Source organism: Stomoxys calcitrans, chromosome 3, assembly GCF_963082655.1.
Source record: "Stomoxys calcitrans chromosome 3, idStoCalc2.1, whole genome shotgun sequence".
In the NCBI taxonomy this organism is placed as follows: Eukaryota; Metazoa; Arthropoda; class Insecta; order Diptera; family Muscidae; genus Stomoxys; species Stomoxys calcitrans.
Genome location: NC_081554.1, coordinates 29,092,250 through 29,164,338, shown reverse-complemented (window position 1 = coordinate 29,164,338; position 72,089 = coordinate 29,092,250). Strand labels below are relative to the sequence as shown.

The 72,089-nt window shown below is 39.8% G+C and overlaps 3 protein-coding genes across 4 annotated transcripts in view; 1 reads left to right on the top strand and 2 right to left on the bottom strand.

The window, feature by feature from the left end:
• The window catches only part of LOC106096338 (intraflagellar transport protein 80 homolog), an 11,825-nt gene extending 10,324 nt beyond the window's left edge, over window positions 1–1,501 (top strand). Inside the window, exons 7-8 of the mRNA XM_013264037.2 lie at window positions 469–862; window positions 922–1,501. Of these exons, the coding sequence (XP_013119491.2) occupies window positions 469–862; window positions 922–1,498 (971 nt within the window). The 3' untranslated portion in view covers window positions 1,499–1,501. The remainder of the gene's footprint in view (window positions 1–468; window positions 863–921) is intronic.
• On the bottom strand, window positions 1,495–9,001 carry LOC106096339 (glyoxylate reductase/hydroxypyruvate reductase). Its single transcript, XM_013264038.2, has 4 exons — window positions 8,549–9,001; window positions 6,388–6,719; window positions 6,190–6,315; window positions 1,495–1,682 (listed from the first exon to the last, which is right to left on the bottom strand). The coding sequence occupies exons 1-4, from the start codon at window positions 8,953–8,955 to the stop codon at window positions 1,564–1,566; spliced, it is 984 nt and encodes a 327-aa protein (XP_013119492.2). The 5' UTR covers window positions 8,956–9,001; the 3' UTR covers window positions 1,495–1,563.
• A 6,152-nt stretch (window positions 9,002–15,153) lies between these two features.
• LOC106096333 (glyoxylate reductase/hydroxypyruvate reductase) lies at window positions 15,154–55,606 on the bottom strand. 2 transcript variants are annotated; one of them, XM_013264030.2, is made up of 5 exons: window positions 55,472–55,606; window positions 25,445–25,894; window positions 23,636–23,973; window positions 23,435–23,560; window positions 15,154–15,417 (listed from the first exon to the last, which is right to left on the bottom strand). In XM_013264030.2, exons 1-5 carry the CDS (start codon window positions 55,549–55,551, stop codon window positions 15,299–15,301), a joined length of 1,113 nt encoding a protein of 370 aa, XP_013119484.2. In that variant the 5' UTR covers window positions 55,552–55,606; the 3' UTR covers window positions 15,154–15,298. The 2 variants fall into 2 exon arrangements, with proteins under 2 accessions (XP_013119484.2, XP_013119485.2); XM_013264031.2 differs by lacking the exon at window positions 55,472–55,606 and adding an exon at window positions 32,849–32,956.
• Window positions 55,607–72,089: the final 16,483 nt, after the last annotated feature.

Genomic DNA, 72,089 nt, shown 5'->3' with positions numbered 1-72,089 from the left:
CCTCGATTTAAGGCCTTAGGCCCATGAAAGGCGCATTTATTGTCCGATGTCGCCGAAATTTGGGACAGTGAGTTGAAATAAGCCACTCGACATCCCTCATTAATTTGGCCCCGTTCGGTCTAGATTTGGATATAGCTGTCATACAGACCTATCTCTCGATTCAAGGCCTTGAGCCCATAAAAGGCGCATTTATTGTCCGATGTCGCCGAAATTTGGGGTAATGAGCGCATTCGACATCCTTTTTGAATTTGGCTCATATCGGTCCAGATTTGAATATAGCTGCCATATAGACTGATCTCTCGATTTAAGGTCTTGGCCCATGAAAGGCGTATTTATTGTCCGATTTTGCCAAAACTTGGGACAGTAAGTTGTGTAAGGCCACTTGACATCCTTCTTCAATTTTTAATTGAATCCATGGTTGTTCCGAGCCATATTTGCTTAACAAAATTTTCTCCCTTTTCTTTTTAGTATTGCACATCTTTGATTTGATACCTGGAGCTACACGACAATATGAGCCATTTATGCTGAAGGCCAAAACTCAAATAGCAGAAATTGCTGCGTGCAGATCGGGCACTGTGGATGATCAATTTGTGGTAATGATTGACAACAATCGGGAACTCTACATCACTGAGACAAGAAATCTGAATAGCAATAATGAGCGCAGTAACATAATGGGTGTTAGTGGCACCACAACGGGGGAGATTTATAAAATTGGCACCCAAGTGACCACAGTAAAGTGGGCAAGTGAAGCGAATATTTTGGTTGGTGTACATGATACATGTTATAGTATATGGTATTGTCCAGGAGAGGGGGCAGCAGATCCAACAATCATAGCACTAACCACAGTGACAATAGATGCAACGTAAGTTGGCAACAATTATGGATGACATTATTTTATATTGAATGGTTTTTTCATTTTAGAGAGTTTGGCAAAAACATAGCCATAGAATCTTTCGAGGATTCCATTGTCACCTTTCGTTGCTCTGGAGCCCTACTGCCCATCAGCGTCAATATGTATTGTGAAATTTTACATTGCACTCTGGCCGAGGGACAATGGCAGCAATCGTTGAAAATATGTCGCTTGGCCCATAATGCCTATTTGTGGGCCACTCTGGCCGCTGTGGCTACACGCAAAAACCAATTGCAGATCAGTGAGGAGGCCTATTCGGCAGCTTTACAAATCGATAAGGTCAGTTATTTGCAGCATATTAAAACTCTGGATCCCTCTAGCCCTGAATATATGGCTGAAAACTCATTGATGTTGGGTAGACTTATCGAAGCCGAGACTATTTTGCTGCATAATCGAAAATATCGGGAAGCTGTTAATCTGTGTCTGCGCATGCATAATTGGCGTAAGGCCTTAGAGTTAACCCAAAAACATGAGCCGGAACTTTTGGATGTGGTAATGGAGCAGCGTAGGAAATATCTGAATGCCTTGAATCGTGAAGAATGGGATACTTTATTTTTAAGTTTAGCAGTTAAAGACAATGATGATTGAGTTGGTAAAAAAAAACAGACGTTTCATTTATTATAGAAAAAACATTTTCTTATACAAAATTTCATTTAATATGCGGGAGATACCATGGGTTGTCCCTCAAGAGCATTAATGATGTTATTGGCAGCCACCATGGCCATTTCGTTGGTAGTTTTTATAGTCTGTGTACCCAGGTGAGGTATAATAACTGAAATTGGAAAAAAAGGTATCATCATATAGAAAAAAATTCTAAGTAACGAATAAAATATACAATAGTTTCAAACGGAAACTAAATACTAAAGGGATGTTCCCCCTTTTTTGTGGACCTATCAAAGCGGGAATTTCAGATATCCGGTCCCCATATGGCCCCAGGCTCCCCTGCTGATATGAACTCATATTTCCACATTCCTTCTTTAAAATTATAAATCGATACCCTTCAGATACGCCGGTATATTCAAGATACCTTTGAGAGCCCGAAGTGCATCAGATTACCTTAGGCCAACACCACAATTGGCATGGTCGAACAAATATTTAAGGATTCCGATTGTATCCATTCCCCTGCCGACACGGAATAACTATGAGCACCACACAGGCTTGAACTTTGAGCCCCGACTTGTGTGAACTTTGAGCCCCGACATCGTTATCACGGGAAGCTTAGCTAAGAGATACAGGGGGCATCCACAGGCTGCGGATAGTGAAAAGCTTTATTTTTATGCGGTATAGCTGCAAATGCGGCCGCGGGAAGTCAGCGATTTCGAAAGGAGGACCGTAGTGAGGGCTCAGGTAACACAGACTCTTACTTACATACTGAGTGACAATGATACTTGAGATGACAAGCCGAGTTTATGGCGCCTTTAAGTAACTAATTGCCAATATCAGCGTCTGTTCTTAGGTTTGGGGCTGCTGGAGGCGAGCGTCTGATCTTGGAGCAAGTGGCTCGCACCAAGGGATACATGTGAAATCTCAAAAAACCCATGAGGGGCGCTGGGCCAGTAACCCGGCCTCGAGATATTAAAATTTTTCTGAGAAACAAAAGAATGGAAAACACAGGCCCGCCCAATGTTCGGCTTTATGTTCGGCCGGGCCCAACTTTGGATACCCACCACCTCGGTTACATATGTAAACCGGTGAAAATGCGTCATAAACCGGTGAAAAATGCATAATGTATGCCCCCATAGCAGCTTTATCGAAATATAGTCCGATTTGGACCAAATTCGCACGGATATTGAGTGGTCCCATAAGTACAAGTCATTGTTCGATTTTGCAGAGCAAAATATTGGTCCTTTTGGTAGCTATGGTTGCCCAAAAAGTAATTGCGGATTTTTTAAAAGAAAGTAAATGCATTTTTAATAAAACTTAGAATGAACATTAATCAAATATACTTTTTTACACTTTTTTTCTAAAGCAAGCTAAAAGTAGCAGCTGATAACTGACAGAAGAAAGAATGCAATTACAGAGTCACAAGCTGTGAAAAAATTTGTCAACGCCGACTATATGAAAAATTCGCAATTACTTTTTGGGCAACCCAATATATCCAAATATAGACCGATATGAACCATATACGACACGGATATCGAAAAGCCTAACATAAGTCACTGAGTCAAATTTTAGCGAAATCGGATTATAAATGTGCCTTTTATGGGGCCAAAACCTTAAATTAAGAGATCAGTCTATACCATATCTGAACCGATCTGAGCCACATCGAAGTAGGATATCGAAGGCCCCACACAACTTACTGTCCCAAATTTCTGCGAAATAAATGCGCCTTTAATGGGGCTAAAACCTTAAATCAAGATATCGGTCTATATGGCAGCTATATCCACATTTGGACCGATCTGAGCCAATTTGAAGAAATTTGTCGAAGGGCCTAACGCAACTAACAGTGCCAAATTTCGGCGAAATTGGACAATAAAAGTGCCTTTTATGAGACCTTAAATCGAGAAATCGGTCTATATGGCAGCTATATACAAATCTGGACCGATCTGTGCCATATTGAGGACGAATATTGAGGGGCCTAACACAACTCACTGTCCTAAATTTTGGCAAAATCGGACAATAAATGTGCCTTTTGTGGGCTTAAGATCCTAAATCGAGATATCGGTCTATATGGCAGCTATATCCAAATCTGGACCGATCTGTGCCATATTGAGGACGAATGTTGAGGAGCCTAACTTAACTCACTGTCCCAAATTTCAGCAAAATCGAACAATAAATGTGGCTTTTATGGGCCCAAGACCCTAAATCGGCGGATCGGTCTATATGGCAGCTATATCCAAATCTGGACCGATCTGGGCCAAATTGAAGACGGATGTCGAAGGGCCTAACACAACACACTGTCCCAAATTTCAGCAAAATCGGATAATAAATGTGGCTTTTATGGGCCTAAGACCCTGCATCGGCGCATCGGTCTATATGGCAGCTACCTTCAAATCTGAACCGATCTGGGCCAAATTGAATAAATATATCGAAGGGCCCAACGCAACACACTGTCCCGAATTTCAGCAAAATCGAACAATAAATGTGGCTTTTATGGGCCCAAGACCCTAAATCGGCGGATCGGTCAATATGGCAGCTATATCCAAATCTGGACCGATCTGGGCCAAATTGAAGAAGGATGTCGAAGGGCCCAACACAACTCACTGTCCCAAATTTCAGCAAAATTCAACAATAAATGTGGCTTTTATGGGCCCAAGACCCTAAATCGGCGGATCGGTCAATATGGCAGCTATATCCAAATCTGGACCGATCTGGGCCAAATTGAAGAAGGATGTCACTGTCCCGAATTTCAGCAAAATCGAACAATAAATGTGGCTTTTATGGGCCCAAGACCCTAAATCGGCGGATCGGTCAATATGGCAGCTATATCCAAATCTGGACCGATCTGGGCCAAATTGAAGAAGGATGTCGAAGGGCCCAACACAACTCACTGTCCCAAATTTCAGCAAAATTGAACAATAAATGTGGCTTTTATGGGCCCAAGACCCTAAATCGGCGGATCGGTCAATATGGCAGCTATATCCAAATCTGGACCGATCTGGGCCAAATTGAAGACGGATGTCGAAGGGCCTAACACAACACACTGTCCCAAATTTCAGCAAAATCGGATAATAAATGTGGCTTTTATGGGCCCAAAACCTTAAATCGGCGGATCGGTCTATATGGCAGCTATATTCAAGTCTAGACCGATCTGGGCCAAAATGAAGAAGGATGTCGAAGGGCCTAACACAACTCACTGTCCCAAATTTCAGCAAAATCGAATAATAAATGTGGCTTTTATGGGCCCAAGACCCTAAATCGGCGGATAGGTCTATATGGCAGCTATATCCAAATCTAGACCGATCTGGGCCAAATTGACGAATGATGTCGAAGGGCCCAACACAACTCACTGTCCTAAATTTCAGCAAAATCGGATAATAAATGTGGCTTTTATGGGCCTAAGACCCTGCATCGGCGGATCGGTCTATATGGCAGCTATATTCAAATCTGAACCGATCTGGGCCAAATTGAATAAAGATGTCGAAGGGCCCAACACAACTCACTGTCCCAAATTCCGCCGACATTGGACAATGAATGCGCCTTTTATGGGCCCAAAACCTTAAATCGGCGGATCGGTCTATATGGCAGCTATATTCAAGTCTAGACCGATCTGGGCCAAAATGAAGAAGGATGTCGAAGGGCCTAACACAACTCACTTTCCCAAATTTCAGCAAAATCGAATAATAAATGTGGCTTTTATGGGTCCAAGACCCTAAATCGGCGGATCGGTCTATTTGGCAGCTATATTCAAATCTGAACCGATCTGGGCCAAATTGAAGAAGGATGTCGAAGGGCCCAACACAACTCACTGTCTCAAATTTCAGCAAAATCGAATAATAAATGTGGCTTTTATGGGCCTAATCGACGGATCGGTCTACATGGCAGCTATATTCAAATCTGAACCGATCTGAGCCAAATTGAATAAATATGTCAAAGGGCCCAACACAACTCACTGTCCTAAATTTCAGCAAAATCGGATAATAAATGTGGCTTTTATGGGCCTAAGATCCTAAATCGGCGGATCGGTCTATATGGCAGCTATATCCAAATCTAGACCGATCTGGGCCAAATTGAAGAAGGATGTCGAAGGGCCCAACACAACTCACTGTCTCAAATTTCAGCAAAATCGAATAATAAATGTGGCTTTTATGGACCTAAGACCCTAAATCGCCGGATCGGTCTATATGGCAGCTATATCAAGATATAGTCCGATATAGCCCATCTTCGAACTTAACCTGCTTATGGACAAAAAATAAATCTGCGCAAAGTTTCAGCTGAATATCTCCATTTTAGAAGACTGTAGCGTGATTTCAACAGAAAGACGGACAGACGGACGGACATCTCTAGATCGTCTTGATGTGTCACGGTATATTCGGTCTCTTTACTATGGTATAACTTCCTAAAGACTCTATCTCGAAATGAATATCCTCTAAAATGGCGTCATTATACTTCGTGTTCAATATCTTCACATGATGGAATCCGTTCCTTGGTACCATTGTGTTACTACAATTGGCTGGATTTCCTTATTAAAAATTATGCTATCCTCACTCATGTCCAACGTAATAGGATGAATGTTTTTTGAACGTTTCTCTGCCATTATGCAATCATCCCTACTATTCCATTTGAAATTTCCGCGCCTTCTACAGAAATTTCATAACAGTTACCTATTTTGTACTTACCGCAATTTGGCAATTTCAGCAGAGGATGATCAGCTGGCAGTGGTTCTGGGGTCATAACATCCAGTCCAGCTGAAAATATTTGCCCGCACTTCAAGGCCTGGCATAAAGCCTCTTGATCCACAATGCCTTAAAAAAAACAACCAATTAACGTATCAACAGACTTAATTGCCAAATTGGTTAAATGCCACATTTACTTACCTCCTCTTCCCACATTAACGAAGACGCAATTATTTTTCATTTTACCAAAAGCCCCGCCATCAAATTTCCCTTTGGTTTCTGGAGTTAAAGGACAAGCAACTACCAGAAAATCACTTTCCCTCAGCAATTCATCAAATGTTACATGTTTAGCTGCAAATTCTCCATCATTTTCTTTACGATTTCGTGTGTGATAGATAATCTGTCGCACATCCCAACATTGTAGACGCTTCGCTATTGCCTGGCCTATGCCTCCAAATCCCAAGAATCCAATAGTGGAATCTCGAATCTCTTGTCCCATAAGCCAATCAATGCGTTCAGTTTTCCATTGGGAGCTTTAAAACATAACGGATATATGAACATGAAATGAATGAATGGCAATGCTTTTTTCGTAATGTTAGCATTGAATTTTGTTTGAATGGAAGAGCTTTGCTGTTAACATTTTAGATGTTAAACATGTAAAAGCAAATGTTATTTGAGTTTAAGCTTTAAATTAACCCTAAAACAGCAGCAGGTTTGATAATGCCCTAAAAAAGTCAATAACAAGTAAAAGCAGGCTTAGTTCGGTCGGGCCGAATATAATATACCCTTCATCGCCAAGATTTTTCCCTTAACATCCGCGTAGACCATCATATGGCCTATTGTGATTGCTCGCGAACTATTCCCTTTCTCTCAGCAGTAAGACCTGCCTGGAAGACAGGCTTCTATGCACTTTCTCGTAACACTTTGCTGCTTCGATGAAGGCTTTGTATTTGACTGGACTTTAACGCCTCTGAGTTTACCTAGTGCCTGAAAGAAAGTACAGGGCATTGACATAGGAAATGAAAACTGTCCTCTATAGCGTCTATTTCATGGTATCAGCGGCAGATATCATAATCTCTAATGCCTATGCAAGACATGTGTTTACTTAGCTTATTGTGCCTAGTTATGATCCCAATAACCACACTTAAATTCATTTTCTCCATTGACAATACAGCGTCAAGTTTCTGCTTCAAATGTTCGTCCCGCATCAACTTTGTTTGCTCACAGCCTTCGCTTGCATTCAAGCGATTCAACCAAGTTTCTTTGTAGCTCTCTTTGAGACCATACACATTTTGGGAGGATACACATCCATAACCGAGAAAAGTGGGAGGTTCACTCCAGACTTAGCAAGTACATCGACTTTCTCATTTCCCTCTATGTCCTTGTGCCCCGGCACCCATCATAGGGTTAATGTATGGCATTACTGTAGACGCATCAGTAACTCCAGACAGCGGCCCAGGACTTTGAATCTCACTCAAGTTCCTCTGCTACAGCCAACACATATATCTCTGCTTGAAAGATGCTGCAATCATCCCTCATCCGCAAAGAGACATTGATATCGAGTTCATTGCAATAGATACCACACCCTATTCCATTCTCCATCTTCGATCCATCTGTAAAAACGTTAATGTCTGAAAACCTAATCCGCCCTTTCTGACAGGGTAGGTAACTTTATATGCAGTCCTTTATCCATCACGTCCACTCCTATCTGGAAGTCGGCTGAGAGACCGCCATGATACTATCCAATATGCACATATGTCTTGCTGGTGACCCACGAATGAAGTCAAGCTGCGACAATCTTTAAAGAGTCCTCTCCGCTGTCTCCCTTATAAACAAGTCCATAGGCTGAATTCTCATCGTAACCTCTAATGACCCATTCGCAGTGGTTTCTCCTTCAGTCTTTAAAAAATATTTTAAAATTTTTTTGAAATAGCAGAAAGAGTTTCAGGCGAAAAATATAATCAAACTTTTTTAAAAAATATTTTTTTTTTTCAAAATGGCACAAATTGCTGAAGCCGAAAACTATTTTTTTTTTATTTTTTTTTTCATATAATAAAAATGACAGAAAAGGCGCAGGCAAATTTTCCTTCAAAAATGGCACGATTTCTTGCAATGATTTTAAATTCTTCAAAAACGGATTTTTTTTAAGGTTTATAAATTGATTCATCAGATTGGTAGACTACCATCCCATTGTAGTGTGTACGAAACCCCAAAAACATTTTAGGGTTAAATATCTGACATTTCCCAATTGTATGCAAACCAAGCTTTTTCCATGTGTTAGCAAAAAAAGCTTTCAACAGCTGTTCGCTTTTGTCAAATGATCATTGGTAAACAATATTTTTTTCTTTTTATTTCCACTTACCTTTCGATCTCTTGCCGGCCGGCATGAAAGAAACGTCCTGCAGCAATCATTAAACCAATGGCCAAATCTGCAACTCCATTCTTCACCACTCCCGGTGTGTGACCCAAAGGCATTTGACGCCTTTTAAATTCCCCCACGTCAACATAATCTATGCCCGATGACATGGTGGTGACTGCCTTCAGCTGATTACCGGCAGCGTCCAAAATCTCTGCATTTAAAGGCTGATAGCAAGCCCAAAAAATGGCATCAACTCCGAGCACCTTTTGCAAAATATCCGAACGCACTGGTGGAACATTTTCACATACTATGGTCTGACAACCTTTTTGACGTAGGTATTCCAGAGCTGGCAGCGGCACCTCGGGATGGGTAACAAGAACTTTGTATAAACGTCGAGCGGCAGATGACATGTTCCTGGTGTATGCGGTGACGCGAGTCTATGCGAGAACTACTTGACAGAGCTGCAACATAAGTGAAAAGTTCATAAATGAAAAAGCTTAGCAAATGTTTAATACACCGGAACTTTTTAACAGACAAGAAAAGCTTTTGCAAGAGGTTGATTGATACAAGAATAAAGAGTGAATAAAGAGACAATATGTTGACGAAATATTTTCATTTAAATAAGGATTTTGATTTTTTCATATCGGGTTTCCCAATAAGGACACAAATTTTTTTGAAAAATAAAACGCAAACCATCAGATTTTTTTAAAAAACTCAATTGTCGGAAAATTTATGCATGGAGCTGGACTTTGTTCATGGCCACCGCGCGCACTTCTGAATCTGTCAATACATTGGACCTAATTTTCGAAACGGTTGCTATTTCCCGTTCGAAGTTGACTCTGAGCTCTTTCAACTCCGCACTGTGGGATAGAATCGAGAAAATCGTGTGCAAAATTTCAAGGGCCTAGGTTGTCCGGGCGAATTTTCTCAGGGCGCCAAATTTGAGGCACCTCGGTATTTCAAAAATTTGTTGAGACTGCCAAACCTTTGTTTGTGGTCCGGTTTCCAAATTTTCTACAATATCTCGTCATGTTTAGGGAAATTTTTTGTAATACCGAGGTGACCAATTTTAAGGGACCTCCAAACGACTTCCGGGCAACCTATGACCTTTAAATTTTGCAAACGATCTCACTAGAACCTCTTGCCATTACAATTCCATGGCAGCCGGTTGTACACATCGGCAAGGGCTGCTGCCTCAGTGTACGTATTCGCCCTTTTATCGTCATGAGAGAGGCACATCTCGGAGTGCCTTCTTCGCACGCTTCTGGTCCTTGCCGGGATGGAAAAGAACCCCGGACTCTGGTTTTGTTCAGTTTTCGAGAACCGCCTCCATCATCGGTTGGTGTCGGTGAGGTGTAACCATTGCATGGAGTGGGTACATTTCCGATCTTGCTGTGGCTTTACATCACTACGGGAGTATAGTCACACTGAATATGTTGGAAAGTGCTGTGCGAACATAAACAGCAGAGGGTCACAAGCGTCGTCGTCGTCGGACTATGTGACCCTCCGACCTCTCCCGTGCAGCAATATACGCAGCAGCAGCATCCCAGTCCTCAAATTGCCAGGCCAGTGCCGGAAAGTGTATCATTTTTGCAATTGAATCGCAACGGCCTCAGCGGCAAGATCGATGAGATTGTGGATTTTATGAGTCAGAAGAAAATATTGGTTGCAGCGTTCCAGGAGACAAAGTTGACAACACCTGCAGCTTGCATAGTTTTCACGGATACAATGTGCTACGTAAGGATCGCTTAAGATATGGAGGTGGAGGATTGGCCTGCCTGATACACCATTCCGTGCAGCATAGACCCATCTCGCCAGCGCCTGGCGCTAGTGACCCCTATACGGAGTGCATGGGGATAGCAGTCAGGTGCCGGACTGCCGAGATAGAGCTATACAACGTGTACATACCGCCGTTTGGCAGCTGTGTCCCAGTTAATGGCCAAGCTTACAATCCCGACATAATTGGGTTACTATCTGGCTATAATCTTCTGGTTCTAGGGGATTTTAATGCCCATCACATTTCATGGCATTCTCCCCTAGGTAACCACCAGCCAGCACCATCCGTGGTCTCCGAGCCGATGGACAGCCATCAAAATTTACCATAGGCGAAGTTACGAATGTCATCCATGGCGCCAAATCATCCAAACCGTTGGACCCCGATGGAATCTCTACACTGATGCTGAAGAATCTGGAATTACCTGGAGTTGAGTACCTTACTACTGTCCTCAACCTGTCTTTGAACACTATTAGAGTTTCCGTTGTCTGGAAAATGGGCAGAGTGATCCCGCTACTAAAGCCTAGAAAAGACCCGAGTTTAGGGGAGTCGTACAGACCGATCTCCCTGCTCTATTACCAGCAGCAAAGACCCCATAGGCATTGCTCCTCCCGAGCCTCGTAGGAGCATTTCCATTCGCCGAGCATCAACATGGATTTCGAAAACTGCTTTGCACAATAACTGCTCTGCATGCCATCACCGCACACATTTGCCGTGGCTTCAATCAGCCCAGGCCATGTGATAAGACAGTCGTCGTGGCATTGGACCTATCGAAGGCATTCGACACGATCAGCCATGCCAAACTTTTTGAGGAAATCACCAACACGTCCCTCCACTAATTTAGGAATAAGAAGTCAAAGCCCGTAGAGTGAAACAGGGAGTTCCCCAAGGTGGGGTGATATCTCCGACACTGTTCAACCTCTGCCTATCCTTCATTCCACCCCCTCCAGACGGCGTTGAAATCGTATCATATGCGGAAGATTGTACGATCATCAGAACCCCAACCATTGTTGACATCTGCGATAAGTTGATCGTCTACCTCATCGAACTTGCCCATATTTCGCTACAAGAAATCCGAAGATATCTGCCACCAAATCTTGAGCCACATTGTTCATAACATATACGCATGAGGAGAATGCTAAAGTAGAAACAAGGTCCTCAAGTCATTTGCCGACAGCACTTGGGGCAGACAAAGAAATGTTGTTGACTACGTACAAAGCAATTGGCCGGTCTGTGGTAAGTTATGCATCGCTGTGTGGTCTCGTCAGCTCTATGGCACGTAGTGGAATAATATTCAGATTTGTCAGAATGTACGACTCCCCCTTATTCGGGTCCTTCCCAGGCTTCAGTAGCGGGATCACTCTGTTCATCTTCCAGACATCGGGTACTATAAGTGTGCTCAGAGACAGGTTGAGAACAGTCGTAAGGTACTCGGCTCCAAGAAGATCCGTATTCTTCAGCCTTGGATGACTTGGCGCCACGAATGACAATCGTTACTTTGTCCACGGTAAATTGTGATGCGTGTTCATCGGCTCGGAGACCTTGGATACGACGAAAGGCTTTCCTCTTAGCCTTGTCACTCTCGGGATGCTCAAGAAATTGACATTTGAAAAATCTGGCGCATCTCTTCATCATCATCCTGTCATGCCTTCTACCGGGGCTCGAGAGTGACTTAAGAGCAGACCAGAGATTGCCTCAGCTGGTATCTAAGCTACATTGCTCCAAGTGTTCCAGCCACAAATTCCGCTTATGTTCGTTGGCTACCCTGTTTATTAACAGATTCAGCAAGCTGATTAAGGTGTTAGTGGGGTCCGTGCAACGAAAGACATCTAGCTGGTCTGCGAGTACCACTACCTGTGCAGGGGAAATTGAGACTCACTTGCGGTATTCGATCGGCTGGTATTTGGCGAATATTCTCTCGCAACTAGCACATTTGAAGTGAGTATCAGATCACTGAAGAGGCGACTGGTGTGTTCTTTGAAGCCTACTCTATCGGCATTCTTCTGACTGATAAACGTTTGGTGCTCAGAGGTGATGAATTCGGGTGGTCGGTCGGAGGAGGTCTGATCCCAAAAAAATTGCTGCTTCCCAGGAAGCGTCGCTCAGGATATCAGGAAATGGAAATGTCTGCCGAGCTGCATCCCATTCTCGTAATCCTAGAGGGGACATCCTCATCCACCATGTAATATGTGGAACCTTTAACCAGCTCTGCCATAGCTAAGCCCCGCTGGTCGTAACCTAGGGGAGTATGCCATGAAACGTGATGTGCATGCGAAGACTCCTGGAAACAGACGATTTTGGCCAGGCAGTAGGCCACTAATGTCGATCCTGTAAATTTTGCCATTAATTGGGTCACAATAACCAACCGGCATTATACATACGTTGTTTAGCTTTATCTCGGCAGTACCGGTCTTGACAACTATTCCCATACATTCCTTGTAATGGTCACTAGCGCCAGGCACAGGTGAGGTGAGACTATACTATACGGAATGGTTTATCATGAAAGCTAATCCCTCACCTCCATGCCGTGTGCCATCCTTACGTAGCACATAGTATCCGTGAGATATTGAGATGAAACTTTGCACAGATTCTTTTTTTGTCCATAAGCAGGTTAAGTTCGAAGATGGGCTATATCGGACTATATCCTTATATAGCCCCCATATAGACCGATCCGACGATTTAGGGTTTTAGGCCCATAAAAGCCACATTTATTATCCGATTTTGTTGAAATTTGGGACAGTGAGTTGTGTTAGGCCCTTCGACATCATTCATCAAGTTGGCCCAGATCGGTTTAGATTTGGATATAGCTGCCATATAGACCGATCCTCCGATTTAGGATCTTAGGCCTATAAAGCCACATTTATTACCCGATTTTGGTGAAATTTGGGACAGTGGGTTGTGTTAGACCCTTTAATATCCTTCTTCAATTTGGCCCAGATCGGTCCAGATTTGGATATAGCTGTCATATAGACCGATCCTCCGGTTTAGGGTCTTAGGCCCATAAAGGCCACATTTATTATCCGATCTGGCTGAAATTTGGGACAGTGGGTTGTGTTAGGCCCTTCGACATCATTCATCAAGTTGGCCCAGATCGGTTTAGATTTGGATATAGCTTTCATATAGAAAGATCCTCCGATTTAGGGTCTTAGGCCCATAAAAGTCACATTTATTACCCGATTTTGCTGAAATTTAGGACAGTGAGTTGTGTTAGGCCCTTCAACATCCTTCTTCAATTTGGCCCAGATCGGCTCAGATTTGAATATAGCTGTCATATAGACCGATCCTCCGATTTAGGGTCTTAGGCCTATAAAGCCACATTTATTATCCGATTTTGGTGAAATTTTGGGACTGTGAGTTGTGTTGTGCCCTTCGACATCATTCGTCAATTTGGCCGAGATCGGTTCAGATTTAGATATAGCTACCATATAGAAAGATGGTCCGATTTAGGGTCTTAGGCCCATAAAGCCACATTTATTATCCGATTTTGCTGGAATTTGGGACAGTGGGTTGTGTTAGGCCCTTAAATATTCTTCGTCAATTTGGCAAAGATCGGTTCAGATTTGGATATAGCTTCCATATAGACCGATCCTCCGAATTAGGGTCTTAGGCCCATAAACGCTACATTTATTACCCGATTTTGCTGAAATTTGGGACAGTGGGTTGTGTTAGGCCCTTCAATATCCTTCTTCAATTTGGCTCAGATCGGTTCAGATTTGGATATAGCTTCCATATAGACCGATCCTCCGATTTAGGGTCTTAGGCCCATGAAAGCCACATTTATTACCCGAATTTGCTGAAATTTGGGACAGTGAGTTGTGTTAGGCCCTTCAACACCCCTTTTCAATTTGGCTCAGATCTGGCCAGATTTGGATATAGCTGTCATATAGACCGATCTCTCGGTTTTAGGTTTTGGGGTCATAAAAGAGGCATTTGTTGTCCGATTTCGCCGAAATTTGGGTCAGTGCTTTGTGTTAGGAGGCCACCGTAGCGCAGAGGTTTGCATATCCGCCTATGACGCTGAACGCCTGGGTTCGAATCCTGGCGAGACCATCAGAAAAAATTTTCAACGGTGGTTTTCCCCTCCTAATGCTGGCAACATTTGTGAGGTACTATGCCATGTAAAACTTCTCTCGAAAGAGGTATCGCACTGCGGCACGCCGTTCGGACTCGGCTATAAAATGGAGGCCCCTTATCATTGGGCTTAAAAACAAGAATCGGACTGCACTCATTGATATGTGAGAAGTTTGCCCTGTTCCTTAGTGGAATGTTCATGGGCAAAAAAATTGCATTTGCAGTTGTATTAGGCTCGTCGACGTCCTTCCTCAATTCGGCCCAGATTGGTCCAGATTGGAATATGGTTTGCCATATAGACCGATCTCTCGATTTAAGGTTTTGGGCCCATAAAAGGCGTATTTATTATTCGATTTCGCCGAAATTTGGGACAGTGCGTTGTGTTAGGCTCTTCGACATTTTTCTGTAATTTGATCAAAATCTGTCCAGATTTGGATATAGCTGCCATGTAGACCGATATCTCGATTTAAGGTCTTGGCCCCATAAAAGGCATAAAGGCATGTAGTTTTTAAAAGCACCAAGGAAGAAAAAAATCTTCAAGATGTTAGCTAAGAGGGAAATTAGAGTCTACGATAGTTTGCAAAATTCTAAGTGCCATTGCCTGACTGTTATGTCAGATAACATTTACCTAACGATGTAAACCTTTGTGATCATATATCAAGTTTGTATGGCAAGAATTACCAAAAGCCTGTTTAACAGAAAAAAAAGCTTCAATTTCCTTATGCCACCAACTCTAAACATTGTAAATTTATTAAAACAGCAATTGTTGTTTGAATTTATTTATTGCAACACTGAAAATCAGATCAAATATTTACAGTACATTGTTACTTTGTTCTGTATTTCTTGACATGAACCTGAATATATGCTTCCTGAAACCAGTTCTGTGGTAGCCCAATTAACCCGTTTGCTTAATATGCCGGTGACAGCATGGGTTGACCAACCAAACCCCTCAAGACATTGTGAGCAGCAATCGTAGCCATGTCAGTGCGCGTGCGCTTGGTAGCGGAGCCAATGTGTGGAGTAATGACTGCAAGACAAGAAAAAAGTGAAATGAAGAAAAAATTCTTAAACAAAACTTGTATAGAATAAATTATTGGGAACAATTTCCAGAAACTTTTATATAAGACAGTGTGTCAGTTTAAGATGGGAAAGAAAAAAAGAATTGGGTTATCAAGGATGTTGAGTTAAAATAACATTTAACGAGAGCCTAGATAGAACTTTATAAGGCCACCGTAGCGCAGACGTTAGCATGTCCACCTATGACGCTGAACGCCTGGGTTCGAATCCTGGCGAGACCAATAGAAAAAACCAAATATTTCAGCGGTGGTTTTCCCCTCCATTTGTGAGGTACTATGCCATGTAAAACTTATCTCCAAAGAGGTGTCGCACTGCGGCACGCCGTTCGGACTCGTCTATAAAAAGTAGGCCTCTTATCATTGAGCTTAAACTTGAATCGAACTGCACTCATTGATATGTGAGAAGTTTGCCCCTGTTCCTTAGTGGAATGTTAATGGGCAAAATTTGCAATTTGCAGATAGAACTCCATAATCACAGGCAATTAGCCTGACTAGTGCTAGGCAAATGTGAGATGCCATTGTGCAGTATTTCAACCAAATCGCATACGAATTGCGCAATATAGGGACTCAAGATAATGGACTGATTCAGAGGATATTTTGCACGTATGTTGAAAATCATTGAAACAGTCACTGTGCACAAAAACTGTCAATGCTCCTAATTTCAGCCAAATCGAAAGATAATGGCGCTATCTAGAGCCTTAAGAAATGTAATCGGGAGATCTGTATACATGGGTGTTATATCTTAATGTGGACCGATATGGCCCCATTTACAATCCTTAACGACAAAAGTTGAATTTTGTTTGTTTCTCTTTTGAGACGAGCTCAATGATCGGAGCTTTTCTTTGCAAATGGAAAAGAAAAGCCAGAGATAGCAACACACACCAACCACTATGAGACGGAGCAACAGCTAGAGGCCTTGCCGTTGTCTAGCGTTCGAAGCCATCAATACAACTTCCAACACATGCACAGAATCATGTGCACCATGGAAGTTGTGCAATTGTAGCAGAAAAAAAGTCGTTTTATAGGGGAGCTGTCTTAGGCTATAGACCGATTCAGACCATATTTCACACGTATTTTGAAGGTCATGTTGAAAAAATGTCAACCAAATACGATAATAACTGCGCCCTATAGAGGCTCAAGAAGTCAAGATCCCAGATCGGTTTATATGGCAGCTATATCAGGTTCTGAACCGATTTGAACCAAAAATTGCACAGTTATTGAAAGTCATAACGAAACACGTCGTGCAAAATTTCAGCCAATTCGGATAAGAATTGCTCCTTCTAGAGGCTCAAGAAGTCAAGACCCCGGATCGGTTTGTATGACAGCTTTATCAGGTTATGGACCGATTTGAACCATACTTAGCATAGTTCTTGGATGTTATCCCAAAACACCTCGTGCAAAATTTCAGTCAAATTGGACTAAAATTGCGTCCTCTATTAACTCAAGAAGTCATGATCCCAGACCGGTTTATATGACAGCTATATCAGGTTATTGACCGATTTAAACCATACTTGGCACAATTGTTGAAAGTCATAACGAAACACGTCGTGCAAAATTGCAGCCAAATCGGATAAGAATTGCGCACTCTAGAGGCTCAAGAAGTCAAGACCCAAGATCGGTTTATATGGCAGCTATATCAGATTATGAACTGATTTAAATCATACCTGGCACAGTTGGTAAAAGTCATAACAAAACACTATATGCAAAATTCCAGCGATATCGGTTAAGAATTGCGCCCTACAGAGGCTCAAGAAGTCAAGACCCCGAATCGGTTTATATGACAGCTTTATTAGGTTATTGACCGATTTGAACCATACTTAGCATAGTTCTTGGATGTGATTCCAAAACACCTCGTGCAAAATTTCAGTCAAATTGGACTAAAATTGCGTCCTCTATTGGCTCAAGAAGTCAAGATCCCAGACCGGTTTATATGACAGCTATATCAGGTTATTGACCGATTTTAACCATACTTGGCACAATTGTTGAAAGTAATACCAAAACACTACGTGCAAAATTGCAATAAAATCGGATAAGAATTGCGCCTTCTAGAGGCTCAAGAAATCAAGACCCAAGATCGGTTTATATGGGAGCTATATCAAAACATGGACCGACTACGCTAACAAGAAGTATTTGTGCAAAATTTCAAGCGGCTAGCTTTACTTCTTCGAAAGTTAGTGTGCTTTCGACAGACAGACCGATGAACGGACAGACGGACGGATATGGCTAGATCGACATAAAATTTCCAGACGATCAGGAATATATATATATATACTTTATGGGGTCTGAGACGAATTCTTCGTGGAGTTACAAACAGAATGACGAAATTTGTATATCCCCATCCTAGGGTGGAGGGTATAAAAACCCGAAAATGTTGCAACCCTCAATGTGAATCCAATTGGAATACATTGAACAGGTTGTGTCTTTAAAGCGAGTTTTTTTTACCGGTATTGGGAAGACTAAGCAGAAACCAACTGTTCTTCTTTTTCACCCTCTATGGCGCAAACAGGCAAGAACTTCGTGTGCCAGGGTATTTAGACGCAAGAAATATCTTCACGAACAACGTCTAAGTGCCAGAGTTATTGCTTCTCCAAGGGAATGCAAGAGCTTCATTGGTAATTTGTGAAAAGAGTTAGGGGCAACTCATAGGCTATCCCGGCTCTCGTCAAAGATGACCAAATAGTCACAGACCTGAGAGCGTATCGAGTTTGATGCCTCGGATATTATTTGGAGCACGTGGAGTCAAAAGGGTTCTTGCAGATCTCGACTTAAAGAAATCCCCGGGTCCCGATGGCATATCGACACTTGTTTTTTGCAAGTGTGCTTCGGCTTGCCCATCCATTGCGCAACCTTTTGAACCATGCATATTGTGCGGTAGTCTACCCAGCGTGTTGGAAGGTTGCGAACGTTCAGCCGATACCTAAGAAGGGTTGCTGCAAACAACCCTGGGAATTATGGGCCAATCGCCATATGCTCCGCGCTTTCTAAGGTTATGGAGAGCATGGTCAACCACCTTCTTGTGATGTATCTTGAGTCCAAGGGCCTTCTTAGTGACCAACAATATGGGTTCCGCCGAAATCGCTCTTCGGCGACCTGATGGCGTTTCTATCGGAATGAAAGAGTTAATCTATACACCAGTTTGGTGAGAGTAAGATCGTGGCGCAGCATATATCCAAGGCAGTAGATAAGGTCTGGCATGGTGCGCTCCTATCAAAGCTTGTCGCATATGGTGTCGGTCATGACTTCGCCCGATTTATATCGAGATTTCTAGAAAATCGTACTATTCGAGGTGTTGTAGAAGGGTTCTCTTCTGATCAATACAAAATAAATCTCAGGTGTACCACAAGGCTCTGTTCTCTCTTTTTATACCCACTTCCGAAGTTTGGGAGTATATTCATTTGGTCATTCCGTCTGCAACACACCGAAATATCCATTTGCGACCCTATAAATTATATATATTCTTGATCAGCGTAAACATCTAAAACGATCTAGACATGTCCGTCCCACTGTCTATTGAAATATCGCTACAGTTTTTAAAAATAGAGATATCGAGCTGAAACCTTACACAGATTCTGTTTTTGTCCATAAGCAGGTTAAGTTCGAAGATGGGCTATATTGGACCATAACTTGATATAGCCCCCATATAGACCGATCCGCCGATTTAAGGTCTTAGGCCTTAAAAAAGCCAAATTTATTATCCGTTTGTGCTGAAATTTGGAACAGTGAGTTTTGTTAGGCCACTCGACATCCCTCTTCAAATTTGGCTTCGATCGGTCCAGATTTGGATATAGCTACTATATAGACCGATCTCTCGATATAAGGTCTTGGACCCATAAAAGGCGCATTTATTGTCCGATTTCGCCGATATTTGGGACAGTGAGTTGTGTTAGGCCCCTCGACATCGTTCTTCAATTTGGCCCAGACCGGTTCAGATTTGGATATAGCTACCATATAGACCAATCTCCCTATTTAAAGTTTTATCCCATAAAAGGCGCATTTAATGTCTGATTTCGCTGAAATTTGGGGCAGTAAGTTTTGTTAGGCCACTCGACATCCTCCTTCAATTTGGTTCCGATTACTCCAGATTTGGATATAGCTACCATATAGACCGATCTCTCGATATAAGGTCTTGGGCCCATAAAAGGCGCATTTATGGTCCAATGTCGCCGAAATTTGGGACAGTGAGTTGTGTTAGGCCCCTCGACATCGTTCTTCAATTTGGCCCAGATTGGTTCAGGTTTGGATATAGCTACCATATAGACCAATCTCCCGATTTAAAGTTTTATCCCATAAAAGGCGCATTTAATGTCCGATTTTGCCAACATTTGGGGCAGTAGGTTTTGTTAGGCCACTCGACATCCTTCTTCAATTTGGTTCCGATCAGTCCAGATTTGGATATAGCTACCATAAAGACCGATCATTCGATTTAAGGTCTTAGGCCAATAAAAGGCGCATTTATTGTCCGATTTCGCCGATATTTGGCACTGTGAGTTGTGTTAGGCCCCTCGACATCGTTCTTCAATTTGGCCCAGATCGGTTCAGATTTGGATATAGCTGCCATATAGACCAATCTCCCGATTTAAAGTTTTATCCCATAAAAGGCGCATTTAATGTCCGATTTTGCCAAAATTTGGGGCAGTAAGTTTTGTTAGGCCACTCGACATCCTTCTTCAATTTGGTTCTGATCAGTCCAGATTTAGTTATAGCTACCATATAGACCGATCACTCGATTTAAGGCCCATAAAAGGCGAATTTATTGTCCGATTTCGCCGATATTTGGCACAGTGAGTTGTGTTAGTCCCTTCGACATCCATATTCAAGTTGGCCCAGATCGGTTCAGATTTGGATATAGCTACCATATAGACCAATCTCCCGATTTGAAGTTTTATCCCATAAAAGGCGCATTTAATGTCCGATTTTGCCAAAATTTGAGGCATTAAGTTTTGTTAGGCCACTCGACATCCTTCTTCAATTTGGTTCCGATCAGTCCAGATTTAGATATAGCTACCATATAGACCGATCACTCGATTTAAGGTCTTGGGCCCATAAAAGGCGCATTTATTGTCCGATTTCGCCGAAGGCAATTATGCTTATTACAAAACATAGCATTTGACATTAGACACAAAACAATATTATTAGCAATGTAGACCGGAATGTGAAGAAGGGTCAGCCGTCAGAGAATTTCAGGCATTCCTCAAAGACACAACGTGCCCTCCAAGTGAAGTAGTACGCGATAGCGTCCATCCAAAATATTGAGGGGGAATATTGAGGACATGGATCGACAGTCACCGCTCTGAACCGCACAGGGGTCCAACCGAGTTTCTTTCGGTGGACGGACTGTATGTTACGTGGCAGCATTACTAACGTGGACTTCGGAGAGAGCGTGTTCAAACGACTAGTGATAAGGGGAACGCCTCAGCGAATGGGGTTCTCGCCGATTCTCTGGAACCTAGAGGTAAACGAAAACTGTTGGATCATAAGAGAAATGGCATGAGAATGATCGCAATGCTATAAATGCAACATATCAAGGTCTATATTCGTAGCTGTGACGTCAAGGTTGCGCTTAGGCTGAGGAAACTTGGCATGCTGAAGAAGACAGAATATGGTTAAGGGTTCCCTTCAGGACACTATGCATGCGACAGGCATACAGGTTTTAGACTATCTGATATCGAGACCTATTTAAAAAATTATTTCCTTATTCACTTTCCATGGAAAGAGGATTGGGAGGCGACTACTGGTGTTTGAAGAGAATGATAGTTGTTCTAAGATGGAAACAATGAATGGATTGGGGCTATACTCCGACAAACACACAATCGTTATGTCGGTGAGTCTGCCGGACGAGTGTATGCTCTTTCAGGCAGAGGTCTGTGTCATAACGATAGCAGCAATAGAAATTCTGGGAAGGGATTTATAGTCTTTGAAATCAGGATATATGGTGGCTCTCGAAGCCGTGGATTCTAGCACAGTGAGTGCGAAATGACGGAGAGTGTATATTTTCTGAATTTCTCACTTTTTCATTTCCCTTTCACCATAGGACAAGCTGGCCCACGAGTGAACTTAACTTCGAACTTCGAAATACGTGACGGAGAGTGTATATTTTCTCATATTTCTCACTTTTTCATTACCCTTTCATCATAGGTCAGACTGGCCACAGAGTGAACTCATCTTAACATGGTGGGCTACCCTTTCAACCTTAACCTAATCTATTAACAATAATTGTAAAAATTTGCACAGGCGTGGCGCCCTTCAATAACATTTTTGACATCATATTCGTATTTCACTCCCGAATAGCTTTCATTTGAGTCCCATATTGTCCCAATCGGTTCACTTTGATTTTGGGCGGTTTTGGGCTTGGAATGGCTCCCCAGATACTTAGACCCAAATCTTAATATCATATTCATACTCTACTCTAGAAAAACTTTCATTGGGGTTCTATAGTGTTCCGACCGGTCCATTTTTTATTTTGGGTGGTACTCTTTGGGCGACCTTTAGATACCCCGAAAACCTTTCATTCGAGTCCCACATTGGCCCGATCGATCCTCTTAGATTTTTGGCGGTACTTTTGGGTTGGTTTTGGGCTTGGACGGCTCGCTAGGTACTTGGACCCTATTTGAAATATCATATTAGAACTTTACTCCCATATACCTTTCATTTGAATCCCATATTGTCCCGATCGGTTCAATTTTGATTTTGAGCGCTATTTTTGAGGCAGTTTTGGGCCTGGGGCGGCCTCCAAGGTACTTGGACCCAATTTCTAATACCATATTCGTATTTAACTCCCGAATACCTTTTATTTGAGTCCCATATAGTTTCAATCGGTAAATATGTCCTACGGGGGCTTTTGGGGAGGCCCCTCAGACACCAAGGAATAAATTTGTATATCAGATTTGTACTCTTCTTTTAAATACCTTTTATTTGATACCCATATTGCCCAAGGCGGTAAAAGGGTCCTTTTGGTTGGTGTTTTTGGGGATGGGGAACCCCCCGATACTAAGTGTGAAATTTTTATGCCAAGTTCGTATTCTATTCTAAAATACCTTTTATTTGATACCCATATTGTCCCAATCGGTAAACATGTGCGTTCGGATGGATTTTGGGATAGAGCGTCGCCCCAGGTTATTGGACCCCAACCTTTTATATTTCGTTCTTGGACCACCATAAGGTGTCATGCAAAATTTGGTTTAAATCGGTGTACCCATCTCCGAAATGTGGTGTTTTTGAAAATGGGGGTATGAGGGAGTGAATCAACCGGAAATGGTCCACATCGAACCATATTTCGATATAGCTGCCATATAGACCGATCTGCCGATTTAGGTTCTTAAGCCGATAAAATCCTCATTTATTACCTTATTTCGCTAAAATTGAGAACAACGAGTTGGATTAGGCCTCTCGTCGATTCAACCGGAAATGGTACACATCGGACCATATTTCGATGTAGCTCCCATTTAGGCCGATCTGATGACATTGGGTTAGAAAGACCATAAAAAGGGCATTTATTATCCCATTTCATTGGATTTTGAAAAAGTGAGTTGTATTAAAACTCCCAATATCCCACCTAAATATGGTCCAGATTGAGTTTTGCCATATAGACTGATCAATCCTTTGAGGGTCTTAAGCCCAATGGCTGCATTTATTAACCGATTTTGCTAAAATTTGAAACAGTGGCTTATAATAAGCCTCCCGTCAACCGACCAGAATATGATTCAGATCAGACTATACTTAGATATAGCTGCCATATAAAACGATCTTCCAATTTAGGGTCTTAATTCAATAAAAGGCGGATTTATTACCCGATTTCATTGAAACTATGACTTGTTTGAAAGTTTTTGGCACTTGAATCAAATAAAATCTAAAACACCCCACGAATGGACATATAATAAAATAGGGGGAGAAAATAAATCCAAAGTGGTGGATATCCTAACTTCACTCTTTGTACTTATTTCCTTATTAACTTCTCTACTTCTAACTTACCAACATTAGGCAACGTCAATAGCTTGTCTTTAGCAGGCAAGGGCTCAGGATACACAACATCAAGGCCAGCGGAAAAGATTTGATTGTTCTTCAAGGCGGTATACAGGTCATCTTGATTAATAATTTCTAAAAATTGGGTTTCAAAAAGAGAAAAAGAGAATTAAGCCCCTTAACATGGCAAATAAATATTGAAAAACTTACGGCCTCTGGCAATGTTGATCAAGACAGCAGTCTTCTTCATCTTAGAGAAGGTGGTCTTGTTAAAGACACCCTCAGTTTCGGGGGTCAAGGGAGTAGCTATGAAAAGGATATCACTTTGAGCCAACAGCTCATCAAACGATACTTTGGCAGCATTATATTCCTTTTCGATATCCTTGGCTACACGCTTGCGTGTGGTATAGATGATGCTATCAATATCGAAACCCTTGAGGCGTTGGGCAATGGCTTGACCAATACCGCCAAAACCATAGAAGCCAACAGTGGCATCACGAATATCTTGGCCCCACATCCATTCGATATGATAGTTTTCCCAAGTGGAACTAAAATAAAAAATAGAATCGACATATTAAATGGTAGGATAGAAAAAAAATATGATATGAAATGAAAAGAAAAGAAATGAAAAGAAATGAAATGAAAAGAAAAGAAATGAAATGAAAAGAAAAGAAATGAAATGAAATGAAATGAAATGAAATGAAATGAAATGAAAAGAAAAGAAATGAAATGGAATAAAATGGAATGAAATGAAAAGAAATGAAATGAGATTAAATGGAATGAAAAGAGATGAAATGGAATGCAATGAGATGAAATGGAATGGAATGAAATGAAATGGAATGAAATGATATGGAATGATATTAAATGAATTTCAAATAAAATGATATGAAATGAAATGAAATGGAAAGGAATGAAATGCAATTAAATTGTATGAAAAGGTATGGAATGCAATGAAATGAAATGACGTGAAATGAAATATAATGAAATGAAATATAATGAAATGAAATAAAATGAAATAAATTGAAATGAAATAAAATAAAATGAAATAAAGCAAAACAAAATAAAATAAAATAAAATAAAATAAAATAAAATAAAATAAAATAAAATAAAATAAAATAAAATAAAACAAAATAAAATAAAATAAAATAAAATAAAATAAAATAAAATAAAATAAAATAAAATAAAATAAAATAAAATAAAATAAAATAAAATAAAATAAAATAAAATAAAATAAAATAAAATAAAATAAAATAAAATAAAATAAAATAAAATAAAATAAAATAAAATAAAATAAAATAAAAGAAAATAAAATAAAATAAAAAAATAAAATAAAATAAAATAAAATAAAATAAAATAAAATAAAATAAAAAAAAAATAAAATTAAATAAAATTAAATAAAATAAAATAAAATAAAATAAAATAAAATAAAATAAAATAAAATAAAATGAAATAAAATAAAATAAAATAAAATAAAATAAAATAAAATAAAATAAAATAAAATAAAATAAAATAAAATAAAATAAAATAAAGTAAAATAAAATAAAATGATATGAAATGAAATAAAAAATAACATATCTTCGCAACAAATAATTGTTGACTCCGCAATAATATGCCTTTACTAGCAGCCTTAAATAGTTTCTGACAGATGTGAATAGCAGACCGAAATGTTTGCGAAAACAACAAACTTAAGCTCACTAAAATAGCAGTCATGAATGCTTTCCTCTTTTTCAGCAGACAATACTGTTGCTTTAGCAACCTTTTTTAGCTAACAACAAATTTTGTTGAGTGTAATGATTCTATCTCGCTTCGATTGTGACCCCAAACATTGAAATTGAGATATTGAGCAAAACATCAGACGCAACAAAATCCACTAAAAGTTATTTATGTATACTTAAAGATTAAAATTGCTATCACGCTATGCTAGACAGGCATACTTTCCCAGAACATCATTACTTAATCAAGTATATATGTGAAGAGATTATTCACAAATTTACACTGTTTTTCTTAGCTCTCACTTACCTATCAATTTTATTGCGTCCTTCATGGAATCTGCGAGCTGCTGCCAACATCAAACCCATGGCTGTATCAGCCACTGCGTAATTTAAGACAGTAGGTGTATGGCCCAAGGGAATTTTACGTTTCTTCAATTCGGGCACATCAACATGATCTATGCCTGCCGACATGGTTGAAATCGATTTCAATTGGGGACCGGCAGCATCCAATACCTCTTTATCCAATGGAAGGTAGGTAGCCCAGAACATGCCATGAACTCCCTTGGCCTTTTCCAAAATTTCGCTGCGATTTGCAGGTAGACTATTGCACATAATCAGCTGACAGCCACGGCCCATTAAGTCCAAAGCTTCTTTGGGCACCTCAGGGTGGGTAACCAAAACCTTGTAGGTGACCTCTTCGCTTGATTCCGTTGATTCGGCACTTTCCACTTTGGTTTGGGGCATGGTGTTTTTACTTCTGCCACGAGCAGCATGATTTAAGGAAATCGCAGAACCAAAAATTAAAATCGATAGCAAAAAATTTATTTTTATCATTTTCGTATTAATTTTTTCTCCAATACTCAAATTTAAAGTCTATGTGAAAGGCTCCAAATGCCACAAGCAACTGATTTACTTTGGGTTTCTGAAGGTTCTTTTAATTCACTCCATTGGCAGCGTTTGTTTGCGGCAGTGATCAGCATACCCATGTTCCAAGCTGTAAATGCTACCACCGCTGCTGCTGCCAATGTCCATGGACAAGAAGAGGCCTAGAACTTGCTATGCCACAGCTTTTTGAGATAAACTTTTGAACTTGATTTTTAGTTTCGTTAAAAGATTTGAAAATAAACTTTTCATTGGTAAGGTAAAGCTTTCCGAAAGCTGACACAACATTGAGAGAAGTGAGTTGATTATTAAGAGGTGAATTTCTTGGCACTATATCACCAGACAAAGCCAAAAGAGTTGCCAATTTTTTGTTTGCTTGTATGCTGAACTGATTTTTCTTAAATTTTCATACAATGTAGAGTAAAGCCCTTCGGTGAAAATAGGACACTTTATTTTTTTACCCGAAAGGGGCGACTCCCCAACTTTTATTTTCAAAAACCTGAAATTCTGGGTGCTCACAATTAAATGATTTTTTATACCCTCCACCATAGGATGGGTCATTTTGTTTGTAACTCCACGAAATATTCGTCTAAGACCCCATATAGTATATCTGAAGCCAATAAAAGCTGAATTTTTACCCGATTTCACTGAAATTTTAAAGAGTGAGTTACTTTAAGCCTTCCGATATCCGACTCAAATATGGTTCAGATCAGACTATATTAAGATATAGCTGCCATATAGACTGTTCTACCGCATTAGGGTCTGGAAACCTTAAAAGCTGCATTTATTTACAGTGACTTGTATTAAGCCTCCCGCCATCCGACCAGAATATGTTCTAGATCTGACTCTATTAAGACATAGTTACCATATAGACCAATATTCCAATAAAGGGCCTTAAACCCATCAAAAGCGGGTTTATTGTCCAATAAAGGGCCTTAAACCCATCAAAAGCGGGTTTATTGTCCGATTTCGCTGTGTCCGGTTTGGGGTAGGGGCTTGAAGACCCAAATTATCTTTTCTACGTTCTGTTTGGGGGTTGTTATGGTGGTGGGACGCCCGCTAGACAGTTGGTCCCGAATGTTGATATCAGAATCGTGGTTTACTCCCAAATACCTTTCACTTGAGCCCCATATTTCCATAGTCGGCAAATATGACCGGTTTGGGGGGTGTTTTGGAAGATGGGGCGGCCATTCAATGACTTTACCTTAAAAATATATATCAGATTCGTATTCTACTCTAAAATACCTCTTATTAGAGCCCCATACTGCAATGGTCAGCAAATACTTCATATATAGGTGGTGTTATGGGGGTGCGATGGCCCCATAGACAATTTTTCCCGAATATTGATATCAGATTCATGCTTTAATTTCAAAGACCTTTCTTTTGAGCCCCATATAGCTATGGCCGTAAATTTGTCCTCTTTGGGGGATGTTCTCGGGGATGAGCGGCCCCCAAAAATTTGGTCCTACATCTGGATATCAGATTAGTATTCTACACTCAAATACCTTTTATTTAAGCCCCATATTCCCATGGTCAGTAAATAAGTCCTGTTTTGAGGGTCTTTTGGGGAGGGACGGCCCCCCGAACACTTGGTCTCACATTTGAATATCTGATTCGTATTCTGCACTAAAATGGCTTTTATTTAAGCCCCCGATTGACATGGTCAGTAAATAAGTCCTGTTTGGAGGGTGTTTTGGGGAAGGGTTAGAACCCCAGAAACTTGTTACAAATTTTGGATACCATATTAGCATTATACTCGCAAATACCTTTTATTTGAATCCCCTATCGCCATGGTCGGTAAATGTGTCCGATTTAGAGGTGTTTTGGGGGTTGGGGTCGTCCCCCAAACACTTGGTCTGACAATTGGATATCAGATACATTTTCTTGTCCTAAATACCTTTCATTTGAGTCCCATATTGTCGTGATTGGTCTAAATATACATTTGGTAGGTTTTTGGGGGGTGGGGCGGCCCCCCTAGGTACCCCATCCGAAATTTGGATACCAAATTTTTGTTTTTAGATTACTATAAGAGAGCACACAAAATTTCACTTAAATCGCACCACCCAACTCCGAGATCTGGCGTTTCTGAAAATTAGGGAAGGGGGGAGGGTCCGCCCCCCCTTCAGATATCAACAAATTTAGTACCCTATTTTCACCACGGGATCATCTGTGAAAATTTCAAGAAAATCGGTTTACCGTTTTTGAGTGTATAAGGAACCGACAAACAAACACAAATTGATTTTTATACCCTACACCACTTTAGTGGTACAGGGTATTATAACTTAGTGCATTTGTTTGTAACACACAAAAAGAAGAGAGAGAGAGACCCATTGTACACCGATCGACTCAGAATCACTTTCTGATTCGATTTAGCTATGTCCGTCTGTCTGTCTGTCCGTCTGTCCATGTAAATTTGTGTACAAACTACAAGTCGCAATTTTCATCCGATCGTCTTCAAATTTGGTACAGGCATCTTTTTCGGCTTAGAGACGAAACCTATTGAAATTGGAAAAATCGGTTCAGATTTGCATATATCTCCCATATATATGTTCGTCCGATTTGCAGAAATAATGCAATAAAATGGTCATTTGTTAACCGATTCTCTCGAAATTTGGCATGAAGGATTTTTTTATGACTCTCGACATTAGTAGTGAATTTCATAGAAATCGGTTCAGATTTAGATATAGCTCTTATATATTGGGTTGCCCAAAAAGTAATTGCGGATTTTTCATATAGTCGGCGTTCACAAATTTTTTCACAGCTTGTGACTCTGTAATTGCATTCTTTCTTCTGTCAGTTATCAGCTGTTACTTTTAGCTTGCTTTAGAAAAAAATTTAAAAAAGGTATATTTGATTAAAGTTCATTCTAAGTTTTATTAAAAATGCATTTAATTTCTTTTAAAAAATCCGCAATTACTATTTGGGCAAACCAAAATATATACAGCCCGATTTTCACTCCAAGAGCCATTGCAAGCTCATTTATTGACCAATCTTTTCAAAATTTTTGTACAACGCTTTCCTCGATGATTACCACAATATCTGAGAAGTTTACTTGAAATCGGTTCAGATTTAGGTATAACTCCCATATATATGTTCGTCCGATTTTCAGAAATATTGCAATAAAGTGCTCATTTGTTAACCGATTCTCTCGAAATTTGGCATGAAGGATTTTTTTATGACTCTCGACATTAGCAGTGAATTTCATTGAAATCGGTTCAGATTAAGATATAGCTGCCATATAAATATCGCCCGATTTTCACTCATAGAATCATTTCAAGCGCATTTATTAACCAATCTTCCCAAAACTTTGTACAACGACTACCAAAATATCTAAGAAGTTTGCTTGAAATCGGTTCAGATTTAGATATAGCTCCCATATATATGTTCGTCCGATTTTGAGATATATTGCAATAAAGTACTCATTTGTTAACCGATTCGCTTGAAATTTGGCAGAAACGATTTTTTATGACTCTCGACATTAGTAGTGAATTTCAAAGAAATCGGTTCAGATTTAGATATAGCTCTTATATATATATACATATATATCGCCCGATTTTCACTCATAGAACCATTTCAAGCGCATTTATTTACCAATCTTCCCAAAACTTTGTACAACGCCTTGCTCGACGACTACCACAATATCTGAGAAGTTTACTTGAAATCGGTTCAGATTTAGATATAGCTCCCATATATATGTTCGTCCGATTTTGAGATATATTGCAATAAAGTACTCATTTGTTAACCGATTCGCTTGAAATTTGGCAGAAACGATTTTTTTTTACTCCACATATTTATGGTGAATTTCATAGAAATCGACTTAGATTTAGATATAGCTGTCATATAGGTAAATCGCCCGATTTTCACTCCAAGAGCCACTGCAAGCGCATTTATTGACCAATCTTGCAAAATTTTGCACAACGTCTTCCTCGACGACTACCACAATATCTGAGAAGTTTGCTCAAAATCTGTTCAGATTTATCGGTTCTCTTATAGATGTTCTTCAGATTTTGGGTAATTTGCCATAATGTTGTCATTTGTCCACCGTAGTTTTTACAGTTTGAACATATTTGCTCGCCAAGGTCTATCAAAATTGGTTCAGAATTGGATATAGCTTCCATATTGTACTTATAAGGTAGGTGTAGAGTATTATAAAGTCGGCACCGCCCGACTTTTGCCCTTCCTTACTGGTTATATATAAGAAAGAAGATTCTTTGGTCTCTGCCGCATTGCATGTTTCCATTTTATATCCATAATTGGCATCCCTACTGAGTAAGAAAAGGCGTATATAATGCGACTCTCTCTTTGAATAATGAATTTATGCCAGAGAAAAGAGCCGGCAGGAAAGAGTGTCTGTCATTGACCGCTCTCCCGTTCTAATTGAATGGAACTTTCGTTTTACACACCTCGAATCAGTTCAATTGTTTACGAAATTCAAAAATTATTGCCAAGGGCATTTATTAGTAAATTAAAGTAAATAAAAAACGTCTTTCGTAGAAATAAAAAATGTTAACATACATACATTTTAATTAAATAGATTATCAAAAAAATGGTTATAAAGATTTTTATAGAAATTAACCAAAAGTGGGCCGATCGAGCTAATGATAAAGAGAAAGCTATTAGAAAGGAAAGATTGTTTCTATGAATTCGGGATATGACATTGATAGTTTCTGATTGCCATGAGTCATGACATAGATACCACACCACTGGCAGACGCGTTATTTAAGAAGTATTGATTATGCCAGCTTACTATGTGTAGTAGAGATAAAATTGATAACAAACGTACTAATTATCGCTGCCATGCGGTATTGAAGGTGTAGCCGTACGAATGATATGGAATGCTTAATGCCGTTGGGTATGGTTTGAATAATATCGAAATATGTTGACGTTGTACCGTAGTTTTTGTAACAGTGCAGAAGAGTTAAGCTGGAGGAATCTTACTAAGTAGGAGATTTAGATTAAACGAAAATGAAAGTAAATACTACTACCCGATCGGGACAATATGCGATTCAAATGAAAAGAGTACGAATTTCATAATAAAAATTGGGTCCAAGTACCTGCGGTGCGGCCCCAGCCCCAAAACCCCTTAAAATAGTTTTATTTGACCATCATGATAATATGGGACTCAAATGAAAGGTATTCGGGAGCAGATTACGAATATTGTCAGGAAGTAGGAATAGGCTTTATAAATGATTGATAACGGAAGGGGCTAATTCTATACCGTCACCCCAAAAACATATGGTATTAAAATTTGAGTCTAAGTACCCATCGAGCCGCTCCAACCCCAAAACTCCCCCAAACAGACATATTGGACGTTCATTTCAATATGGGGCTTAAATGAAAGGTATTCAGGAGTAGATTTCGAATCTGACATACAAAATCAGATCGAAGTATAGGGGGTCATGCAACCCCTCAAAAACGTCATTAGACCCATTATGACTATTTGATACTTGGCTGAAGCGACATTCTTAAAATTCTCATAGATTGTGCACGTTTTTCTTGAAGGAAACAAAGGCTATATAATTTTTAGATATTGGGTGGAGGCGGACCTTTCCCCTTACCCCAAAAACGCCAGCTATATCCGAAATTGGGCACAATAAGGCTATCAAATTAAAGGTATTGGAACTATTATCGCATTAAAATTTGGGTCCAAATTCCCAGCGGGGCCCCTTCAACCCCAAAACAACTCTAAACAGATATATTCGAAGTTCATGTCATTATGGGACTCAAACGAAAAGTATTAGGCAGTAGATTACAAATATGGCATAAAACATTAGGGCCAAGTAATGGGAGGTCGCCCACCCCCAAATACCCCCAAATGGGCATATGAGCCGACCATGGCTATATGAGACTCAAATGAAAGGTATTAGGGAGTAGATTACGAATATTACATTAAAATTTGCGTTCAAGTGTAGGCGGTGCCTTTCCTGCTAAAGATACGTCTAATGGGTTATTTGACCCATTATGACAATATGGTACTCAAATGAAAGGTATTTGAGAGTAGAAAAGGAATTTGATATCCAATTTTGGATCCAAGATTTTTGGGTGCGCTCTAAAGTACCCCCTAAGCTGAACTTTGTTTCCGTTGGGAATATAGAACGAATTTGATATCTATTTTCAGTGCAAAGTGCCGGTGGCCGCCTCAGCCCGCAAAAAACCTCCAAACGGTTCATATTTACCGGCCATGGCAATATGGGTTTCAAATTAAAGTGATTTGGAAGTGCAGCACGAATTTGATATCTATATTTGGGTAGAAATGTCTGAGGTGCCATCCCTCCCCTAATGAGAACATTACCCTAAGGAAGAACATTACCACCAGAAAACGAGAAGGGGCAAATTCTCACACATTAATTAGTGCATTCTGATTCAAGTTTAAACTCAATTATAAGGGACCCTTTTATATAGCCGAGTCCGAAAATTTTTTAAATGACCATGGGTGGCATTTTACCTCGTAAATGTCGCCTACATTAAGAGATATCCGCATTCAGGGCGAAGTGTCCCCACCCTAAAAAGATATTAAGAAGGCGCAGCGGAGCGGGCCCGGTTCGACTAGTTTATTATAAAAACGAAGCGCAAGAAGCATCCCAGAAGCTTTTTAACTAAATCAATCATCAAATATCAGGTTTAATTGTCAGCCACGTAAATACTTCCAAATACTAATCCGTATTGGCATCCCTACCCGGCAAGATAAACTAATCAGTAAAACAACACTCTCTTAATTGTGAATACAAAAAAACAAAACAGAGCAGTAGAAACAAGTGCCTGGCACGAAACCCCCTCCCATTAATATAAAAAAGCAAACTTTTTACACTTTTTTTTTTTTTTAACTCACCTCGAACAATTTTCAATTGAATAGCTCTTCCTTACACAATTTTTAATGTGTTGTGTTCTATACCCTTTCGAGTTCAAATGTTTACTGAATTCAACAATGATCGGTTGGGACTGTTAATATTGCTGTGGATTGCGTTCGATTAGTCAAAAAGTTCCAACTTGCCTATAATAATAATCATTGTATTGGTTCGCTGTGTTGTTCGGTTTTTTCCTCTTCCAACTGATGTTTCTCTTCGATTAGATATGGGTTTTTAGTTTGAAGTGTTTGGAGTTACTCATTTTGACTATGTTATCTCCACGCGTCTATTGCTGGCTGGCTAAGGTGAATTTTAAAAGTATATGCTGCTGGTTGTTGTCGACTTTGTTGTTGTTATAGTTATAAATATTGCATTATAGAATGATAATATACCCGTTTTCATTGCCACAGTGGGGGATTTTCTAAATGAAATGGGGCCATATACCAACCGGCATAACAAAAACTGAGGTATTGTTGTATTAAAGGTTAAGGGAATATTGACACGTTGACGACTTATAGAGGCATAGTAAAAAAAACCAGTAAGGAAGGGGAAAAGTCGGGCGGTGCCGACTGTATAGTACCCTACCCCTAGCCTATAAGTACAATGTGGGAGCTATATCTAATTCTAAACCAATTTTGATAGACCTTGGCGATCAAATATGGTCAAACATTAATAACTATGGCTGACAAATGACAACATTTTTGCAAATGACCCAAAATCTGACGAACATATATATGGGAAGATTGGTCAAATAATGCGCTTGAAGCGGCTCTTGGGGTGAAAATCTGGCGATATACATATATGACAGCTATATCTAAATCTGGGCCGATTTCTATGAAATTCGCCAGTAATATTGAGAGTCATAAGAAAATCCTTCCTGTTAAATTTCGACAAAATTTGGATAACAAATGATCACTTTTTTGCAATATTACTGCAAATCGGACGAACATATGTATGGGAGCTATATCTAAATCTGAACCGATTTCGAGCAAACTCCTCAGATACTGTGGCAGTCGTCGAGGACAGCGTTGTGCAATATTTTGGCAAGATTGGTCAATAAATGTGCTTGCAGTGGCTCTAGGAATGAAAATCGGGCGATATACACATATGAGAGCTATATCTAAATCTGAACCGATTTACAAGAAATTCACCAGTAATATTGAGAGTCAAGAGAAAATCCTTTCTACCGAATTTTGAGAAAATCGGTTAACAAAAGACAATTTTATTGCAATATTACTGGAAATCGGACGAACATATATATGGTAGCTATATCTAAATCTGAACCGATTTCGACCAAACCCTATGTATTTTGTGATAGTCATCAAGCAAAGCGTTGTGCAATATTTTGGCAAGATTTGTCAATAAATGTGCTTGCAGTGGCTCTAGGAGTGAAAATCGGGCGATATATACATATGAGAGCTATATCTAAATCTGAACCGATTTCCAAGAAATTCACCGGTAATATCAACAGTCGTAAGAAGATCCTTCATGCCAAATTTCGAGAGAATCGGTTTACAAATGACCATTTTATTGCAGTATTACTGCAAATCGGACGAACATATATATGAGAGCTATATCCAAATCTGAACCGATTTTTTTTCCAATTTCAATAAGCTTCGTCTCCAGGCCGAAAAACATGTCCATACCAAATTTGAAGATGATCGGATGAAAACTGCGACCTGTACTTTGTACACAATTTAACATGGGCAGACGGACAGACAGACGGACGGACAGACAGACAGAGGGACGGACAGACGGACGGCTAAATCGAACCAGAAAATGATTCTGAGTCGATCGGTATACTTATTAATGGGTCTATCTCTCCTCCTTCTGGGTGTTACAAACTAATTCAAAAAGTTATAATACCCTGTACCACAGAAGTGGTGTAGGGTATAAAAAAACATGTAAAAGCGTGCTAAGTTCGACCGGGCCGAATCTTGGAAACCCACCACCATGGATTCGTATAAAAATGTATGCAAAATAAATTTAGTTGAATGGCAAATTTTATTCTGCATACCAAACTTCTGTCAAGCCGGCAAAATTAATGCTTCTAGGAACCGAACAAGGATAATCGAGATATCGGTTTATATGGTAGCTATATCAGGTTATAGACTGATTTGGACTGTATTTGGCACAGTTGTTGGATGTCGTAACAGAACACCGGCTGCACAATTTCAGCCAAATCGGACAAAACTTGTGGCTTGTAAGGACTCAGGAAGTCACATTGGGTGATCAGTTTATATAGGAGCTATATCAGTTTCTTGACCGATTTGCACTGTACTTGCTACAGTTGTTGGAAGTCATAACAGAGCACTATGTGCAAAATTTCAGCCAAATCGGACAAATATTCGGACTATATTTGGATAAAGCTGTCATATAGACCGATCTCCCGATAAAGGGCCTGAAGCCCATAAAACCTTTATTCATTACCCGATTTCACTGACATTTGAAACAGTTGGCAGTTTTAAGCCTCTCGACATCCGATATAGATATGGTTAAGATCGGACTATATTTAGATAAAGCAGCCATATAGACCAATCTGCCGATTAAGGACCTGCAGCCCATAAAACCTTTATTTATTACCCGATTTCGATCAAAATATGGTTCAGATAAGATTATATTTAGATATAGCTGCTATATAGACCGATCTTCCAATGTTGGGTCTTAGTCCCATAAAAAGCCTGATTTAGTTGAAACCGTACTTGTATATGAAAACTAGGGAACATATTGACCTATCTCTCAATTCAAGATCTTGGCACCTCAAAGGGTGCATTTATTATCCGATTTCGCTGAAATTTGACATGTGATATGTTAGGCTTTTCGACATCCCTGTCCTATATGGTTCAGATCGATATATATTTGGATAAAGCTACCAAAAAGACCAATATTTTGTTCTACAAAATTGAACATTGACTTGTATCTAGACCACTCAATGCCCGGCCGAATTTGGTCCAAATCGGACCATATTTCGTTGTAGCTGCTATAGGTGCATAAATATCGCACTTTTACCGGATTCTAACGAAAACTGGTTTACATATATACCAGAGGTGGTGGGTATCCGAAGTTCGGTCCGGCCGAACCTAACACCTTTTTACTTGTTATACCCTCCACCATAGGAGGGGGGCATAAAAATTTCGTCATTCCGTTTGTAACTCCTCGAAATATGCATCTAAGACCGTTATAAAGTATATATATGCTTGATCGTCATGACATTTTAAGTCGATCTAGCAATGTCCGTTCGTCCGTCTGTCGAGTAAAGGAGTAAAGCTAGGCGATTGAAATTTTGCACAAATACTTCTTATTAGTAGGTCGGTTGGGATTGTAAATGGGCCAAATCGGTCCAAGTTTTGATATAGCTGCCATATAAACCGATATTGGGTCTTGACTTCTTGAGCCTCTAGAGGACGCAATTCTCATACGATTTGGCTGAAATTTTACACATGGTGTTCTGGTATCACTTCCGAAAACTGAAGCAAGTTTCGTCTAAATCGGTTGATAACCCGATACAGCTGTAATAGAAACCGACATTGGGTCTTGACTTCTAGAGTTTCTAGAGGGCACAATTCGTATCCGATTTAGCTGAAATTTTGCACGAAGTGTTCTGGTATAAGTTCCAACAACTGAGCGACGTATAGTCTAAGTAAGTCGATCACCCGACATAGTCGCCATATAAACCGATCCCCCAATTAGACATTTTGAGCCTCTATAGGGCACAATTCCTATCCAATTTTGCATAGCGTGTTTTGTTATGACTTCCAACAACTATGCCAAGTATGGTTCAAATCGGCCCATAACCTGATATATTGGGTTGCCCAAAAAGTAATTGCGGATTTTTTAAAAGAAAGTAAATGCATTTTTAATAAAACTTAGAATGAACTTTAATCAAATATACTTTTTTTACACTTCTTTTCTAAAGCAAACTAAAAGTCACACCTGATAACTGACTGAAGAAAGAATGCAATTACAGAGTCACAAGCTGTGAAAAAATTTGTCAACGCCGACTATATAAAAAATCCGCAATTACTTTTTGGGCAACCCAATAGATGCCATATGAACCGATCGTGGCTCATGACATTTTAAGCTTCTAGAGGGCGCAATTCTTATCCGATTTGGCCGAAATTTAACATAAAATGTTTTATTTTGACTTCCAACAACTGTGATAAGTATAGTCTTAATCAGTCCGTAACATGATATAGTCGCTATATAAACCGATCTCCCAGTTTGAATTTTTGAGCCTCTGGAGGGCGCAATTATTACTCGATTTGTATGAAATTTTTTTATGACTGGTGCTTTTCTATTTGAAAAAGTTATTCAAAGAACTTGACAACTGCGATCCATGGTGCAGGGTATATAAGATTCGGCCCGGCCAAACTTAGTATGCTTTTACTTGTTGTGCATCTATTTACCAGCGATATCAATTTACCCACACATTTTACTGGTACAATTAATTGTAAGTTTACTAGACATAGTTTTTGTTAATAACAAATCTAAAATACTCAACTATGATCAGTTACGCGCTCCCGAATTTTTAAAACATGATATTCTGTTTTAAACCCACGATACTTATGTTGAAACTAAGTCTAAGGAATACACTTACCGCGATTTAAAAAATATGACGATGTCTACTGAAATATTGATGATATCTACTGGGACGTTCTATATTCGTTTGTCGATGTCGAAGACTAGCTTGAGTACCTCCAAGACAACATCAATATGATCTACAACTATTGAGTCCCTATTAAAACTAAGATAGTAAAACAGCAGCCGTGGATCAATATTGCAATTAGACGTTTGATCGGAAATAGTAAACGTCTGAACTTCATGATATATTCAAATCTGCAAGACGTGCTGTTGTACTCAACCACAATTTGGCCAAATACCAAAGTCATGGCAAAAAGTTTAAGTGTGCTCTAAATGGTAAGTCGAAATGTAAGGCAATTCATGACATCGGAATTGGGGCAAAACAAACCACTGTATCAAAGATATAAATAAGTTAAACGAACACTTCATAGCAGTGAATAATTCCAACACTTTTACCAAAGTCTACTCCTGTCTTCATACTCCCTTCCATTGAAAATGAGTTGTCATTCCGCTGTGACGATATAAGTGATGTCATGGAAAGTATTTTTGCAATTTAATCAAGCGCAGTGGGTGCCCATGAATTAAATCCTATTTTTAGAAAACATGATATACTATAGCTTTAGTCATTAAATATCACTATCTAGGCAGCCTGACTCACCGGACTCACCTCTCCATATATGTCCATTGTTACGCGTACTGTGTAGCATGTGGAACCGTCTTGTTGAAACCACATGTCATGCAAGTCAAACTGTTGCAAAAGTTGGATATCATCTCACGGTAGCGCTCACACACAGTTACCTTACGATTCGCATAATCTTTGAAGAAGTACGGTCCAATGATGCCACCAGCCCATAAACCACACCAAACTGTGGCTTTTTCTTGATGTATTGGTAGCTCTTGCAATGCTTCTGGCTGATCTTCACTCCAAAATCGACAATTCTGTTTAGTTATGTACTGTTATGTATTGAGACAAAAAGCAGCTTCGTCCATAAATTGGAAGAAGCGCGCATGCATTTTGATAATAAAATTCAATAATTTGCAAGCGTTGTTCGTTTGTAAGACGTTTCTTGGTCGAATTACAGACCAAACTGAAGATATTTGACAGTGAAACAAAAAAAATCAGTGTTGTCAAAAAGATAATAGCTAAAAAATCACCCTTTATAAATGACCTTCCCGATGTTCCTGAGACATGTAATATGCAAATGTATGCTGATGATGTACAACCCCAGCTGGCCGCGTCGTCAAGGCGTCTAAAAAGAAGGGTGCATGACCAAGTTAAAATGTTGAAAAAATATAGTCAACAGCCCCTACAAATCTTTGATGACATTTTCATACAGTTGTTATGAAAATCATGCATGACATTTTAAGCGACTTTGTGAACGAACAAGTCGTCAGTGAATACATTTATGACAGACTCTCTCATATTTTTGTTAATGACAATATTCCAAGCTGTTATGACGAATTCATTAATTATTTAAGTTTTGTGTATTAAATAATATTTTAAAAATATTTTTAATTTTGGCCTTACGGAGGTGTTACAAACACATCGAATAATTTGATCGTCTCGATGTTCTGAGTCGATCTATATCCCCCCGTCTGTCGAAATCACGATAGCAATCGAACGCATAGAGCTAGCCGCTTAAAATTTTGCACAGATAATTAATATTGATGTAGGTCGTTGGATATTGCAAATGGGCTATATCGGTTCAGATTTAGATATAGCTCCCATATAACCGATTTGACATCTTGAGGTCCTGGAAGCCGCAATTTTTATCCGATTTGGCTGAAAATGTGCACATAAGGTTCTGTACTGACTTTCAACATCTGCGCCGAGTGCGGTTCAAATCAATCTATAACCTAATATAGCTCCCATATAAACCGATCTCCCGATTTGACTTTTTGAGCCCTTACAAGCCACAAATTTTGTCTGATTTGACTGAAATTTAGCATGTGGTGTTCTATTACAACTTCCAACAACTATGTTAAGTATGGTCCGAATCGGTCTATAACGTGATGTAGCTCCCATATAAACCGATCTCCCGATTTGACTTCTTGAGCCCTTACAAGCCGCAATTTTTGTCCAGTTTCGCTGAAACTTTGCATGTAGTGTCCTTTTGTGACTTTCAACAACTGTATTTAGTACGGTCCGAATCGGTCTATAACCTGATATTGCTCCCATGTAAACCCATCTCCCGATTTGAATTCTTGAGTTCTTACAAGCAGCAATTTTTGTCCGATTTGGCTGAAAGTTTGCAGATAGTGTTCTGTTATGACTTCCAACAACTTTTCTAAGTTCAGTCGATAGATCTAAAATCTCATATAGCTCCGATGTAAATCGATCTTTCGACTTGACATCTTCAGCCCCTGAAAGCCGCAATTTTAGTCCGATTTAGCTAAAATTTTACACATTCAAGTTCTGTTATGATTTCCAATAACTGAGCCAAGGTATATGGACCCAATTTTTAATATCAAGTTAGCACTCTACTCTCGAATGCCTTTCATTTGAGTCACATGCTGTCCCGATCGGTCTACTTTTATTTTTAGTCGGTGCTATTGTGGAAAGGGGGTGGGACCGCACCCCTTCCGATATCAAAAAATTATATAACCTATTGCTCCTTCCATACCATCCTACACAATCTGTGAAAATTTCAAGGAAATCGGTTCAGCTGTTTTCGAGTCTATGCCTATTTGAGGGGATTTTGGGGCGGGGCGCCCCCGTTGGTATGTGGACCCAATTTTTAATATTAAGTTAGCATTCTACTCTCGAATGCCTTTCATTTGAGTCACATAATGTCTCGATCGGTCTACTTTTGCTTTTAGTCGGTGCTATTGGGGCAAGGGGGAGGGTCCGCACCCCTTCCGATATCAAAAAATTATATAACCTATTGCTCCTTCCAGACCATCCTACACAATCTGTGAAAATTTCAAGAAAATCGTGTCTGTTCGGAACAACCAAACAAACATACAGACAAACACATACACATTAAGTTTTATATAATAGACTAGCTGGACAGGGCCCGCTCCGCTGTGCCTTCTCTCACTCTCTTATCTGAACCCTGTACTGGCACTGTCAGGAAAAAAAGTCCTGTTTGGGTGTACTGGTAAGGCCTTTCAAATATTTCGCCCCAATGTGGATATAATTAGAGCCTTATATTGCTATGGTCTATAAATAAATCCGGTATGGTGGTATATTTGAGGGTGTGGTGGACCGTCATATACCAGATTCGTTCTCTAGTCTCAAATACCTTTAATTTGAACCCCATATTGTCATTATTGGTTTGTATTTCCATTTAGCGGACTTTGGAGGTGGCGCCGTCCCCATAGGTATCCCTACCTAAATAAGGATACCCAATTTCTGTTTTTGAGTTATTATAAACTAACTAAATTTTAAATTGCCCCACCCATTTCCGAGATCTGGAGCCAAATCCTTTGCCCCGAAAGTGGAAAGTTGATATCAGATTCATACTCTACTCCCAAAAATCACATTCGAGCTATATATTGCTATAGTCGGTATATATGCGCGATTTAGGGACAGTTTAGGTGGGGCCTAAAAACTATCAGCATCGTGATTTACTCTCAAATTTCTTTTATTTGAGCGCCAATAGCCATTGGTTTAGGGGGAGTTTATGCGATGAGACGACCCCCAAACACTTGGCCTCAAGATTGGCTATCGAAATCCTTTTCTAATATCAAATGCCTATGCCTAAAGTATTCAAGGGGGCGGACTCTGTAATAATATCGGCATCGTGCTAGAGCACGATTTTGTTTTGTCCTATTGTAAATTGTCAAGCATTTTGAAGGTGACTATTAAGATGCTCAGGCCATCGGATCTCGTTCAGATCCATACAAATTACTTTTTTGTCTTGGTTATCTACATTCAAAAGCATATTTCAAAGCTACCACTTGGGATACCAAATTTTTAAACATCCGTAATTTCTCCTGTGTCTATCTCAATTCGAGAGTAAAAAGTGTACTCTAATACCTTTTATTGATGTCCTAAACTATCCTAATCGGCCTTCATATATTATTTTTTTTGGGTAGGATAGGAGGAGAGGTATTGCACTCTGACATATCTCTTCATCCACCAATGAATACATTTTTATGTCACATTTGCACCCTACTTTGAAACACCTTTTATTTGATACCCATATTACCCAAAGCGGTGAAAGAGTCCTGTTGGGGGGTTTTGGGGGTGAGGAGTTCCCTCAGACACCAAGGAATAAATTTGTATGTCAGATTTGAACTCTACTTTAAAATACCTTCCATGTGATAGCCATATTGCCCAAAGCAGTGAAAGAGTCCTGTTGGGGGGTTTTTATTGGGTGGGGGACCCCCCGAACACTTTGTGCGAAATTTGTATACTAAGTTCGTAATCTACTTTTAAATACCTTTTGTTTGATACCCCTATTGTCCCAGTCGGTAAACATGTCCGTGCGGAGGGGTGGGGAGACCCCTCATGTACCAATTAATACATTTTTATGCCACATGTGCTCTACTTCAAAACACCTTTCATTTCATACCCAAAAGTGTTGAAAGAGTCTTGTTGGGGGGTTTTGAGGGTGGGGAGGCCCCTCATTCACCAATGAATACATTTTTATGCCACATTTGTACTCTACTTCAAAACACCTTTCATTTCATACCCATATTGCCAAAAGCGGTGAAAGAGTCCTGTTGGGGGTTTTTTGGGGGTGGGGGACCCCCCGAACACTTTGGGCGAAATTTGTGTGCCAATTTTTTACTCTACTCATAAATACCTTTCTTTTGATATCCATATTGTCCAATCGATATGCATGACCGTCCGGGTGGGTTTTGGGATGGGACGTCCCCCCGGTATATTTGACCCAAAAATTGTTTACCAATCTCGTGTTTTTGGGGTACCATAAGGTGGCATACAAAATTTTGTTTAAATTGATACACGCATCTTCGAGATCTGGCGTTTTGGAAAATGGGTGGGTTTTGGGATCGGGCGTCCCCCCATCCTGTGAAAATTTAATGAAAATCGGTTTAGCCATTTTTAAGTCTATAGTTAAAATGTTTGCTCTATTTATTTATTTTTTTTTTTTTCTAAGTGTATTTAACAAGAAAACTCACGGTCATTAATAGAAAAGCATTATCATATAAGTTTCGCTTACAACAAAGATCGATTTTGGAATTTCAAATTTGTGACGACTTAATCAGGTTTCAATTTCAGTTCAAATCGAGGCCTAACTACATGAAGGTGTAATAAGGAACACGAGAACACAATTACTTCCCGTTCGAAGCATGGCTGTGATGAGCCAGCTAGGTACATAAAGCCTTAGCGTGACTCAAATGATTTATAATTCTACCTTCGCCTTCGGCAAGCAAAATCTCAATTGCATTTTATATCGAAGCAAAAACAAAAAAACAACAACCTCAGCACTACCAATAACCTAAAGCAGAGTAACATTGCCAAAGACAAACGTTTCTGTACCCATAGCTCCTCATTTGTTGAGGCTTTGTGTATGAATACCCAATGCTGTTGGTACAGTTCATTTGTTTGAACCAGACATTGCCATTGTTGTTGCAGCCGTTCCTGCTCTTGGAGTAGCAGTGGAGACAAAACAAAATTAAATGCAGCAGATGCACAAAAACGCCACCTATTTAAGCTGTGGGCCTGTTCAAAATACCAGTTGGGGATATCCCATGAGACTCCTAAAAACGCCCACGCACCTCCGCAAATGGCAAAATGGCACATGGGGTAGCCTAACAGATGCACTGCAATAAATGGAGTCGTATCCATAAGGGCATGCAAACAGACACACACACACACACCCAAAGATGCAAACACACATTACCCTCTGACAACTGCAAGAGTACACGAGTCGTTTGCATACTCTTTCTCCAGGAATTTGTTTACTCTACATCATACGATTGGTTTGGAATTTTTTTCTACAAAAAATTTGGTAGCGAAATTTTTTCTATAAAAAATTTGGTACCGAAATTTTTTCTATAAAAAATTTGATACGAATTTTTTTGTATAAAAAATTTGGTAGCGAAATTTTTTCTATTAAAAATTTGGTAGCGAAATTTTTTTCTACTAAAAATTTGGTAGCAAAATTTTTTCTATAAAAAAATTTGGTAGCAAAATTTTTTCTATAAAAAAATTTGGTAGCGAAATTTTTTCTATAAAAAAATTTGGTAGCGAAATTTTTTCTGTAAACAAATGTAAATAAAAAATTTGATACCGAAATTTTTTCTATAAAAAATTTGGTACCGAAATTTTTTCTATAAAAAATTTTTGGTACCGAAATTTTTTCTATAAAAAATTTGGTACCGAAATTTTTTCTATAAAAAATTTGGTACCGAAATTTTTTCTATAAAAAATTTGGTACCGAAATTTTTTCTATAAAAAATTTGGTACCGAAATCTTTTCTATAAAAAATTTGGTAGCGAAATTTTTTCTATAAAAAATTTGGTAGCGAAATTTTTTCTATAAAAAATTTGGTAGCGAAATTTTTTCTATAAAAAATTTGGTAGCGAAATTTTTTCTATAAAAAATTTGGTAGCGAAATTTTTTCTATAAAAAATTTGGTAGCGACATTTTTTCTATAAAAAATTTGGTAGCGAAATTTTTTCTATAAAAAATTTTGTAGCGAATATTTTCTATAAAAAATTTGGTAGCGAATTTTTTTCTATAAAAAATTTAGTAGCGAATTTTTTTCTATAAAAAATTTGGTAGCGAAATTTTTTCTATAAAAAATTTGGTAGCGAATTTTTTTCTATAAAAAATTTGGTAGCGAAATTTTTTCTATAAAAAATTTGGTACCGACATTTTTTCTATAAAAAATTTGGCGCCGAAATTTTTTCTATAAAAAATTTGGTACCGAAAATATTTCTGGAAATATTTGGTACTGACAGTTTTTCTACAAAAAATTGTTAACGAAATTTTTTTTTGGAGAAAATTTGGTAGCGAAATTCTTTTTTTAGAAAAAATTTTTTACCCAAATTTTTTTTTTCATAAAAATTTAGTACCGATGTTAGCCTTTGGGACATATATGATGTTCGACCAAGCCCTTTAACATTTCTTTACTCGAGTATGGTGTTGTTTCCATTCCATTTTCATTTTTCCATTGCCCCTGATTTTTGGTGAATGGTCTCGCTTTTGGTTGATAGGCAACTGATAGGCAACTGGGGTATTACGTGTATACATGCCAGCTCTACTGGATAGGGTCGGGTAATCTCACCTATACATACATACATACGTACTTGCTGTCTTTGTTTGCTTTCGAGTTAAAGTGGCAAGCATGTTTTTGTGTACTTTTTCCAGAAACACACAAAAATTTTTCTCATTTTTGTCCGCAATCTATCCGGTTCTCAGGTTTTCCAGCAGGTTTCCTTTGCTTGATTTAACCTCTTTCAAAAGGCATTTCGGTGTGAGCACCAGAAAAGAGCCAGAAATCGGGCATTATTTGTTGTGTGTGAAATTTCTCCACCTTAAAAAAGATAAAATGAAAAAGGCCAAGCAGGAGAATCAAAGGCACAATGATGATGTGGCATGGCTACGAATTGCAAGTGTAGTGAGTGTGTGGCATGTTATCACAGCTTAAATATCATATGGGGGCTAGACAAAAGACCAACAGACTGGCGTATGGAGGACACACATGGTGAAAATTACTACATATGTCTGACTGCTCGAATATGGCTTTGGTAGCACTTCGTATCAACACAAAAGGTGTTTGTGGCCAGATAGACGGCCTTTGTGATGGGGTGTTAAATAATGCGTTACAAGGGTGGTGTATTAATGGCTTTCTACTGGAAGGAGGAGTAAGGGGAAAAACGCCAATTTGAAAGTTAGAGTTTTGGCTCTGTTCAACACCGAATGACTTTTCTGGAGTCAGAGGTACAAAGTGGCGAGAAAATTCTGAAAGTTGGAACTATTGTTAGGCTACAGCTATGCTGAAAATGGTAATAAATGTGAATCAAAGTACAAACTAAATTTTTGAAAAGTTTTTCGCCAAAAATAAAGTTTCTAGCAGATTTGTAAATGTCAACCAATTCGAATATGAATTGCGCCCTTTGGGGGCTCAAGAAGTAAAATAAAGAGGTCGATTTATATGGGAGCTGTATCAAGCTATAGACCGATTCAGACCATAATAAACACGTATATTGATGGTCATGAGAGGATCCGTCGCACAAAATTTCAGGCAAATCGGATGATAATTGCAACCTCTAGAGGCTCAAGAAGTCAAGATCCCAGATCGGTTTATATGGCAGCTATATCAGGTTATGAACCGATTTGAACCATATTTGGCACAGTTGTTGGATATCATAACAAAATACTATATGCCAAAATTCATTCAAATTGGATAAGAATTGCGACCTCTAGAGGCTCAATAAGTCAAGATCCCAGATCGGTTTATATGGCAGCTATATCAGGTTATGAACCGATTTGAACCATATTTGGCACAGTTGTTGGATATCATAACAAAATACTACGTGCCAAAATTCATTCAAATTGGATAAGAATTGCGCCCTCTAGAGGCTCAAGAAGTCAAGACCCAAGATCGGTTTATATGACAGCTATATAAGGTTATGGACCGATTTGAACCATACTTGGCACAGTTATTGGATATCGTAACAAAACACGTCGTGCCCACCCACTGCGATAGGGTGGCCTAAGGGACACCCTATTCACTCTATCCATGACACCCTATCACTCGTTATGACCTCCAACAACTGTGCGTAATTCGGTCCAAATCGGTCCATAACCTGATGTAGGTCCCATGTTAACCGGTCTCTCGATCATCCTTGTTCGATTCCTTGAAGCTTTAATTTTTGCTGATTTGACAGAAGTTTGGTAGGTAGAATTAAATCATGCCCTTTAACTAAATTTATTTTGAATAAATTTTTAGCAGAATCCATGGTGGTGGGTTCCCAAGAGTCTGCCCGGCCGAACTTAGCACGCTTTTACTTTGTTATTCTGCTTTTTGCCAGTTGTTCGGGCAAAAATTCGAGGTCAGTACCAGGCTGTAGATTTGATTTCCAAATTTTGCCGATTTTAATTAAAACTTAATTTTTTCCCCATTCATTGCAGACACAATATCGTAGCAACCAGTCATCATTTAACGGATGCCTACTCAATTCAAATGAAATTTTTATGTTTGTCTAAATTGTTGTAACAACTTCAATTTCAATTTTATGTCTGCATTACAAAATTCAATTTCATTTCTAAGTTGAATCATTTCCTTGTGACTGGAAGCAACAATTGAATTGGTTTGCATAATTCGTCATGGAGGTATTGTGGTTGTGGACAAGCATTTGGGAACTTCAAGTTGCCCCTTCTCGAGCTTTCAGGGGTACGTTTGTGCATGTACATAAGGAAAATGGAAAAAGAAAACCCCCATAGGAAAATGGGAAAACATGCGCATTTGTCAACTCATACCCCATGGTATACACTTCGTTTGTTGCAAGGTTCCCTTGGAGTAAAATTAAAGAAGAAAAATGTTGTGGCAATGATTCATTCGTTCTTTCTGAAAACTTAAAATCTATGATCCCCTGGTTATAAAACAAAGGACTAGGGGCCCCACTGGATTCATAAGGGGCAATATTTTGGGGACTCCAAGCACATTGGAGGTTGAAATGAAATGATGTGGGGATGAATGATAAGCAAGACTTATTTTGTTGTTCTAAATATGAATATTTTGCTGCTTCTCCTTCTTGGTGGGTGGTGGTGGCAAGTGGCAAATATTCAAAATGGGCTAGACAATAAGGTGTTGCCTATGAATCTAAAAAGACATAATTTTCTAAATGCTACCAAACGCAACTCACGTGTTTCGGTATTATAAAGTTGATTGAATTCTTGCATATATCATTCATGCGACAACCAGAAGTTATGATTTTTTAACATAGGGGTGGGTTGAGGCTAACTTCCCTAAGTAGGTTGAGGATATCCATCTAAAGTGTAAACTTTATTCGTTGACGTCATTAAATAGACACAACGGAAGAATTTTTATTTTACCAATACCTGGATTGAGTCAGAGTAGAAGCTGAGCAAACTCTAACTGGCCCTGACTTACATGTACTTACCCTATGATGAGGAAAAAACCCTAACAAGCATAGATTTGGTCAGATATTGCAAAATCTAAGGCATATGGATTTATACTTGGGACCAAAGGCAATGCATACCTCAGTCTATAGGATAGTAGGGATGCATACCACGGTTATTTGCAATAGACGGTATACCCCGACATTGTAAAACCGTTGTAGGAACCAAACGTGCAATTTTTCTCCTGAAAATTCCATTGAGTAACAGGAGCAAACTTCTCACATATCATTCAGTGCTGTCCGATTCAAGTTTAAGCGAGTCCGAACGGCAAGACGCAAAGCGACACCTCTTTAGGGAGAAGTTTTTACATGGCATAGTACCTCACAAATGTCGCCAGCATTAGGAGGGGATAACCACCGCTGGAAATTTTTGATGTTGTTCTCACCAGGATTCGAACCCAGGCGTTAAGCGTCAAAGGCAGACATGCTAACCTCTGAGCTACAGTAGCTTCCTAAAGGGATAAAAGATAAAACGCTTGTGATGAACCGTAACTATTGGGTTGCCCAAAAAGTAGTTGCGGATTTTTCATATAGTGGCGTTGACAAATTTTTTCACAGCTTATGCCATACTTATTTCTAAAAATTCTGGAATAACTGCTTGGCATGTATGTTAGAATCCTATGGAGGTATCAGCATGCCTACACAAAGGGTCGGTCTGTTGGCAGTTCCCTTTAGGATGTGGTTGGCTAAATCAGAGGTAATTTGGGTATAGGCCACTTCATTATGGCGCCCTTCTTCGAGAACTGGGGACTATTCAAGACTTTACGATGGACATGATGAATTGGTTGATACTATGGTGAATGGAAGGAGATTCAATTCAGAAATGTGTTGCAACAGAAGAAACTTGGCAAGATGAGGTTTTATCTCTTCTTTTGTGGCTTCTAGTTTTCAATGGGATTAGGAAGGTCGGAGGTGGAGGAGGAAAAGGTGAAGGTTGTTCCCTATGCAAACGAAGTGGTCCATATGACGGGTCTTTATTTTTATGGACCTTGTTTAAGTATCGTTATTAAAACTATTTGGATGGGTTAACCCCTGTAATAATTAGCTGCTACTTTTCATCAGGAAAAGACAAATCGGAGTTTTCAGGAAAACTGGCCTGGATGGGGCAAAGTTGTCACTCTCACTACATGGTCGTGATACTTGACCAGAACTTTAATCCAACTCAATAAGTTTTCCCACAGGACTATGAATGGATGTTTGCGTCGGTGATATGCCCTATTCTTATCTATGGTCAGGCGTGGCATAAGAGCATAAGGCTGTAAACACCCTACACCCTACGCAGGTACAGAGAACCACTGCATAGTTAAACTCTGAAGCAAAGAACTTTTAGACTGATCAAGTCGGTACTCTGCCGTTTTTCAAACTTTGGGCATTCCTATTTTCTAATGAGTGGTGGGCTGAGGTACCTTGTCTTTCCAGAATACCTTCGTATTCAAAACGGGAGTAGCCCCTTTCAGGCGATAGTTTTCTTGACCCAGTACGAGCGGTTGCCCGTTTGGACTTTCGCTATTTAGCTGATCTGACAGGCGGCGCCGAAGCCCAAGGGTCATCCAGGGATGGCAGGGAACGTGGCTGCCTACATTTTAACCAGCAATGGATGGCTGATGAGCACTTTGGTTGCGAGGATCGATTATATTATGTGTCATTCTCCCGAAATTAGGAGGAGAAGAAACACAGAACACCTGTGTAATTCTGAATTACTGAATAAGACTTAAGTGGCTTCGCTGTACGAAACTCTCGGTCAAGGTCTGAATCTTTATATGGTTGCTTTAGTCGGGGCTTTTTGGCATGAAAAGAATGAATGAACGACTTGCCTTTGGGCAAGAAATCTCTAAGTACTCTAACAGAAGCCAAAACAAGGCGCAGCGTTATAGGTCCCATGGCAGGCAGCATACTTCCAAATTGCAAATTTTGCCCATGAACATTCCACTAAGGAACAAACTTCTCAGATATCAATGAGTGCAGTCCGATTCAAGTTTAACCTCATTGATAAGGGACCACCTTTTCATAGCCGAGTCCGAACGGCGTGCCGCAGTGCGACACCTCTTTGGAGAGAAGTTTTACATGGCATGGTACCTCACAAATGTTGCCAGCATTAGAAGGGGGAAAACCACCGCTGACATTTCTTTTCGATGGTCTCGCCAGGATTCAAACCCAGGCGTTCAGCGTCATAGGCGGACATGCTAACCTCTGCGCTACGGTGGCCTCCATACTTGAGAATAGCTTAAAATGGCTGTAAAAGCTGTGTCGATGAGTAGTGCCTAGAATAGCACGGGCTCTTCAAATCGGTGAGACGATTCTTCCTGGGTTATCACGCAAACATTTTTGAGAGGAATCTTCTGTAATACATTAACCGGACAAGTTCCGAATGATGGAGATCTTACTCATCGACATTGTGCGTGGCGTACAGTGTTAACACAATAAGGGAGTGAACACTTATGTGGCTGCTGTTCAGAGCGCTTTCAGGATGTAGCCATATTTAGATATGAGTTTGTTCCCAGGGTGAGAGAGTGGAGAGAGAGAGAATGGAGAGAGAAAGTCGAGAGAGAGAGAGATAGAGTGGCGTGCAGCGTGAGTTGTCACGTGATTCGTGATTCAAACACAAAACTCACAACTAATAAACAAACTTCCTTCATATTGGGTTGCCCAAAAAGTAATTGCGGATTTTTTAAAAGAAAGTAAATGCATTTAGAATGAACTTTAATCAAATATACGTTTTGTACACTTTTTTTCTAAAGCAAGCTAAAATTAACAGCTGATAACTGACAGAAGAAAGAATGCAATGACAGAGTCACATGCTGTGAAAAAATCCGCAATTACTTTTTGGGCAACCCAATATAATCATAAAATTTAATTTTTTTTGGGATACTTTCAAACTTTTGCCAATCCTCCCTATTATGCATTCATATTTTCGATGTCTGCTTCATAATTTATGTCGCGTGTTCGTTTATAATCCACTTACATTTGACTATGACTTAATTTACCAAAGCGTTGGGCAATTTAGCAATGTCTCCGAGCCATTGGATTATGGACATGACGAATGGTCGGCCATGTCAACATATCCACCCAAGGCGTTTATTTGATTCAAAGAGGTATAAATTATTACAAGCAAGTGAAGTGTAGCACATATTTGGGATGGTGGGTGGACCTACATTTGAGGTGTGATAGTTTTATTTAATTGGATATTTGTTGAAGACAGAAAACAAACACCTACACCTGTAGTATGGTATTGGACACATTTCCTGGAAGATGAAAACCTATTTAAGGCCATGTTGTTGTAGCTGTTGTTGGCGCTGGGCCTATTATGAAAATTGTGCAATTTAATTTACATGAAATTAAATGAACAACTGAATGCATCGACTTTGGAGATGTCGATTGACGTTTGGCAGGCAGAGACATTAAAATCCCCACAGACATTAATTTCCCCGAAATAAATACAGCACAAGTTTGCCTTAAGACCAGACACCATGTCATGAGCTTCTCTCTACTGCAGTCTGTAGTCATTGTGGTATGTTGCATGCCACTCCATTATGATGCAATGGAATTGGAAAAAGGCGTTGGTGGCATTTTCGTCTGTGTCGCGTGATTTCCTTCTTGCTGCCGGAATTGTTCATCCATTCCACACCTTCCAACATTCAGCAGACCCAGGAAACCACAGAAAATTGAAGGGAAAAAGGCCAACACACACACACACACACACAACAGCAAAAGGCCTGCAAAAATATTGTGAATGTATTGTAGCCTATTGCCATGTCTAATGCTTAGCTTTGAGTAGATAATGCAACCAACCTCTGTTTGATTATGCACCGAGGCCACAATCGCATTTCAGAGTTTACCTACCTCACAGTAAACCTTACAGCCAGACTGATAATCATATGGATGGACGGACGGACCAGCTTACAGACAAATGTTGTTTGGTGTTCCAGGCAATGAGCTAGACACACTGGCGGCAGCGTCGGCGGCGGATGTAAGAGCGACAAATTGCAATATAAAATGAAGACAAATATTAAATTGAATTTTCGGTCATTACAAGCCTAAAGGTGGTGGAGTAAAAATTTGAGAAATTTAAAAGAAAAATTTCAGAAATTAAAAAAAAAAATGATTTGGAGACAAAGGAGAAAGAAAGGCTATGACGTAATCCTATTTAGTCTAGAAAAGGATAACATAAATCTGTAAGATTTTGGTCAAGGCCTCTAGGACAAGTAGGTTGGTGAGTTTCATAGGGATTTCCAGAGAATTCGAGAATAGAGACTTTGGTAAGACCTCTAGACTGCTATTCGGCCTTACCTGGTAGATTGAAAGTGGTGTTCTCGGGGACAGGTGTCATGAAAAGTACTCTGGTAGGCAACGGCATGTTCTAGGTACGGACTTGCATGGAGAGCGGGGTTTCGCGACGGCCGGTTATCAACTTAAGGAGCAAAGACCACGATAAAGGAAGGATGGATGATCAGTTGGAAACAGGGATGGAGTCTACAGCGCTTGACCTTTATTAGTACTCATGGTAGGACAGAGATGATTCTACGTCGAAAGACCTTATTTAGTACTCAAGCCAGGACGAGGGAGAAATCTAAGGCGAGAGATCCCAATAAGAACTCACTTGAGTGCAGGCAATGTTTTATGGCAAGAGACCGTAGTAGGCACTCAAACAAGGATTGGGATGGTTCTACTGCAAAAGGCCTTAGTAAGTACCCAAGCAAAGACGAGAGAGAAGTGTTCGGCGAGAGACCTTAGGCTAGGACAGGGACGGTTCTACGGCAAGAGACCTTAGTAGGTACTCAAGCAAGCACTACAAAGAACGCTTCGGCGAAAGACCTAAATTAGTACTCACGCAGGAGCTACTGGGAGTCTACAGGATTTGCTACAGGACTTTTTAGGAGACCTTACAGGACTTTTTGAAGGCTGAGACAGAATTTTCTAGGAGGCCTTGGTAAGTACTCCCGTAAGGATTCGCTAGTACAATTGGGACTCTACAGGTATTTCTATTAGACCTTTATAAATACTCGCTAGGACTACTGGGACTCCAAAGGATTTACTAGGAGACCTTAATAAGAACTCTCGTAAGGATTCGCTACGACTACTGGAGCTCTACATGAGTTTCCAGTATACCTTAATAAATATTCCCAGAAGGATACGCTTGAACTATTGGGACTTTATAGGATTTTCTAGGAGACCTTAATAAGTACTCATGTTAGGATTCGGTAGGACTTTTGAACTACTGGGACTCTACGGGATTTTTTAGGAGGCTTTGATAGGTACTCCCGTAAGGATTCGCTAGGACTATTGGGACTCTACAGAACTCGCAATGAGACCTTAATAAGTACTCGCTAGGACTACTGGGACTGTACAGTATTTAATAGTATAGTAATAAGTACTCCCATAAGGATACACTTGAACTACTGGAACTCTACAGAATTTTCTGGGAGACCTTAATAAGTACTCCCGTAAGGATTCGCTACGACTACTGGGACTCCCATAAGGATACGCTTGAACTACTGGGATTCTACAGAATTTTCTGGGAGACCTTAATAAATACTCACGTAAGGATTCGAAAGGACTTCTGGGACTCTGCGTGATTTTCCAGGAGACCTTAATAGGTACTCCCATAAGGATTCGCTAGGACTATTGGGACTTTACAGAACTTTCCATGAGACGATAATAAGTAAACGCTAGGACTTTTGGGACTATACAGCATTTTCTAGTATACCTTAATAAATACTCCCATAATACGCTTGAACTACTGGAACTCTATAAAATTTTCTGGGAGACCTTAATAAGTACTCCCGTAAGGATTCGCTAAGATTACTGGACCTCTACAGGGTTTTCAAGGAGACCTTGATAAGTACTCCAATTAGGATACGCTAGAACTAATGGGATTCTACAGGACTTCCTAGGATACCTCAATAAGTACTTGCTGGCACTACTGGGATTCTTCAGGATTTTCTAGGAGACCTATATAACTACTCGCTAGGACTACGGGAATTCTACAGAATTTTCTAGGAGACCTTGATAAGGAACGCGAGAACTACTAGGACTCTCCAGGATTTTCGTGAAGACCTTGATAAGTACTCCCGTTAAGATTCTTTACCACTACTGGGACTCTACCGGATTTCCTAGGAGACGTTGATAAGCACTCCCATAAGGATTCACTAGGACTACTGGGACTATACAGGATTTTCTAAGAGGTCTTTACAAGTACTCCAGTAAGGATTCGCAATGACTACTGGGGTTCTGCAGGATTTTCTAGGAGACATTACTAAGTACTCACATAATTAAATGATAGGAATGCTGGAACTCTACAGGTTGGCTAGGAGACCTCGGTAAGTACTCCAATTAGGATTCGTTAGGATTAACAGAAGTTTTTAGGGGACTTAAATAAGATATCCAGTAAGTAATTGCTAGGACGACTGAGACTCTACAGGAGTTTCTAGGAGAACTTAATAAGTACTCCCTTAATGACTCGCTAAGACTACTGTACAGAGTTTTCTAGCAATCCTTTATAGGTACTGTTGTAAAAAATCGCAAGAACCACTGGGACTCTACAGGATTTTCCAAGAGACCTTGAGAAATAATCCCGTAAGGATGTGCTAGAGCTACTAAGATTCAACAGAATTTACTAAAAGACTTTTATAAGTACTCCCGTTAAGATTTTTAGGACACCTGAGACTCTACAGGATACGCTGGACTACTAGGATTCTACAGGACTTGCTAGGAGATTTTAAAAAGTGTCTCAGTTAGGATACTCTGGGACTACTAAGGCATCCAGGAGAGCTAAGTAGGCGCTCCAACAAGGATAAGGAAGGATTTCATTAGGTCTACAAGTATGGTTCAGGATAAGTACTTCGGAGGCCTTGGTAGGTACACCAGGGATAATGCAAGAACATTCGAACTCACCGTTGATGTTGTGGACTGCTTCGTTGCTATGCACTGACTGTCCCTATTCACTTGTGTGGGTGCCTTTTATACCCAGCACAAGCCACGTGTTGTGTGGGAGCCATGACAACATTGACTGATCAACATCACAAGAACATAACTATGACAATGACTAGATATCCACCACCCCCATCCTATGGTGGAGAAGAAGTGCGGACGGCAAATTTGGCTAACGGGACAGGACCAATATGATACTGGCTTTAGAGATTTAAGTGAGTTGGACTTAAATCCCACGGGGAGCTGTGGGATTTTGTTATGGCTTTTTAAGACGATTATACAATTGCAAGGCTGGTCACCTTTTCATGGAAAGAGTGAATACAATCTACTTTTCCATGGATGTGATTTGGGGCTGCCTGGCACCTGCTATGCCCATATTGATGAGGCATTGTTTTGTTCTTTTTCTGTTTTTTTGTTGCCTTGAGGTGATGTTGGTCATCCGTTATGGATAGGGGATAAATAGGGGAACATTTGATTACCGGGGGAATACAAGTGCTAAGGTAGAAGAAATATTTCATATATTCTTCCGGTTTCATTAATTTTAGTGTTAAACGAAATCTCCAAGACCCTTAAGATTTCTCCCCATGTTTTTCTTAGCACTTGGATTCCCCTCCTAATAATTTTTATAAAATATTCCTCTACTTAAAGTTAACTGCTCCTGCCTCGTTTTATTTTTTTAGTCACTGGTAAATTGGTTTATATTTTTTTATTCATTCGCTGTGTTCATGGTGTCTGCTCCCAATGTTTCCAAAACCAATTTCCTTGCTAAATGCTCCTAAACATTCAACATCATTGTCACCTCCATTTATTCTTTTACTCCTCCTCATAAATGTCTGACATCCACGAAGATGGTGGCGACAACCTGGGGCCATAGTTGAATGGGGGGGTTCCATATCGGTGGAAGTAACTTTATTAATTTCCTCACCTTGCCCCTGTCGGGGAAAGTGTGAACGGTGTAGTAACAACAACGCAGCCAAGCAGTTAACCGAATGATAAGTACAAATGTAAAATAACAAAAACTACATTACACTTACCCCTCTCTCTCACTCTCTCTTTCTCTCACCGGGTACGAATAGGTGGCAATGCAAACAGCATGGGTGGCAGCGACACACATCTATTCTATTCAAGTATGTGCAGGCAGACGAAAGCTGATGATTGTCTGCCCCAAAGAATTGAGCAGCCACACAGCCGAGGGCCCACTAAAAGCAAAAAAGAAAAAGACGCACACCAGCCAAAATCTGACACAAGCTTTTAACAGCAAATTATGATTTCCTGTTACTAAAACACGATGCGTCACTTTGACTGACGTAATTTAGACAGATGTCAATCGGCGTTAACGTCGTTCCAGCACTACTATGTAGTGACTACTTGCAGGGAGTAACTCAAATCTAAAGGCTTCTATAGAGTATACATGTTGGTATTTGAAAATAAACGGAACTATACTTTCTTTACTCTCTTTCACTCTCTCTCCCACACTACTACTATAATAAAAGAAGTTGGCTGGCCCTACTACATAGTGTCCTATGTCAGTCACCACCTGCTACATTTGTTTTTGGGAGCCAAGAAGACAATAAAAGTAAAGCAAAAGAAAGTGTTGGCAACACTTGACATATGACACAAGAGTCAAAGAGCTCTACACTCAAAAGCAGTGCTGCCACCTGGCTTATTATTAAAGAAAATTTTGAGGTATTTATCCAAACGTATTTATCCTCAACCACATGCCATATAAACATAGCTGCGCTATATGCATACTGGGCAAGCTGAGAAGGAATAAAAAAAGGTTGGTTTATATATTTTGTCTTAACTCTAAACCTTAATCTACATATACAGATTAACCAACCTAGGTATACGGTAACATGTAGCGCAACCACAGGCTTGAAAAAAGTTTGCTGGAACCCCAAGGACTGCGAAGGAGGGGAAGCCCAGAACTAGTTGCAGCTAGACATAGCACAAAATATTTCATCTTCCAAACTTTGATAAGAAAATAGTAAAATATTCAGTGTAAACATAGGGCATCAACAATCTCTCTTCATTTAGCTCTATCGTTGGCCAAAGCCTTAGCCTGATTCCACGATATATGGGTTGCTTCCAACTCTCTTTTTTGTACAGCTGATCCATGTGTTTTTGTGTTTTTCGGGCGTCCCTCCTTCGCTGTCCTTAAGGGTTCTAGTTTAGGACTTTTCTCGCTATATTATCGCGCGGTCGGCGTAGGATATGATCCCACCAAGTTCATTTTCTCTTCCGAATTTCTACATCGACAGGAGAAGTTTTTGTTCTTATTTGCAAATCTTCATTTGATATACGGTTTGTCCAAAAATTTCGAAGTTTTTGATGTAGGCAGCGATTCATGAAAACTTGAACTTTGCAGGTAGACGCTTGGGTCAAGCTTCAAGTTCTACAGCCATATAATAAAATAGGTTTCACACTAATGTTGAAGATTCTGACTTTTGTATTATGTGAGATGTCACTGCATCTCCAAGCTTTGTTGAATTTAAGAAAGGCGTATGTCTGCTTCCGATCCTCCGTCCTTTGTTATTTATCGCCAAGATAGGAAAAAGTTATGAACATCTTCAATGACATGGTCGTTTATAGTGACCGGTGCCAGATTTTTTGTTCATATCCGCATCAATTTTGTCTTAGCTTTGTTTATTTTCAAGCCTACTTGGCAGAGGTCAGCATGTCCGCCTACGGCGCTGAACGTCTGGGTTCGAATCCTGGCGAGACAATCAGATAAAATTTGAAGCTGTGGAATTCCCCTCCCAATGCTGGCAACATTTGTGAGGTAGGTAAAATTTCTCTCCAAAGAGGTGTAGCGCGGTGGCCCCTTATCATTGAGCTTAAACTTAAATCGGACTGTACTCATTGATATGTGAAAAGTTTGCCCCTGTTACTTAGAGGAATGTTCATGGGCAAAATTTGCATTTGCACAAATGACAACATTATTGCACATTACACAAAACATGACGACTCGAGTACCTTAAGACTGTCCCCAACCTGTCTTGGAACACTCTTATAGTACCCAATGGCTGGTAGATGGGCAGGGTGGACCCGCTACTCAAGTATGGAAAGGATCCGAGTAAGGGAGAGTCGTATAGAGCGATCTCCCTTCTCTTACCACTAGCCAAGATGCTTGAGGTAATACTCCTCCCGAGCCTCGTTGGGGAATTTCCTTTCGCCGATGCATGTAAAAACTGCTGTCAGTTGTGACATCGCTAACATCAGCATGGATTTCGAAGACTGCATAGCACAACAACATATCTGCATGCCATCACCGCATACATTTGCCGTGGCGGTAATGAGCCCAGGCCATGTGATAGGACTGTCATCGTGGCACAGGACCTATCGAAGGCATTCGACACGGTCAGCCATGACGAACTATTTGAGGACATTGCCAATACATCCTTACAACCAGACCTGAAACGCTGGGTCGCGAATTATCTGTGTCATTTGTGGAATTTATTAAATAAAAAATCGAAACACTGGACCTATCGAAGGCATTCGACACAGTCAGTCATGCCGAACTCTTTGAGGACATCGCCAATACGTCCCTAAAACGCTGGATCGAATTTAGGGATAAGAAATCGAAACACCGTAAAGTGAAACAGGGAGTTCCCCAAGGCGGGGTGATATTTCCGGCACTGTTTATCCTCTATCTATCCTCCATTCCACCCCCTCCAGACGGCATAGAGATCGTATCATGTGTGGAAGATTGTACGATCATGGCATCAGGCCCCCCACCGATTGATGACAACTGCGATAGATTGAACATCTACCTCAACAAACTTGCCTCTTATTTCGCTGTAAGAAATTTGAAGATATCTGCCACCAAATCTTCCGCCACATTGTTCACTACATGCACGCATAAGGTGCGTAGGGAGCTGAAAGTGATGGTCGACGGAGTGACAATTTCGACCATCAAGTGTCCCAAAATACTTGGTGTCACATTTGTCAGCTCTTAGAAATTCTCCTCACATGCCACAGCAATTTGCGATAGAGTCAAAAGTAGAAACACCGATTGATGAAAACTGCGATAGATTGAACATCTGACTCAACAAACTTGCCTCTTATTTCGCTGCACGAAATGTGAAGATATCTGCCACCAAATCTTCCGCCACATTGTCCACTACATGCACGCATGAGGTGCGTAGGGAGCTGAAAGTTCTGGTCGACGGAGTGACAATTTCGACCATCAAGTGTCATAAAATACTTGGTGTCACATTTAACAGCTGTTACAAATTCTCCTCACATGCCACAGCAATTTGCGATAGAGTCAAAAGTAGAAACAAGGTCCTCAAGTCACTTCCCGGCAGCACTTGGGGTGCTGACAAAGAAACCTTGTTGACAACGTACAAAGCAATTGGCCGGTCTGCTGTAAGTTATGGAGCGCCGGAATGCAGCCCTTCGAACTGCAACGTGCTATGGACCATCTCCATCAGCAGACTAAGGGCCTACCAGTGTGAGGACATAACTTCATAGGTATTCACCGCCCAGAGGACTTAAGGTAGATCTATATGATCTAGAGCGCTAGGTCCGACGATACAAGAGAGAACCTCCAGATCCAGCGGGTCTAGACAACATTCATGCAGACACGGTACCAGATGCCTGGCAAGCCACAGTAGTTCTGGCTCAATTCTGATCCGGCAGATGCAGTCTACAGAACAATAATTGATGCCAACGTGCAGGATGTACTTTCCGGTTGTGACCAAGGACCACACAACACACGTCACCTGTTTAACTGGCCATCCATACCCACTTGTCTCAGACCCAGATCCCTCTGGACGTAGCCCATCATAGTGGCAGAGTTCCTGGATCTGAACACTCAACGGAATCAAGCAGACGAAAATTAGAATACAACACACTGCTACAACAACAACAACGACAAAAACATATATATATGGGAGATACAATATATCTATATCACAAGCCACATATCTTCAAATCCAATTTAATCAGGTTTTCCATTCAAACAGACGAACAATTTTTTGTAAAGAACTTGGCTCTAAGTGAATATTTCGAACATGAAGACTTACGGAATTAGTTTCCTTCCACCATACATTTCCCACCCGGTGGCAACACTGCTCTCCACCCCATTTCTCTCTGTTATTATTTTACCGCTTAACAGTCTTGCCAAATGAATGTCGTGTTGCCTTTGAAAAGTCTCATATTGACTGACATCAACAATTACTTCCTAAATATCATCAACTCTTAATGCCGAGCGTTGCGATAACAGCACAAAATGACGCCAACAATACCATCTGCCAGCTTATGGTTACGGCTGGTAACTCTGCCCGCTGACAGCAGTTGTGACATGACTGATACAATCCCGATGTCGTCACTGTCATGGCAGCGTCTAAGCGAACAAGTGCTCAGAATGTGTAGAGAGATGGAAAGCGAGATATGTAGATAGAAAGAGTAAGTTGTGTGTTAGACGATTGTGGTTGTTCGTGGTGGTGGTGGTGGTGTGATTCCATGGTTGCTTAAATACTTATTTGACATTTTCAACACCTATTTGGCATTGTTGTGTGGTGCTCGTTTGCTTTTGTGGTATCTTTATTATCACCACCATAGTCATAGACATACCTAGTCATACGTAGTCAAAAATACAAAACAAAAACACTAACGTTAGTCGAATAGTGTATGAAACTGTGATCAGTGTAGAGTATACAGCCAGTGACAATAATGGCAGTGGGTTAGTTCATTGTGCAATGTACAGATTTCGGGGAAACAAATCAGAATATGAAGATAACTAAAGGGTGATTTTTTTGAGGTTAGGATTTTCATGCATTAGTATTTGACAGATCACGTGGGATTTCAGACATGGTGTCAAAGAGAAAGATGCTCAGTATGCTTTGACATTTCATCATGAATAGACTTACTAACGAGCAACGCTTGCAAATCATTGAATTTTATTACCAAAATCAGTGTTCGGTTCGAAATGTGTTCAAATTTTGACAAATTTTGTTCAGCGATGAGGCTCATTTCTGGTTGAATGGCTACGTAAATAAGCAAAATTGCCGCATTTGGAGTAAAGAGCAACCAGAAGCCGTTCAAGAACTGCCCATGCATCCCGAAAAATGCACTGTTTGGTGTGGTTTGTACGCTGGTGGAATCATTGGACCGTATTTTTTCAAAGATGCTGTTGGACGCAACGTTACGGTGAATGAACACATTTCAAACCGAACACTGATTTTGGTAATAAAATTCAATGATTTGCAAGCGTTGCTCGTTAGTAAGTCTATTCATGATGAAATGTCAAAGCATACTGAGCATCTTTCTCTTTGACACCATGTCTGAAATCCCACGTGATCTGTCAAATACTAATGCATGAAAATCCTAACCTCAAAAAAATCACCCTTTATATACACTTAGGTCCTACAATATAACAATGCTGTGTAGTGGGAAAATGCATCGCTCTGCAACTGTCAAAGAATGTCAAATACAAAATTAGGGCCTTTCGTAGCTGCCCTGAAAGCGAAATATACGGCATCTGCTTCTACAGTAAAGGCTTTCCGAAATATTCAATACCAAACGAAGTTTCAGACAAGGAGAGGGTCTATCGTGTAATCTCTTTAATGTACTGGAGATTTACGAGATGCAGATGCGTTAGCTAGGTCATGTTATCAGAATGGATGAAGAAGCTCCAGCAAATAAGTCTTTTGAAGGCAAACACGGTGGTACACGCAAGCCCGATGGAAAGATCAAATGGTGGAAGACACCTCGAAACTTGGTGTCAGAGATTTTAGAATTAGCGCAGAAGATCGAGGCGCTTGGAACGCTATTTTACGTTCGGCTAGTTCTTTCATAGCCAAGATGAAGTAAAGTAAGATGTGAATAGATATGGTGCACTACTCACAAGAGCATAGATGCACCCCGCCGAAAGTAGTAACTGCAGCCTTTGAAAGAATCGAAAAGGAATCAGCGAAAATAGGTATGGCATTAAATGGAGACAAAACGCTTTGTACAATCGATCAGATAAAGAAAATGGAGAGTGTTTGGAACCACAACTTTGAGAGCAGCATAATCTACCTCGCCACCGCCGTAACCGCCGATCACGATATGTACACTCGAACCGGGAGGACTACCGCCCGATGGAAAGATCAAGTGGTTAGAGACACCTCGAGCCTTGGTGTCAGAAATTATATAAGGAGCGCCGAAGATCGTGGCGCAATGGAATGTTATTCTACGTTCCGCTAAAGGGTCAAATGTTCTCCCATATCCAATTATAGTACAAAGCCATAAAGCCGATCGCCTGTTGCAATTCTCAAGTCACTCATGTCTGAAGTTTTTTATTAGATTTGATTAAAATTTGATATGGCCTACAGGTAGATATATCCCCATCAGCTGGTAGCTAAACGTTTGTTTTTCCTTAACAATGTTTGTGTCAGTTAGGTTTGGTAAGTTTAGGTTGGAAAACGATGACACCGGGTAGGCCATCTGATGACCCATTGTAGTTCCTCATGAACACTTACTCTTTTCTCCGCCCAAAAATGTACTATCTCGTACCACTATCCTTGGGTTTATAACTCCTAGTTCTTCAAGTGCCTGAAAGAAAAAATAACCATGTGTCCTATTTTTACTACTGGCATAAGAAATGGAAACAGTCCTTTGTAGAGCCTATATATCATTTCTAAAACCTTATTGTGTCCTGTCATGATTCCAAGCTCCGCTGCCAAAACCATCTCAAACAACGCTTATATCGAATTATCTGCAATAGATACCACACCCGGCTCCATTCTTCGAACTATTAAGATTTTACTTTCTGAAAACCTTACCCACTCTTTCTGCCTTTCTGCCAAGGTATGTAGCCTAAGGAACTGCACCCTTATCCACCACGCCCAATCCTACCTGTAAGTCAGTCGGAATGTCAAGTCAAATCAAGATGCGACAATCTGAGACAAGAATCCTCTCCGCTGTTTTCCTTCTAAACAAATCTATAGGAAGAATGTCCAACAAAATCTCAAATGAGTAAAACCCAATAAATACCTTTTTTGGGTATTTATAATTTTCCAGATATTGTGGGTATAAAAATATTTGGCAAACAATTTTTGATGATTTCTTATTCTTTGTATATAAACCTGATCTCATAAAATCGTATTTTAGTAATATATAGACAACCTCCAGACTTAAAATCTTGAGGTAATAAATTGGTAATTTTTCAGCCGATTTCGATGTAATATGGCACAGTGAGTTCTGGTAGACCTCTACTCATTTCTGTGAAGTTTCTCTGTTTCGATGAAAGTTGACACAGCGAGTTCTGGTACCACTCTTAAACCTTTTGTTGAATATCGTCCAGATAGGACCATATTTGGATATAGCTGTCATATAGACCGATCTCCCGATATAGAGTATTGAGCCCATAAGAGGAGCATTTTTCATCCGATTTGGATGAAATTTGAAATTTCAAATGTGTAGAGTTCTATCAATACACACTGTTTCAAATTTCATCCAAATCAGATGAAAAATGTTCCTTTTATGGGCTCAATACACTATATTGGGAGATCGGTCTATAAAGCAGCTTTATCCAAATATAGTACGATCTGGAAGATGTTCGTCACAAAGGTGTAGAGGTCTATCAAAACGCACTGCTTCAAATTTCATCAAAATCGAATGAAAAATGCTCCTTTTATGTGCTCAATACTCTATATCGGGAGATCGGTCTATATGGCAGCTATATATAACTAAACTCTAATTTTATGAGATCCGATGATCAGGTTTATATGCAAAGAATAAGAAATCATCAAAAATTGCTTGCAAAATGTCTTTATACCCACAATGTCCGCAAAATTATAAAAACCCAGCTCTTGGGTATAAATGAGTAAATACCCGGGTATTTACCCAATTTACCGAGGGGTATTTACTCATCCCCCATCTCTACTCATTCTGAAGCACTAGCTGTATAAAGAAAATACAATCACATAGTAGGTCTTATATTTGTATTGTGCGAAGAGAAAGTTCTACCTTTATTTTTGGTTTATGCCAAAATGCAATGCCTATGTGTGTGGCTCTGTGTGGTGGTTAAAGAAGAGATTTAACACTTGTATGCACAGTGAGTGCACTTGGGCCATCGAACAAGCTCAAGGGGGACTACATGTTCTGTAGGAAAGTACTCATAGGCATTCGTTCATACGTTTGTTTTTCTGTTTCATTGTATTCGCGAACTTGTAGTTGTTGCATATTCTCTCAAAGAGAAGTTTTATTGAAAATGGGAAAGAGGGGAACATTGAGGACTGCAATTCGCATATCAATGCTTTAAAGTGTAATGGGCAACTACGTACTTGACATGTGATGTTCGAAAAATGGAACAAAATAAAGAGTATGTCGCAAAAAATGTGAAAAGGGATGTAAAACGAGAGTTATAAGGGCTAGGAAATTTAATATATACTAGCACACCCATTCGACCTGGGTATTGAGTGGTCTAATAAGTACAAATCGTTGTTCAATTTTTCAGAACAAAATATTAGTCTTTTTGGTAGCCGTATCCAAGTATAGACCGATCTGAATCATATACGATACGGCAGAATTAGTTACTTTGATTCCTTTTAATGTTGAAATAAGTGCGTTGCCAAAGTTGTATTTAACCCTTGCCAACATATTAAACCGCAAATGTCATTGTACAAAGCCGCAGCTTCAGCTACTGACCGACCTTCATGCCATAGAACACCAGATAGGGCTACACGCATCACACCCGCACTCGAATAGTGACCCCTTTTAGCATGCTCTTTCACTCTCATACACCAGTCACCTCTCGCACTCTTACCACTAATACACCCATTTATGGGTTTGTATGCACACAAATAACGGATGCTTAAATAAAAACCAACAACAATTTTCTGTGTTTCTGCTTCTTCTTATTTTATTAAAAATTTACTCATTTTCATGGATTTTCTTTTCGGAAAATTAATTTTCATATTATTAGTTTCATTAAAATCCATTCGGCTGTTTGCCAGTAATAAGTACCACAAACTGGAAAAACATTTTTCGATTCATGCCAATTTCATTAAAATTCATTCATCTGTTTGGCCGTTATATGTACCACAAACTGGCTTTTATAAAACCCACCTACTGCATATGAGCTGTAGTTATAAAATGGGTGATATTGTTGTTCAGGCTCACAAAACATATACAAACAACAACAACAATGCAATAGTTACGCACTCCAAAGACGAGCTTTAAGATATAGGTTGACCTACATACCAAGTAGGCCCATGCATATCACACCCCCACAACGCCCTCACCCAAGAAGTAATACTCTTTCTCTCTCACCATTTATTTCTCTTACTCTCACCACTAACACTCCCACTTATAGCTTTGCGCACTCACACCCATAACGTATGATTTAGAACAAAACCAACAGTTTGCTGTCCTAAAGCTTCTCTTCTTTTAATGTAAATTAATTCCTCATTTTCATGGATCTTCTTTAAGGACAATTAATTTTCATATATGTTTGTCGCTTCTCTGAAAAAATATCTTTCGATTGATGCCAATTTCATTAAAATTCTTTTAGCCGTTTGGCTTTAATATATACCGCAAAATCGCCTTTATAAAACCTTGGCCGTTTAATAATGTATATGAGCCGGGCGTACTTTGGCCTCCTTATGAAGAGGAACGATTGAATTCTCCCATCTTGGGATGGGGGTTTATTAACCTTCACCTTTCGCAACTCGAATTATTGAACTAACATATTATTTTTGTATACCATATATGTATCACCTCTCGAACCTTTGCCGTAGATAAAACTTATATTATATGGATACATTGCACTCTTTTCCTCCATTTTGGCAAAAGAAAATGTTTGCCGTAGCTCAGTAGTATATGGGAAGACCCATACTCCTACTACTAATAAATTTCACATGAACTTTCCATTAAGGAACATAGCAATGAGTGCAGTTCATACTGGGCCTACTGGGTAAGTTATTTGCCCAAGTGTCAAGTACCCCCATATGCAGAATAAGAATGCACCCACATTTGTGTGTCTTTTGGTTCCATTAAACGGCAAGCAAGCAAAACATTTCATCAAAGTAATTCCGATATGCTTTCTCTCATTTCTGCAATCTTCATACTATTGAACAAATTGTGGAAAATGGTAAACTCTTGGGTGTGAATTCAACTGTGGGGTTAGTTTTATTATAGGGAAAAATATATAGAATATTGTAAAATTGTATTCCCTAAGGAGTACTTTAGATATAAGTTTTTATTTGAAAAGTATATATGCTCAACAACTTTCAACTATTCCATGGTTTGTACGGTTTTTATGAGTTTAAGTCATTCAACAATTATATATCAATATGACCCGATTTAGATCTCTTTGGTGGAAGTGTCGATGGATCTAAACAACTTGACGCTCCTAATTTCTGAATAAGGATTTAGAAATATGCGCTTTATGGTCCCAAAATGCTGAAGATTTTCAAAAGCTGGGAATTCATATGGCACATCATGAATTGGCGGAATATTGTAGTTATTAATTCATAGTGATATATGGTTTTGTAGCCTCGTGATAGTTGCTTTTAAAATTCACCTACTTTTGATTACTCATAATGCCAATTTGGTGCATAATAGATGTACTTAGGACTACATTCAAGGTACAGGATATAATTCTACATTGAATGGCTTTCGACATCGTTACTAGATAATATGCAGCAATTACTGACATGAGAGTAATGGAGATTTGTATTTTATCATGCTTCATTTGACTATTATTGGTGTAGCTGACAAGGTGGACAACACAATCGAAGCCCATATTTGATAAGATGACAAGCTTTTAAATCAGGTTTTACTATACCATCCATGGTATTAACTGGTACGAAGAACGAGTAGATAACACATTATACTACAGTAGAATAGATAAAACAAGTAAAAGCGTGCTAAGTTCGGCAGGACCGAAACTTATTTACCCTTTGTTCGGTATCTCCTTGGTATTTTGCTGGACAGGAAATTGAACTTCAAATTCAACATTTTGGAAAGGCAACATTTTGGCAAGAGAGCCATTGGCAAAAGTTGGGGTTTAGACCGCGTGTCATGCATTGGGTACATACTGCAGTTGTCAGACCTAAAATGCTATATGGTGTTGTGGTCCGGTGGACGGCACTACAAAAATCCACCTACTACTCAATACTTAACCGGATCCAAAGGATGGCTTCTTTGTGCATCACAGCCGCACTGATGACGACACCATCTGATGCACTGTAATGCTACATTTTATGCCTCTAGTCATTGTCTCTGCCCAAATTACAGCGACCACTGCAGTGAGGTTAAGGAAGCTTTCTCATTAGTGATGTGGCAGCCACGGACACTGTGTTATCCTTGATATAATATCCGATGTTCCAGGCAGTGTGGATTACACCATACCTGAGCCGCATTTTGATTAAAATTACTGTACCACTATTCCTGAACCGATTGGTTCAGAAGTTACATAGACTTCTATAGGGATGGTTCAAAACTAAACGACCAGGTGTTCTTTGGGGTGTACTCTAAAGATCTAGAACTGGTCATATCGAAAACGTTACCCGACCACTGCAGTGTGTATCAAGCAGAGATCCTTGCAACTAAGGATGTGGTGGAATGGCTAAGATATAGTGTCATTTCGACGATTGGTATAACTATCTTCGCAGATAGCCCTTAAATCCCTGGAGAACGTATTTCTGAACGCATAAACCGCCCTCGACTGTCGCAGATCTCTTAACGAGATGGCTGAACAGTTCAAAATTCACCTGTTCTGGGTGCTGGGCCACAGAGATATCCCAGGGAATTGTAAAGCGGATGAGCTTGCGAGACTAGGTACTACCCTACACATTCCAGGGACACTGGATTCTGTGGGTATGCCTCTGGCGACATGTAAGCTAAGTTTTCAGGACCATGCCCGAAGGACAACGAATGATAGATGATCACAAAGAGGGTGTTGTGAGCATACCAAAACTATGTGGCCTAATGTAGACTTGAAGAGGTCTACTGCTTTGCTGTCATAGGCTAGTACATACGTCTCAGTCATTGTGTCCGTCATGACGGGTCACTGTCTAAACGGAAAACATGCTGACAGACTCAAGGTTGCCAGCAATGATTTTTGCAGAAGCTGTGAAGACATTGAAGAAGAAGAGACTATAGAACACCTTCTGTGTGTGTGTCCCGCAGAAGGAGTTCCACTTTAGGTTCTTATTTCTTTGAGAACCTGTCTGATTTAGCGGATGTGAACATTCGCAAGTTATTGGGCTTTTTAAATCGATCTGGATGGTTCAGCGGTGGGAACTAGAAGTCATTTTCCTTCTTCTGTTCCTGCGGTATCACAATGGACGAAAACGTCTAAGTGGATCTGATGGCTGACACTTAAACCTAACCTTACCATCTCCTTATAGGCAAACAAAGGATAATGGATAAAATTTGCTTACCAGGATGTGGACCGATTCGGGTCATATTTGGTTTGGATGTTGTAGACCAAAGTGGAAGTCATTGAGCAAAATTTCAGTCCAAATCGGATGGGAATTGGGCCCTTTAGCTGCTCAAAATGTAAACTTGGGACATCGGTTTTTATGGGAGCTATATGAGGTTATAAACCGATTAAGACAATACTTGACATAGTTGTTTGAAATCTAACCAAAACATTTCATGCAAAATTTTCGACTAAATCCAATAATAATTGCGCATTTTAGAGGGTAAGGAAGTCAAGATCCCAGATCGGTTTATAGGGCAGTTATATCAGGTATCATTGTTGAAAGTCATAACAAAATACGTCATGCCAAATTTCAGCCAAATCGGATAAGAACTGCGCCCTCTAGTGGCTCAAGAAATCAAAACTCAAGATCGATTTATATGGCAGATATTTCAAGACATGGACCGATTTAGCCCATTTACAATCCCAACCGACCTGCACAATTAAGAAGTGTTGGTTAAAAATTTCAAGCGCCTAGTTTTACTTCTTTGAAAGTTAGCGTGCTTTCGACAGACGGATATGGCCAAATCGTTTTAGACAACGTTTAAAAATATATATACTTTATAGGGTAATATAGCAATATGACTTCCATGGGTCTATATTTTGACATAGCTGACATGTAGACCGATCACCCGACCTAAGGTCTTGAGCCCATAAAAAATGCAATTATTATTCGCTGAAATTTGGCAAAGTGACCTATGTAAAGCTTTTCGACATTCGTAACATTTATGGTTCGGATCGGGCAATATTTGGATATAGCTCTCATATAGACTGATCTCCCGATTTAGGGTCTAGGATTTCGCTGAAAATTTGCACAATTACCTATGTTAGGCTTTCTGACATCCGTTCCTTATATGATTCAAATCGGAGTATAGTTGGTTGTAGCTGTCATATCTACCGATCTCCCGATTTAGGGAATGGACCAATTAAAGCAGCTTTTATTACCCGATTTAGCTGAAATATGACACAGTGAGCTGTGTTAGGCCCTACGACATCCGCATTCTATGGCCCCCATTGGTCTATATTTGGATATAGCTGCCATGTAGCGCGATCTCCCGTTTTAAGATCTTGGGCCCATAAAAGGCGCTCTTATTATCCTATTTTGCTGAAATTTGTCAAAGTGACCTATGTCAGTCTCCTGACATCCGTTCCTTATATGGTCGGTCTATATTTTGATATAGCTGCCATATTGACCAATATTCTATTTTAACAACTTGAACAGCGAATTGTTTTAATTAGACCACTCAACGTCCGCGCCGAGTTTGGACCAAATCCGATCATATTTAAATAAAGCTGTAATAGGTTCATAAATAATGTATTTTTCTCCGGTTTATGACGAAAGGTGGTTAACATATATACCCGAGGTGGTGGGTATCCGGTATCCAAAGTTCGACCCGGCCGAACTTAATGCCTTTTCACACCCTCCACCATAGGATGAGGGGTATACTAATTTCGTCATTCCGTTTGTAACACCTCGAAATATGCATCTAAGACCCCATAAATTATATATTGATCGTCATGACGTTTTAAGTCGGTCTAGCCATGTCCGTCCGTCTGTCGAAAGTATGCTAACTTTCGAACCAATTATGCTAGCCGCTTGAAATTTTGCACAAATACTTGTTATTAGCGTAGGTCGGTTGAGATAGTAAATGGGCCAAATCGGTTCATGTTTTGATAAAGTTGCGATACAAACCGATCTTGGGTCTTGACTTCTTGAGCCTCTAGAGGGCGCAATTCTTATCCGATTTGAATGAATTTTTGCACGAAGTATTTTGTTATGATATCCAATAACTGTGCCAAGTATGGTTCAAATCGGTCCATAACCTGATATAGCTGTCATATAAACCGATCTTAGGCCTTGACTTCTTGAGCCTCTAGAGGGCGCAATTCTTATCCGATTTGAATGAATTTTTGCACGAAGTATTTTGTTATGATATCCAATAACTGTGCCAAGTATGGTTCAAATCGGTTCATAACCTGATATAGCTGGCATAGAAACAGATCTGGGGTCTTGACTTCTTGAGCTTCTGGAGGGCGCTGAAATTTTGCATGACGTATTTTATTTTTATTTTCAACAACTGTGTTAAATAAGGTTCAAATCGGTTCATAGCCTGATGTACCTGCCATATAAACCTATCTGAGATCTTGACTTCTTGAGCCTCTAGAGGTCGCAATTATTATCCGATTTGCCTGAAATTTTGTACGACGGATTCTCTCATGACCATCAACATACGTGTGCATTGTGGTCTGAATCGGTCTATAGTCAGATACAGCTACCATATAAATCGATCTCTCTATTTTACTTCTTGAGCCCCCAAAGGACGCAATTCTTATTCGAATTAGCAGACATTTTACACAGGTCTCCAACATATAATTTGATTGTGGTCCAAACCGGACCATATATGGATATGGCTCTAATAGCAGTGCAAATCTTTCCTTATATCCTGTTTTGCCTAAGAAGAGATGCCGCGAAAAGAACTCGACAAATGCGATCCATGGTGGAGGGTATATAAGATTCGGCCCGGCCGAACTTAGCACGCTTTTACTTGTTTCTGCTTCTATAGTTTTGCGCACGACTTTAAGCCCTTTGACCTAAAATTCTCCTTATTTGCATGTAACACACATTTACAGTTTTCTTAATTTTGAAATCCAGCTACATTTTCTAGATTCACTCAGGTGATGATTATTCGCATTTTCACTTGTCATCGTCAAGGGTCATTTAAGGTTATGCCGCACTCACAACTCTTTATTTTTTTGTTAGAAGAAACATTTCCGATTTTTATCTGCTAATTTATGAGGTGTCACGATTCGCAATGCATGTCAGATAGGCAGGTAGATTTTAAAATCTTCTTTCACACATAATGAACCGCATAGCTCTACAAATATGAGCGACCAAACATTGAAAAAAAGTATCTCTATCTGATTCGCCCTCAGGCGACATGTTGTGTTTGATGTGAGTAAAACGAGCATCTTCCATGCTTTGCAATTCCCCCAAGGCATTGCAGCCAAGCCGACTTTAAAGAACAGATTCAAAGAAAGAAGAAAACAAACAAAACACCACATAAAAACCCCACTCAGTATTTTCTTCACTCCAAACAAAATAAGCGAAATGGAAATTCCCCTACAAAAACAATCAAACAAAGGCGAGTGAACGAAAACAAATCCCCCCACAAACAGCCCAAGCATTTAAGGGAACCTTGTTTTTCTTCATCTTCCATTTGGAGGGAGGTAAGCAACTCCTTTAGCCAGAGATGTGCAAAAATGTACAACAACAATCATCCAGCCAAAGTAGGCCCCGGCCGAAGAGCAGTCAAGAAAGTTCGTGTGTTCCCTTTCGTTATAGCTTTTTCTTTACAACCTATAGGTTCTTCGTTCCCCTATAGTAAAAGCAAAACATGAGAAGCAAGCAAGCACTTCACTCTACACCACACTATGAGTGAGTGGAAATGAAACAAAACACTAGAAATACAACAAAAATGTTGAGCAGGTCCCTCTATTTGATATTTATGAATAGGCGCCCAGCTTTGCGGCGAAAGAAACCTCAAAGCATTTGGGTTTTTTTGCTTTCAAACACAACATCGGCGCTGAACAACGACAGACACTGCCAACCAAACGAAAGTCCCCTACAAAATATCATCGTCAACAAGAACAAACAACAAAGCAACACCCAGCCAGCCACCAGCACACACATATTGGCTCGTCTCTTCGTTGTGTGCAAATGTACTTTCAGATAACAAAAACATTGTCTTGTGTTGTTGCTCTTTGCAAACAATACAGCTCCACCAACAACAATCAAGGTGGGGAAGAGTGTATTGGAGAGAGAATGCTCCAGCACTCTGTTGCACTCACATATATAAAGACTTTAGCTCTTTGTGATTTGATTTTTTTCTGTTTAATAATGGAGACTAAGTAGAAAGAGAGAAAGAGAATGCATTTACCAAAGGTAAACAAAGTCAAATGGCAGAAACTCAAGTGATGCACTCACTGCACGAGGGTCGTTAATAAAGTGGTAAATGTATGTGGGATTCTGCCTGGTAATAACGTGTTGCATGGGTAAATGGCAGGTAAAATCGTGTAAAATCTTCTTTTTTTGGCAAATTCATTCAAGTTTTTCTAAAAACAAGTAAAAGCGTACTAAGTTCGGCCGAATCTTATATACCCTCCACTATGGATTGCATTTGTCAAGTTCTTTACCCTGTATCTCTTTATAGGCAAACAAAGGATAACGGATA

What these genes read in the sequence shown, in the direction of transcription:
- LOC106096333 (XM_013264030.2), bottom strand. Translation starts at nt 55,551, where the DNA reads ATGTGTGTCGCTGCCACCCATGCTGTTTGCATTGCCACCTATTCGTAC. An exon ending in AGAGAGAGTGAGAGAGAGGG is followed by an intron (nt 25,895 to 55,471) that starts GTAAGTGTAATG and finishes TGCTCGTGGCAG; the next exon opens with AAGTAAAAACACCATGCCCC. An exon ending in GGACGCAATAAAATTGATAG is followed by an intron (nt 23,974 to 25,444) that starts GTAAGTGAGAGC and finishes TTTTTATTTTAG; the next exon opens with TTCCACTTGGGAAAACTATC.
- LOC106096339 (XM_013264038.2), bottom strand. Translation starts at nt 8,955, where the DNA reads ATGTCATCTGCCGCTCGACGTTTATACAAAGTTCTTGTTACCCATCCC. An exon ending in CGTTAATGTGGGAAGAGGAG is followed by an intron (nt 6,316 to 6,387) that starts GTAAGTAAATGT and finishes GTTTTTTTTAAG; the next exon opens with GCATTGTGGATCAAGAGGCT. An exon ending in GCTGAAATTGCCAAATTGCG is followed by an intron (nt 1,683 to 6,189) that starts GTAAGTACAAAA and finishes TTCCAATTTCAG; the next exon opens with TTATTATACCTCACCTGGGT.